Source organism: Mirounga angustirostris, unplaced genomic scaffold (genome assembly GCF_029215605.1).
Source record: "Mirounga angustirostris isolate CCGP_5_RB_7025 unplaced genomic scaffold, mMirAng1.0.hap1 SCAF_32, whole genome shotgun sequence".
Lineage (NCBI taxonomy): Eukaryota > Metazoa > Chordata > Mammalia > Carnivora > Phocidae > Mirounga > Mirounga angustirostris.
This window is the reverse complement of record NW_026991740.1, coordinates 339592-411680: the sequence shown is the minus strand read 5'-3', so window position 1 is coordinate 411680 and position 72089 is coordinate 339592. Positions and strand designations below refer to the sequence as shown.

Sequence of the window (72089 nt, the reverse complement as noted above, 5' to 3'; positions counted from 1 at the left end):
AAGCAGCATCAGTTGGGCATTCTTGGAGAGACGGGGGAGGGAGGTGTACAGGGGCTGCGTGGTTAGACGTTTGTCTGGACTACCTTCCAGTAAGCCCCCCTGGGGGGTCTTCGCTTGGGTCCTGGCAGCCGATGAGAGGGAAGGGCTCCCAAGCCATTCTGCACACTAAACCATGAGTAAGTATCAGTTGGGATTTGGGCTGCACAAAGGATGTGCAACTAATCAATTTCAGAGTCATGTATCACATCGCAGAGAATTTCGGAGATTCACTCCATTACAGGAAAGGGGCCAGTTTGCCGAGTCTTTGAATTGCCTCATGAAATAATTTAATCTTAGAGATCAGTTGAAAAGGTCATCAACCTCTGCTTCCCTGTTTTAGGTTAGGTGATAACAAACAGATGTTGGGGTAGCATCATATTATTTTCTAAAGGAATTACATGCGATCAGAACAGCATCTGGCACTGTGTAACTGGGTTAAGAGCTAACAAAGAGTTAGCCTTCCTGTTCGTATGATCAGTTGTCCTTTACCAGTTGAATTCGACATAAGACATAGAGGTAGCGTAGCTTACTACTTTCAGCCAGGTTCTGTGGCGGCCTGAGCCTGGCAGGGGCTCGTACAGAAGCTCGAGGAAAACAGTGACTTCCCCTTAGACACATGGCTCCCCTCCATGGTTTTGGGAAAAGAAACTAAGTTCCCAGGCTGTACAGCTTTCAAAAGGAGCAGCAGAATATGTACAGATATGGTGAAGAGGACATATGGGTTTTTAGAGAAATCTACCCCAAAGAGAAGAGCCAGTAGCCCTTAGAAGCCTCTATCCTGAAAGCTACACAACTAGCACATGGGGGTGTTTTCCTCCCTGACCTTGAGCTCAGCCTGAGGTCACAGAGCCTCCTCAAATCCCCAGCGTCCTCTGGTTCTCCTCCCTCCCAGGGCCCTGCTGCGGAGGTCGTAAGAGCAAATCTGCAATCTCGTTTATACTGAGGGCTTAGCACAGTCGCCGTATAAAGGGGGACCGGTGTGTATTGCATATTTTATGTGTATGTGTAGATATATATTGACCTCCGTGACTCAAAATCTATAAATATGCATATCGGATTAACTTTATATCCATGGGTGCACTTAGCACCGTGCCTGTGAAAGAACGCATACATACAGCTCTGTGGAGAAGGTATGTCATAGGATAATATATTGGGATGTAAAATGGTGTTTTGTCCCATAATCTCCCTGGAGCTCGCCAAGAACAGTGTGTTCCCTGGTTCAGAGGTGTCTTCAGGACTGTAATCAGAAGTGACTGGATTAAAGGCAATATCTCTTTCCAGCTTCTGGGAAAACCTAAGATCATTTTGGGAGGTTATGCGAGGTGTCTTCAACTGAGAAGGGAAAGGAAAAAGTTTGGAGGGAAGCCTGAGGGAGAACAGCAGTTTCCTTAAACTGGAAAAGGGAACATTTGAGCAGTGCCCACCAGGCCTAAAGACCCACGCTCCACTTCCTGCTCCTTGGAAGCTCCTGGGGGCGGCTGTGGGGTGGGCATAGGGAGGCTGGCTTCCTTGGAGTTGGATGCATTCCACCATCTGGGTGAGGAGAAATGGAAACACGCATCATCTTCTCCAACGCACCAGTAGGTGGTACAGTGGATGTTTAAACCCAGTCGGCTTCCGAGGTCAATGTGCGTTCCAATACCAGTGTTAGCTCACAAAACGGTGGCTTTCTAATTGTAGTGAGTGAGGATGGTTGCCTTGTACATGGAGAGGAGATGAGTAAGAGAATTTACTTTCAGGTACCCTCCAAAAGGTGTGGTAGGAAAAGCACAGAATTTTGAGTCAAATGACGTGAGTTTGAATCCCAGCTGAGCAATCTTGGCTGTTATCATTTGCAAAAAGGAAATTATAATGCCTAGCCCATGCAGTTATGATATGATTGAACTGGTAGGTACCTTGTAAATGGAATGACTGCATATGGTAATTATCCTTATTACCCCCTGACCTTTAAGACCGTCTCCGTGATCAGGGGCTCCATAGCGATACAAGATAACCAGGGGTTCACAGACATGAAACCCATTTTCTGGGTCTATAGTTAGCATTTTCTTGAAATAAAAAGATACATTTGCTCTTAGAATATTAATCAAAATACTATGCATGCATTACTAATTTAATTGACTCCCATTGATTGGAACTTCAGACAGTGTGATTACAAACGTAGACTTAATATGGATGGACACAGAACCAGGGGCAGAATTCTGAATGTGAAAGAAATCTAATTTTTGTGTAAAGCAGGTTTGAATTCAAAACTCGATTTTGCAGCTTTTTAGACCCGTAGCCTTCCACATGTTAATCTTTCTGATATCTCATTTTCTCACATATAAAATGCAAACAATAATATCAGGATTTTCCATGACAGCTTTATGGCTATGTGAATCCCCAAATGCAAACATACATCATGCTTATCACATAATAGCTGCTCGATGAGTGTCCATTCCTGGTAGAGGGGAAAGACACCTAAAATCATCTACGTTAGCCATCCAACATTGGACATGAGGAAATAGAGGCCCTACATTTCCATTTGTTTTATTTCTTGGAAGCAAAGCTCTTGCAACTATGAGTCCTGATGAGATCATGTCAATATGACAAATATTGCTAGTAAAAAGCTATCTATAATGTAAATTAATCACGATTCTTGAAGAAATTGTTATTATGCAGCGAGGTGCAGCAAGTCAAAGGCACTAGAGTTTTTGCCTAAATGTCCATCGTAAGCCAAGACAGTGAGTGACTCCTTGACTAGTCTGGAAGCTCTCCCAAGAAGCAGCTACACTCCAAGATGTATCATCATCCCCTCATCGGCATGGGCTGCATGTGTCTCTAATACTAGATGTCGAGGTGGCAAGTTTCTCAGTTGCATAAATCATGGCCAGGAAGTCACGTAACATACATACTCACCTTCAGTTTTATCTTGGGAAAGTGAAGCAGTTTCCTCTTAGTCACACTGAGGAGCTTTTATTGATAAATACAGTTACTTTATGAATCAGCTGTGGTTGTTGGCCTGTCCAGGGTGGGATCCCCCCGCCCAAAGTGGCTTTTTCCTACTGACTAATAGGGACTAACAGATGGTGTGGATTCTCTGGTAAATCTGGAAGGCCGGGGTGCTTCTCCCCCAAATGCTGTGCCCCCTGTGGAAGCACGTGTGATCTACTTCAGAAATGCGTAAGAAACGTACTGTGTGTGCAGGAGGTAACACTCACTAAAGTTACCTGTTCAATTTATTGTTTGTAGCCTGATGACTTCCAAAATGGATTTACCGCTGAATTATGCACGGACTGAATTAATTAATTAATAATATGTTTCGGGGAATGTTTTCTCGGTTGTTATATTTATTAATGGAAATATGATGTTTTTCGTTATGTAACAGCAGGTTGAATTCTTGATATTCTTTCCTCCATGATATAACTCAGAAAAAAAATACCGTTTCTTCACTGTGGTCAAGCCAACTCTTTGTGATTCCCCAAAAATGTTATCTCTCATATCTTCACACCACTGCACGCGTGCTGTTCCCTTACCCTCCACGCTCGGCCTGCTAGACTCTTACTGGTTGAAGAGCATCTAGGACCAAGCATTGCTTCCTTCCTAAACTCATTCATTCATTCATTCATTCATTCATTCAATAAAAGCTTATGAATAAGCAGTGGTTAAGAGGCAGACGCCATGCTGGGCACTGGGGACAGTCCAAGGTGGGACATTTGAGGACAGTTAGAGCACCCTGTGGGTTAATGGGTGCACAGAAGAGGAAGACTGAACACAGCCAGAAGGCAGGGTGTGGAGGCCAAAGATACACTTATGAAAGCACAGACCGGAGCGGAACCAGCTGTTGCTTCCCTGCTCACGGACTGTTGGCTTCACCTTGACGTGGCATTTCCCTCTGCCCTGCTGGGACCCCACAGCCAATTCCACATATTCTCTGAGGGTCTGTGGTTTGTCAACCCACTCCCAACTTAGGTCTAAGCCAAGAATCATTTTGCTGGGGGGTCAATTAGAGTAGATTTATAATAAGGAACTTGGGGAACCTCATGGACTACAATCTCAGGACAGCCTTCCCGAGAAATGGGAAGATTGAAGGCTCTCTCTGTCTCTGTCTCTCCCTCTTGTTCTTAGCCTGAGCCTGAATATTTGCTCGTTTTCCTTTCTCTGCACACCGGCTTTGCTCCAAGGACGATGCTCCCCTACACATTAGTCCATGAAGGACTTTGAGGTACCCTGGTCCTGATTCTGGTTTCAAGCCTTGGTGATCTTATAGATCCTGTCCCTCGCAGTCCCCCACGTGGGGACAGGAGGGCTGGAGGAGGCAGGGAGCCACAAGCATACCCCTTTCCTTGCTTGAGGGGCCACGTCTGGCTTTGCTTCTCGGGTGGACCAGCTGGAACATTCTTGACCCCTAGTCCATGAGGAATGAAAGCCCTTCTGTGGTCTCCGGTCTCAGCCCTGGGACCTGGATGAAAATTCTCTCCAGACACCTCTCCCCTCCTGTTTCCCTACACACTTCCTACATGACCAATCTAGATTACTTTCCTTCTGTGATTCTCTATTTTGTCATCTTAGTATCTTAATCCTTTCCATTCTTCACTCACTTCTCCCTGATTTCCTCCCTTGACCTGCTGAAACACTCCTCCACCCACCACCTGCTCATCGTTGGATCATCTATGAGGGTTTCTACACTCCCATCCCAAACTGTCCATACCACCAGCACACCATGTCCTGCCCTCTGTGTCAGACACACTGACGTGAATATAATAATCCTGGGCTCTCAAAAATAGCAAGAAGAGGCAATCTATAGTCACAGATTCCGATACACCTGTTATCCTGCAAAAACAACTCAAGAATGTGCATTAGGTCCTTCTTTACTTTTGAAACCACACTGCGAGTTGGACCATGGACTTACTGTCTCCAATAGGATCAGGCTATTTGCTGGCCTGCACAGATGGCTCCTTCTTGCAGCCCCTTTGTTTCCTTAGGATCCTTAAGGACTGGGGCTTCCCATTCCTTTGTTCTAACAGCTCCTAGGAAGCTCTGCAAGACTGTGCCCAGGGGGGAGACAGGGCCAGATCACAGGGAATAGCCAGGGGCCTGAAGTGACTTGCTGTGTCCCGAAAGCTGTGTCTCATCTTTCTTTTTCTGGGGAAAAAAGCTCACATTGACCACGCTGATTCTGCTGCAACCCAACACCACCCCCGACCTCCTGCATTTGCCATTCCCTTAACTCTGTTTTTTCTCTTTTCCAGAGTGCGTATCTCCTTCTCACATATGGTACAGTGTATTTATAGTCTATAATTCTAGTTCTTATCTGCCTCCCTCGTGAATGTAAGTCCTAGGAAGGGAAAATCTTTGTCCGTTCTGTTGGCTGATGTGTGCAAGTGCTCAGCAGCACGCTTACGTGTAGCAACAGCCTGGTAGGTGTTGCCAAGAGTGAGCGAGCGGAGACACCAGTGGACGTCTCCTACCGTGTCGGCCCTTTACGTTCGTCTCCGAATCAGCGGTGCCTTCCCCGACCGTGAGCCCCGGGAGGGTAGGCAACAGAGCAGGAGTTTGACCTCAATTTCTGCGAACTGTGGTCTTGTGGCTGAGACTCCCCTCATGCGTTTATCGCTCACTCTCAAGGACGTGATTTGAGCCAGACCAATCACAAGACTGCCGTGGGCTGAGAACATTGACAAAAAGACGCACCTGCTTCAGAGTTGAACAGTGACAGATTGGGGCTTTGTGGGAAAAGAAATTCTAAGCAAGTTAACGTACAGAAAAGTTTAAGGACTACATTGTCACTTTCAGAAGTAGAACTTACCGGGGATACGGATTTGTGGTTCTGTGACGGGTCGATAAAATATTTTCCTGCCTTCAGGAGTCTACTTGTGGCCTCATGGGTCACATCTCATCTCAGCCCCTCAGGAGGGGGCAACACACAATGCCTTTACGAGTCACCATGCCCCTTCTGTAGTGTCGGGGTTTGCAGTGATTTCTTAATGACTAATCATCAGATTTTCTTGAATTATGATATGACTACTTTATTAATAGCAGACCTTATGCCTATTCACTTAGATGCACATGAAATACTCTTTCACATGCTTAACATTCCTTAACTAAATGGAAAAATAACAGCACTTACAGGAACTTCTCAAGTTACGAGTCTGATTTTTGCATGTCTGTATCCTGCAACCCCTCATGGGGCAGGCCAACCGACCTGCTACAGAGCACCAGCCCCTTCCTCTCTTTTTCAACTCCTGCCCTATTTCCTCTGTCCATCTTTGCTTTGCTCCCTGCCTCTTGCCATTAATCACACTGGTAGATCAATTCATGTCAACACTCGGAGTAGGGAGCAGCAGAGAAGATCAAACATAAGCCTGGGGTCAAGCAAATGGATTCGACCCCTGACTCTGTCACTTACCATCTGCACGACCTTGAGGATATGGCTCAGTCCTTCTGAGTGGCAGCAACCCTATTTGTAAAATTGGTTTAATAATATCTACCTTGTTAATGAGAATTAAAAGAAATAATATATGGGGGCACCTAGGTGGCTCAGTTGGTTAAGCAACTGCCTTCGGCTCAGGTCATGATCCTGGAGTCCCGGGATCAAGTCCCGCATCGGGCTCCCTGCTCGGCAGGGAGCCTGCTTCTCCCTCTGACCCTCCCCCCTCTCATGTGCTCTCTCATTCTCTCTCTCTCAAATAAATAAATAAATAAAATCTTTTAAAAAAAAGAAATAATGTATGTAAACTATTTGCTTCCTTTCTGCATTAAAATGTCAGCCCTTCAGTTGGATTTCTTAATGTCTGAGGGCAGCTTTTTTTTTGCATGCCTGTTAGTACAATTTTACTTGTATTATAATTAATACTCAATTTATAAAAAACCTAAATCTTAAGGTTTCTTAAGATTTTAAACTCAACTTTCTAATCTTGCTATTCTGTTTATTAACCTAGGAAATGTGTATAAAATGATTATAATCACTTTCATTAGCTCTTTGACTAATATTTAATGGATTCGTATGGTTAAAATTTTGAAATATCCTTAAACATTTAATACTATTTGCATTCATAAATAGTTTCATCAACACTTCAAATTACAATTATGATTTTAAAATAGCTAATTCTTCCAAATAATCCAAATCTATTTGTGCAGACTTATAATCAGAGTATTTCTAAGCACTTAAGAAACTCTTATTAATATAATAAAGCCAAGAATTGAATTAATCCTACCTGAAACCCAGGTTAACTCTTATTAATACAATAAACCCAAGAATTGAGTTAATTCTACCTGAAAATTTCTTATAATTAGGTCCTGCCAATGTCTTCCATTTTACAGAAAATTGCTTTCACAAATTATTCCTGCTGCATTTGAGTAAATTCAGTGTGTCCTTCCCACTGTTTCTCCTCACAGTGGGCTCACATCTTGGTGTGATATTTGGCGATGGGCTTCTGAGAGAGTAACCCATCTATAGAGAGGGTGAGATTCTGTACCATCTTTATTCTTTGTTTTCTCATTGGTGTTAAACCCACCATTCTGTTGGTTTCTTGCCAAGTTCCCATCTGATTCCCAGTTTTGCTTTCATTCCCCACCCTCCGCCCCCGATCCAGTGTCACTTCCTGTAATGCAGATGTGCTCTACATTTCTCAGGCAAGAGAAATCAAGCCAGTTCTTGAACATCATCTTGGGATTCAGCAGCACGTCACCGTTAGGGCTGGACTTGTCCTAACATGGACTATAGGTCTGGCCCCTGGTGCTTGGCCTCTGCTTGGTGTCAGGAAACACGGGTGGCTGGCTTGTCAGCGCACACACACACACACACACACACACCCCAGTCCTTCTGGGACAGGATTGCTTGGGGCAAAGGACAGAGGGGAGCCTTGGCAGGTGGGAGGTCCGTTATAATTGAGGATAGCACAGGGGAACTGGGGGAGGCCAGACGTCAGACACAGTACAAGAACCTTGGCCTTTGGGCTGTGGGGGTTTTAAATTGCAGAACTGAGGAGGAATGAACTTGCCCTCTTTGTGGTCATGCAGTGTGACATAGCACAACATCTAGTTCAGATCGGAGTCCAAACTAAGTGAGATGAGGCCATCCAGGCTGATTTATTGCCTGTTACTCTAGACAAAATAAGAACATGATCTTTGGAACCAGGAAGGAATGCAATTAGCCTGACCCTGCTACCTACACTGTGACCATGGCAGGGTCCCTGAGTCCCTCTAAACTCCTATTTCTGCACGATGGGAACAAGCCGCCGACCCAACGGTCCTCCTGAGGACGAAACAAACACTGGACCTCAAGCCCCTTGTGCCGTGCGGGGCGAAGACCAGGTATTCAGGCCTTGAACAGCTGTTCCGTGCCTCTCCCCAGACGAGCGAAGACACGGTGAGTCGGGGGGCCAGTACAAGGAACGTGCGTATTGCTCCCTTCCTGCCCAGCCCAGCTCCTCCTAAGAGCTGTCTGCACTGGTCACTTCCCCTTTGCCACCTGTCCCGGCCTCTTTGTGGTGGACGGATGGACACTTCTGCCTCGGCATGTCCCCGACCCCGCTGTGTGGCTGCAGCACGGCTGGTGGCATGACTCCCCGTTGCCTCGGCCACCCTTCCAGGATGACCCGCCCTTCCGAAAGCTGCAGACGGGCGGCTCACGGGTGGTCTGCGGCCAGGCGGTGGCCCGCGGGGGCGCGAGGCCGGGGGGCCTTGGGGAGGCGCTGGGCATGGCTCGCACGCCGGCGGGGCCGGGCCAGAGCCGCGGTGACACCGACGAGACCTGCTGCGCTTCTGCGGGACGTGGGTCAGCAAACTCCTTTATTCTTGTTTTCAAGGCTTTGCTTTCAAAATCTTTTCCAGCTCTATTGAGGTATGATCGACCAGTAAACAGTGTATGTTTTTAAGGTGACCGGCACGGTGCTTGGAGACTTGTACACGTTGTGAAATGACGTCGACAGTCAGGCTGCTCACACGCCCACCGCGGCTCGGAGTTACCTTTCCTCGCGGGTCTGAGCGCGGAGAGCGGTTAAGCTCCACCGCCGGCAAATTTCAAGTCCACGGAATGAGTGACTGTGGTCGCCGCGCTGTGCGTTCTCTCTCCAGAACTTACTCATCTCACATAACCGAGATTTCCTATCCTATTCCAGCATCTCCCTGTTTCCTCCATCCCCTTAGTCCCCGGCAACCACCCTTGTACCCTCTGCTTTTAGGGGTTTGACATTTTTTTCGATTTCACGTGTAAGCGAGAGCATGCGGTATTTGTGCTTCTCTGTCTGGCTTCTCTCGTCTAGTCTAATGCCCTCAAGTTGCATCCATGTTGTTGCAAATGGTGGACTTTCCTTTTCTTTTTCTCTAAGGCTTGATAACATTCCCTTGTGTGTACGCACCACGCTCTTTCTCCATCCATCCACTGGAGCACAGTTAGGTTGTGTCTATGTGTTGGCTGCTGCGAATCATGTTCGAAACAACATCGAATGACCTGCATGATGGAGAATCCAACAGAGAGCTTTCCTGCTCTCCCATCTCCACTCAGCCTTCGGAGGTTGACTTGCCATCAGATGCACAAGTATGAGTATGAGAATGATAGTAAAATATTGAGAATAACCTACTGACATGTTGCATACTAAAAATAATCTAATGCACATAATTTTGATGTATTTTTAATTATTTTAATTTCAAATACATTATATTTTTTCAAATGTATACTTAATATATCATTAAATTATTATTTGCCATATGTAGTATTTAGATCTATTTCAATTATATGTATTTTATTTATTTTTGATGATTTTTATTTTTAAATTTCATTCTTTGATGTATGCATTTATTTAAGCATGGGTTTCATCACCAATAGGGGACTGAATAAATAAATTATGTGTTTATTGCATAGAAGGCGGCTAACAAAAAAGGAAGCCTGTGCTAATGAGGAGTGGTTGCCAAGATGTATTGAGTGAAAAGAGCAAAGAACACAGCAGTGTGAATTTGCTTGCTACCAGTCTAACTTTAAAAGATGGTGTTAATGCTTGCCTGTGTACAAAATAGCTCTGAGGGTCGCACGCATGTGTGTGTGCTTATTTGCATACATTCTCTCTTGCTGGACTATAAGCTTGAAGAGGGCAGGGGCTGTCGAACTAGCCTCTGAGAAAAGGCACTAGCTGGTGGGGGCAGGTGTGAAGAAATTAGCTTTTCACCATATTTCTAACTCTTGGAATTATGCTGTGGCCACCTAGTACCCTTGAAAAAAATAATCCAAATAAATGCAGGTAATTTTTAAAATAAAGAAATGCTCAATTCCTACCAAAATACTGCCATTTATTTATTACAATCTCCCATATGGTCTCTTTCATACTCATGGTTTTAAGGATGATCTAAATGCTGACAACCCACATATTTGTATCTCCTCTCTTTTTTAAAAATAATTGAGATATGACTGACAGACAACACTGAATCTGTTTGAGGTGCATGAGAAGATTCCATGTACGTCCACGTTGCAGAACGGTCCCCACGGTAAGTGTGGTCAACACCTGTCACCCCCCATAGTTACTGTGCCCCCTCTTTTGAGTTTAGACTCACTTACTCACAGCCTGCTTGGGTATCTCGTGGACATTTCAAAACTTGGCAAACCTAAGCCATTCTTCCCCATTCTCACCGTTTCCTCACAAAGCTGTGTGTCTCCAAGCCATCCCCCAACCCAACAAGTGCTCCCACCGTTTGGGACATTTGTCCTTCCGCTCTAGGAAGCTGTCTGGGAATGACGTGGCCTCTTCCCTCTTTCTTCCACCCCCCGTAGAGCCCTGCTGTCTTTCGTGTTCATGTCTGACTCTGTGGTGTGACCGCTTTTGCCCAAGCCGTGATCCCCCACCCGGTTCCCACGCCTCCCCTCAAAACCTCCTCCAGTGCCACTCCCCGAGAAGTTCTAACACGACCCAGGGCAGGGTAGATCCTCCTATTATTCTATCGAGGACATCGATGGCTTCCCTTTAGGACTCATTAAATTTACAGTTGCATGTCTGTGTGGTTATTTGCATATATTCTTTCTTGCTGGACTATAATCTTGATGAAGGCAGGGGCTGTGTCCATTTACACAGGTTCCTATGCCTACAGCCCAGCACGGACTTTGAGCACGGACGAATAGGAAATGAGTACCAAAGGATACTTCGTGTGTGCAGCGGATGTGAGGAAATCTGCTTGCTAGAGTGGGTGGAAGGGAATATGTAAGTAGAAGGAAAAGATGAAGATCAGGTTTGATTTTCTCCACTGAAAAAGAAAGCGTGTGAACTAGGTGATCTGCGATAATCCTAAGATTCTGCTTCACAGTTTTTTCTAGAGCCTGCCCTGCAAGGTGACAGCTTTCCTAGATCTTTCTCTGAGGGCGTATCAGGAACACATAGGATGTCTGGGTGGTGGAAATAGGGACACCTGTTGGTAGGGCGCCCGCGGAGGGCCCATGGTACGTTCTCTTCGGTCCTGGACCAGCCCATTGTGAGGCGGCCACCGTGGAGACCAGAATCCTAACACCACGGGCCCAGGATCTCAGGCTGTCTCCTGTCTGGTCCACACTGCACCCAAGGCTGTGGGGACAACTTGTTCTTGAAACAAACAAGCCGATAATATAACGGGCCGATTCTCTTTATTAAATAACAAGTAAACAGTCTGTATACAGTCGCTGGTCTTGCACACGAGCACTCTCCCTTCTCCTGTGGAAGCGCCCCCGTGGGACAAAGTCCCGGCTCAATGTCAGGTAATGTGTGAGGCGACCGGCCAGTTGCGGAGTTCGCTCGCGCTGTCGTCCCCGCACACGCAGGAGAGAACAAGCACCCCCGTTCAGAGGCTGAGGGGAAGGACTACGAGCTTCGTTGCCGGGGCCCATGGGGCACCTCTCGGGGTCTCAGCAGTTCAGCCAGCTGCGGCTCTTCAAAGTGTGTGTCACTTGCCTTGCATTTGGGTCAAACTCCAACTGTGAAGATCCACTGAAGAAATAGTAAAACCCTGGAAATACAGACAAGGGAAACCATGAGATATTTTTTCAGATAAATCAGTTTGGCAACATACGAAACTCAGAATAGTAAGTAATTAAAATTACAAAGGGTTTATAGGGTTTTACTATGTGCAGGGACTCTGATAAGCATTTTATCGGATTGTTTTTTCATTTATTTCTGCAACAGTCCTACGAGGGAAGCGTATCTAACTCCATTCCCCAGAGGAGCAGGTGGAGGGTCCACGCGTGCTGGGCCAAGGTCCCTCGCTGAGGACAGCAAAGCCAGGCTCCGCTTACTAGGTTATTCTGATTCCAGTCAGATAAAACTCTCTGCTTCTTTGGAAACTATGAGCTCTTTATTTTCTTTTTTCCCAACAGTCCTCCTCCCCTTTCCTTTCCTGAGAGTCCTTTCTGGCCCCAGAGAAGCATGGAAACTCCTTCAGAACACCAGGGGGGCCCGTTATGGCTCTGCCGTCCTAGTGCTCAGGTTACCTTTCAATAAAGATCACCAGCCTCCAGCCATCTCTCCTGGAGCAGGAAAAAGATGTAACTTTTTTAAAACTTTGGGCACAAGAAGAAGCAGTTATTTGCAACTGAGCGGTGTGGGCAGCGACTGACTATTCAGGGACATCTCCCTGGGAATTAGTAGTTACCACAGGATGGAGTGGAAGAGAAAGCCAGCCAGTATGAAACTTGGCCACACCGCTTGAGGGGACTTTTGTACCCACATGGTAATCTGAAAGGTAACAGGTCTGGACGTAAGGAAGTGACACTTGAGCACTTTGGTGTTTTCTGCATGTACAAAATAGAGAGATGTGTGTTGCTCGTCTTTATGATTCAAATCAATGTATTATAGGAAGTCGTCATAGACTGGGTACAGAACTGGTAAGTTGCAATTTGGAGGCGAGAGGAAGGAACGGGTTAAAGAAAATCTGTCATTATGTGGGGCGCCTGGGGGACTCAGTCACTTAAGCGTCCAACTCTTGGTTTCGGCTCAGGTCATGATCTCAGAGTCATGACATCGAGCCCTGCATTGGGCTCTGTGCTCAGCGGGGAGTCTGCTGGAGATTCTTTCTCTCCCTCTGCCCCTCCCCCACTCATTCTCTCTCTCTCTCTCTCTCTCTTTCTCTCAAGTAAATAAATAAATCTTACAAAAAAAAAAGAAGAAGAAAACCTCTCATTACAGATTAATCCAATTGTCCCTCTGATACCGTGGAATGTTTCAAGTGCCCCATTGCCAACAAAACAAGTATCCTCTTACCAAACATTTCAAAAGCAGCATCGACCTTCGGGTCAACCCCTGGGAAGTCTTTTGCTATCTGCCTGGGGAAGCCTGGCTCCATGGATTGTCTCTTCTCATCAAACCTGCATCCAGTAAAAGAAACACAGCAGAGGTCATGTTACCAGAATCTTAAGTCCTGCTGGGTTTAATGTGGAATCCTACTAAACTTTCCAAGTACTGCAAATAAATGTCAAGCATGTCAAGCACTACAGAAATATGTGATTTTAATGGAATTGCAAACATAGTTCTTAGAACTGTATCTCCGCCAGGAGAAGAGGCAACATCCTGATCTGTTATCATACTTCTCAAGCCCAGAAGGAGAGAACCTTAATCATCTTTCTATCACAAAGGCATGAAGGTACGAACAGATGAATTGGCTCATTCATCTCAAATACAAATTTCAAATTCTCTACCATACATGGCTCGTGTATGTCCTCCCCACCCTGCACATCTGGATTTCCTACGGCAGCCTCCAAGGAACAGGGATGGCGGAGACCAGGAAAGCACAGGGAATGTGTTTTGGACTCGTTGGCTGGACCTTGGGCATCAGCCTCTCTGAGTCCTGGGTTCTAGCCATAAACCTGGACCGCTATTGCTCATCGGTCTCTTTAACAAGCAACACTAATGAGTGGATGAGGTTAGGGGAAGCCCTGAAGAATCATATAGCAAAGTTGGGAAGATGAGACAAACACCCAAGGAGTCAATGAGTCAACAGGAAAGGAATGCTAAATGGTGGACTGGATTCTTGAGGCTTCTTTCAAAAAAAGACCAGCCCATCTGGGTTTGGAGTCCAGCAGGGAAGCTCCACGGGGTGCTGGGGCTTGAGGCAAGATTGAAGGATGAGTGGGTTGGCCAGGGGGTGGAGGTACAGGAAGAGGCCATCCAGGCGGGGGGGTGGGGCAGGGCAGCGGTTTCTGGGCGGCTCCAGCTTACTGCTCACAGGCCCCAGGCGGGGGTGAGGCAGACGCAGCTGGGCCCACCTGTGAACATCAGCGCTGCCCCTTTGAAAGCAAGCGGGTCTCATCCCCGCACTGGTGGGGAGGCCGGCTGAGAGTGGCCTGGGGATTTCCTCAGAGGAATAAGATAATTTCCCTAACGAGGCTCCATACAAAGCCATCCCAAGCCAGTCTTACCGCCAGTATTTGTCCCCTACGAAGAAGTATGTTTTCTTCTTTTCCTTATTAAACAAGGCCGCATCAATTTTCACTACGGTTGTGGGAAAACCCAGGGTGTGGATGTCTTTTGGATAACCTGCTTGTACCTCAGTTCCTCTGATGGCCCAGAACTGGTCTCCTGTTAAGAAAAATAATTCAGAATCACATTGAATTTATGACAGTTAATCCTTTGGGTTTTGGAAATACTTGCCAGCACCTTTGATTTTCATAGTAAAGATTTAATCCCCAGCTCAAAGTGGGTTTTTAACAAAAATTTTCGGATTGAATGAACGAACACAAATCCAAGGAAGGAATTTACAATGCGGAGTAATTTATATACCTATGTGCATTTTTATTATCTGTAAAATATAAATAAAATAATACTAGACCCAGCTGTTTCTTCACTACCTTAGAGTAATGAAGGAGACGCAATTTGTCAGAGTAGAGAAAATTAAAGTCCAATTCAATTTTCCTGTGAAGGGGTTTATTTCAATGAGTTAAAGAAATTATTATTTAATAATTACCTTTAAAAATGAAAACAATGTCCTTGTTAGTCTCTTCATATGCGGCATCCAAGCCTGAAGGAAAGGATGGCCAAAACGAAGAGATCAAAAAAAATCCAGGTTCAAGGGTCCTGAAGGATTTGCGCCAAAAATGTCTGAAATATATAGAAAAGGAAATGAAAATTGAGAAACAGACTTTCTCCTTTAACATTTTTCCTCATTGTGGTGCGTCATCCATCCTCCCCCATCCCCTCATCAGCTAGGCTCGAGGGCAGGCAGAAATCCGGGGTATTGCCAATGGGAAAAAGTCTTTTCTTGGGAAGCCTGCACCCGACCAGAAAATTCCAGAGCAGCGACTTCTAGAGAGAAGGTGACTACAATTCATGCAAACCAGTGTAGGTATCATAACATCATTTACATTTTCAAGCAGATAAACCGGTGTGTGTGTATGTCAGCATTACCAGAAGGGTTCCGGAAGCATCTCCACGCGTCCTTAACGGTGGATGGATGCGGGGAGCCAGTGTGGTGAGGGAGATTTGCTCTTCACTTTCTTCCCATGTATGCGGCTTGCATGTGTTATCATGTGCGTATTTATCCAGCCGTAAGTTAATTGATTAAGTGTAATGCTCTCTGATGTCATTTTTAAAGGAAACAAAGATGAAACCCTAATTCTGAAGTTCGATGAGAGCCTTTGGAAAAGGAAGTGTGGCTTCTAGTGACTGGGAACAACAAGGAGAGGTCAGGAATTCAATCAAGTCTTTGAAAACGAGCTTGGCGCTTTTAGGAAAATGGGGAGGGTGAAGCACAAGATCTCAGTGATCTCAAGTTCAGAGAAAACGCTTTTGCTCTCAGTATTTAAAAATCTCTATCAAGTTTCTCTGTTCTCCCTTCTAAGCATGGTGCATCAAAAGAAGGGAGAGAGAAATGGAATCTTCTGGTCTGACCTGTCTTTAAAGAACAGGATTTCTCCCCTCAGAGTGCTGATTGCGTCGAAGGACAAAGCGGGGTCGCACGCGGCTGGGGTCTCAGGTCCTGAAGGCACAGATTCCGTGGGCGCCACGGGGTCCTCCGGGGAGACAGGGGGAGGTCCTGAAGGGAACAGACGCGGGGAGGCAAACAGAAGGACAACTGCGATGCTGTCGTCCGTGTATGTGCTTTCCAAACACACTCAGGGTACTTTGAGGGGAATTGCAAACGCTTCGTGCAGCATTTTAAAGTTTTCCCGAAGACCATCCCTGCAAAGCTATGCCTGACTGTTCCAACAGCGCTCACCGTACAGGGACTGGATGCCATCCACGTCATCCTGAGAAAGGCGGAAGTGGGCCAGGTCTATGAGTGTGTTGTAAACCGGGTACATCAGAGCGCGAGGGTTGGCCGAGTGAAAGAGACCCAGGGAATGGCCAAGTTCATGAGCAGCAACCAGGAATAAGTTGGTTCCTATTTTAGAAATCATAAATAACGGTTACTTGGTCCTTAAATCCATGTACATCATCACACGGGTCAGCTGTGTATTCTATTGATTTACTTCCTGGAGGCACACAGGACTTTCTTTGCCTTGTTTTGTGGTTAACTGATCCACGGACCAATTACACACAATGGAAAGCCAAGTATTTTTCAAGGCTCATTCTTGAAATCAATCTTTGAGACAAAATATCCAGCCATGTCCACCTAATCCCCTCTCCTCCCTCAGGATCCTGTTTACTTCTTGAGAACCAGCTCCCTTTTCTTGTGCTCTGGAATGGAACCAACTGGTTTGGCACATCCATAAATATTTCTCTTCATTTGTCAGTGAAAAGCTAAAACACTGTTTCAACGTATTACCAGTCGCCAGTTATGGTCTCAGTTAAATGAATCACAATTTATTCATCTCAATTCTGAAATCCTGAAACAACCATACTCCTGTTATTTTCCATTGGACTATTGCCTACATAATTTTTCTGCCTCAAGATGATTATTGAGCACATATTGGGTCTGGAAATATTAGTAAGGATAATTGTCATAGGGTTTGCAAGATTGGTCTAAAAGATAGCAAACCTAATCATGCCTACCATTTGTCACAAAAGAGATTTGGGCCACACAAACACTAGCTGTACTCATATTTTTTCCTTCATATTATTTAAAAAAAACCCCAGGATGCTGAAAATTGGAAGTCATTGGGTAATTATGTTTGACATGCTAAGTTTACTTTTGCAAGTGTTATCTGTGTAACTTGTGATCCTAGTAAAGTCCTCATTGGAGACGTTGCAGGAAGAAGTTGTTAAACCAAAGAAATTTATCCAGCACTAATTTCACATTCATACTCCCTCCAGAGATTCTGTTTGCATTTCAATTATAAATCCCAATGAATTTCAGAAGTAGTATTATTTGTTTTAGCCAATTTTTTGAAAACTTTGGAAGCCAGTCCTCAAAAGTATACAGTTATGAACTGAGAAATATTCTTCTACCTAAAAAATTTGGACAGTTGTATTTGGGGGCAAGTCTTTTCCTTCAGAACAAATCTATAGAAACTCTTGTTAACCTAGGGACAGTAAAATGCTGATTTACCAAGAAAACCTAAACAGGAACCTCAGTTTCTGAAATTTAACTCTCATCTCCATTTTGAAGAGCAAGGAAGAAATTTCCCCCCGTTGGATACAAGCGATATCAAGGGCCCAGATTAGTACAGAGTCAATGCCATGCCCTGTCCCTTGGGTATCTGCAATTCAATATAATGAGAGAATATTCTTAATGATGGTCCCAAGCTCACACTAGAACCGTAGTCATCAAAGAAATACTTAATGACGTTCTCATATTGTGCTTACCAAGACACAAATAAACTTTTTAGACATCTGAAAAACGGTTAAAACAAAAATACATTCTACTAATTCTTAAGCCATTTGGGAAATCTGGAACACCCCCCTTCTTGAAGATTCTTAGCTAATAAGAATTTTCTAAATCTAAAAAAATCACCCACCAACATCATTCTGAGAGATGTGTAACTAACCCGAAGTATCCCTCGTCCATAATTCATCATCGTCAAAGTGGGCATCTCCATAAATGCCGGGCCCGGGCGGGTAGGCGTGACCCAAAACATTTCCAGGTCCATCAAAAGGGTTAAAGTCTCCATGATCTAACAGAGAAAATGTTTTTATTGGAAAGATAGGTAATCAGGATCTCTTTGGAACATCCCCCCCACACCCCCCAACAGCAACTAGATAAATGGATGCATTTCATGTTCGTTTTTTTGTTTTTTTTTACCTCTAACTGCAAAAGAGATCTTGATGTCAGCCTCCCCTTCATCAGTCCTGGAGAAAGTGAGTGGAGTCACCTCCTTCCAGACGTTCAGAGCTTCCTCAATGGCAGAATCCACAGCATCTCTTGGCAAATCCAGTGTATAATTCATAATCCTTTAAGAGAAAAAGTGAAGAAGACATTATTCCTCCTGTGATCGTCCTTTGTAAAATCTCGGTAGTACGTGGAAACCTCTTTGGACCCATTACCTGTAAGTAAGGTGGGTTTTCCTCCACTTGGGCATGCCAGGGAAGGTGGTGAAGTCCCCAACATCGGGAACGCCACACCTGGGCTTGCGCATCATGTCCAGAGTGTCCGAGTCCAGCTTCCCGGTCACTGCCAACCCGAGGAACTTCTGCATTTCTTGGATTTTTTCAACAACAGGACCACCATCCCTTCTTCTAACAAATGGTTTCGTATCTTTTGCAAGGTTGTAGTAGTTTTCCAGGTATTGCTAATGGGATAATAAGTAGAGTTTTCAGGTCATGCTTTGATTTTTAGCCTTTTATAGTAAATTGCAGCTGCTGACTTAATTTGCCTGCCGTCTGGTTTGTGGAAATCAAAATAAATGTCATATTCAGTTCAACTCTTCAGTTATAGACTCCTCCTCGCTTCTGTTTTACTTTGTAGCCAAATAATCCCTGGAGCTTCGTCTACTCCCAAAGCAATGAAAATGAAGCAAAAAATCAAGATAAATGTCTAGTGAACTTAAAGGAGGAACACAGAGCAAATGGGCTTCTTTGAGCATAGTTGTGCATTTCAGGCATCTTTATTCAACCCCCTCAACTTTCTACTTTATGCGTCTCACAGGGACCTGGCTTAAGAAAAAAGTTGGACAAATGCCCACGTCTAAACCCGACACTAGCAATATAAATATCTAGCTAAACTTACGTTGGATTAAAATACCTACAGAAGTCCCAACGGGAGATACATTTAATTACTCTCCACCTGTTACTCGTGTGCCTCACAGCCCAGTGCTGCCGCCGTCAAGGTGGTGGTGATCTTAGGAAAACACCTAGTATTTCTGGCCTTTGTTCGTGCCTGCAGGAGAGGAGCCTGCACAGCGGGATACGGAGACCCCTCCTCATCCCACAGGCTCTAACTCTCTGTCCCTGAACCTCTCCCACACAGTAAGCCCAAAGCATCCCGCGGGCTGTAGGAATGGAAAGCAGAGACAGTTTTCCCACTGGGCTCTGCCGATATCCGGGAGGGATGCATCCACCAGTTACCTGAACAAGCTCCATGCTCTCCTCGTCCTCTGCAGCTCTGTCCACTGGGTAGGCTGAGCACACAGCCACACAGAGCAACAGTAGAACTGGAAGGCTCTGCATTTCCACGGGCTCTTCTTGGCTCTGTGTCGTCGCAGCGCCTTGCTCTCTGCCTACCTTCTCCTGGGTCCACTCTCTGGAGCCCTGGCTTTTATAGGGCGACAGTGGTGGGTTAGGTCACCCGCAGCTTGACTCATGATTGCTTTCATCCAAATGGCAGCAGGACCATGTCCAAGAATTCCAAATCTGAAGTAGGATGATACAACCTACTTTACTAATTTCTCTCAACCTTTCCAATTTTGCAAATCATAACAGTGATTAAGCTCCAGGAAATGCTTCCTGTCTTTGTAAGAAGAAAAGTGGGGCATTTTTTTTTTTTATTCTGGAAAAGAAAAAGTGCCCGGAATTTACCAGACCATTTATGTTTGTATGTTTGAGAGGAGAAATAGGCTGACTCGGTAAAAAGTCAGAATTGGTTAGAACATTGAAATGCAGTTTTATTTTAAGAAAAACACACTTAAAATCAAATATAATGAGATGTAAGTAATTGAAAAGCTGTGCTTACATAGCTCGAGTCTATACTGTTAGATTCTGTAAAAAAAGAAGAAATAATATCTAGAATAAAATTGGAAGGGAGACTTCATGTTTGAGTCCTTGATTTGAAGTATGTGCTATTGGTTTCTGGTTGGATTTGTTAGGTTTTGAGGAAGGAAAGCTCACAGGCAGGACAGAACAAAGATGGTGAAGGAGGAGGTGTATCCTTTCTCCTCCCGTTGATCTTCATTCTGTGCCCAATTTATGAGCAGGTGGCAGACCTGGGAGGAGCGTCCGCAAGAACAGGTGAGTCGAATGAAGTACATTGCGCACGGGACCCAAATTCTCTGTCATTGTCGCCTACGCTCTTCTCATTCTCTTTCAGTCTCTTTCCCTCCTCCCTCAATTAAAAATCCTAGATACTTTGAACTTTCTTTTTTTTTTTTTTAAGATTTTGTTTATTTATTTGAGAGAGAAAGAAGGAGAGAGAGAGAGAGAGAACACAAGCAGGGGGAGGGGCAGAGAGAGAAGCAGGCTTCCCACTAGGCAGGGGGCCCGATGTGGGGCTCGAACCCAGGACCCCAGGATCATGACCTGACCTGAAGGCAGACGCTTAACAATTGAGCCACCCAGGCGCCCCTACTTTGAACTTTAAAACAAAAGCCAGACTTAATTGTCTCCCCAGGGTTCTTATCTGTTCTCTCTTCTCTCTTCTTCCCTTTCTCTCCCTTCCCTCCTCTTCCTTCCTGTTCTTATCCAGCAGAGTGCTGCTCCCGCCAACAGTGTAACCAAGCTTGTAGGGAAGACTGGAGACATCCCCAAGGGAAGGAACTCGGTTGAACGTTTTACCATCTGCCTGCCCCCTGCCCCTCTCCCTTGCCGGCCTTGCCTCTCTTACCCTTAGAAAAACAGAGCAGAAAAAGAGAAAGAAATGCAAAGTGGAAAGAGCCAAGTTTACACTTATGAAATGTTCACTAAGTGCACATTTTTTATTTGTCATCACACTTTGTTTTTTCTTTACTTGCTTATTTGTTTGCTGAAGAGCAGAACACTCAGGAGTGAAAAACTCAGTGAAATGATGAATAAAAATGAACATTGATAAGTGCAAGTTTTGCTCCCTGCCTTTGCATTCCTTGTGCATTTTCCTTCTTTTGCTGCATTTTTGCATGTTCTGAATAAACACTGGAGAGATCTCATCCAACATGTGTCAGAGATGCAGTGAGAGCCCTGTGCCTGGAGGCGACCAGTTGTCTGAAGGCCACTTGGCAGGGGCTGTGCATCAAGTGTGAGCATCTGCTCTTAGACTAGATTCTATCTAAAGACATTTTGTTCCTTTAGGGGCAAGGATTTGGGTCTTGTGTTGATTGAAATCGGGGGCAATGCTTGTCCACACTGATGTCAGGGTAGCTAAAGGGGCCTGGAGCGGTGGGCCAGTACCACACGTGAGTTCGGGGAAGGCTCGATGGACTGAGGCAGAAGTTACTAGGGACCACGCTCTCAATTCCTTCTGGATTAAGGTTTTTCCTGCGTAAATTTTCTCTAGAATCATACCTGATAAAACATATTTCAAGTTTAGAGGGAAACCTTACAGACACCATGTTTATTTTCCCAGATGTTCAAACATGATTGGCAAAATGGGCCATGTCGTTGCTCCTGCAATAAATGCAAAAGTCTGCTCATGCAGAGTTGGTCATCTCCTAAAAGGATTTCAGAAGCTTTTCCAGAAGTCTCGAGCCTCAGGAAGAGTTCCTTATTTGTTTCTCAGTGGCACCTTGGACCTGCCTCTTTTGCAGATTGTTCATGCTGAGCTGGAGTGTGATGCTTCCCTCCATCACCATAAATTCTCATTTCTCTCTGTGCTCCTAATAGTGAGCATGGTGCCTGGCATGAAGCTGGCACCCTAATATTGCTTAAAGAATTAATAATATATTATTAATTGAATATTAATGAAAGGCTCAGAGGAAAGGTCAAAGAGATGAATGAAAAGTAAAAAAACCCTCATGAATCATGCAGATGTTTCCAAATCCCCAGATCTCACAGGTCGTATTTACCAAATATCTTATTAACTGAATTTTTGTTTTTGTTTGTTTCCTTGTCTTTGAAAAAGATTCACGAGATCATCTTAAGTCTCTCTAATAAAGAATAAATTGAAGCCTGTGTACTCCTATTCCTCATTCCTATGTCTGTAAAATACTCAAAAATTGCAGCATCAAAGGGTCTTCTGACAATGCGTGAGAGTCGATTTGCATTTTGTATATTAAATTTTAAAAGGCAAAGCATTAGTAAGGAAGACTAGGTAGATTACAGAGCAACTGAGTGGAAGAGAGAAGGAAGAGAATTAGAATAAATACACCAAATGTAGAGGGGATCTGTGAACACTAGAAAAAGACTTGGGCTTTTCCAGCACAGAAAAGAGAATGACAGTTCCACAGAATGATATTTCTTATACGGCTAAACACACCAAAGGTCAGTAAAGGCTGGAGGCACAAAGCTGACCTGCAGGGCTCAGAGGCGTGGCAGTAAACTTAAATTCAATCTGATTCAAACTTGGACTCAAGAGCTGGCATCAGTCCAAGTCACATCCTCTCTGATAACTTCTCCCATTTGTCTCTTCATCCATTGCACTTCTCCAGGACTGGTCAGACAAGGTAATATATGATGCTCGCCCCCGCCAGCCGAGAGACTCATTCCTTCAGCGATGAGTTCATTTCTCCCGTGTCTGAGTCTCCATCTTCAATATCTCAGCACCCCCAGATGAAGAGCATAGGTTTGGAGATCACAAGTAAGAGAGAAACTTGGAGACAACGTGACCAAATGAGCTATTTAAAAATAGGAAGCAAGGAGGGAGGATGAAATGCAGGAAGGAGGGAAGGAAGACAGGAAGGGCATGATCCAGCAGCACAGGGCACTCTCAGGGAGTAAAGAGAGGGGTTGACAGGTGCTCTGCAGAGGGAAGGTGTCCACTGCAGGAAAAGTCACTGAAGTGTGGACATGGAGGAAAAGCCAGAAACAGAATGAATACCTAGGCAGAGTCAAGAAAACTGAACGTCTGTTTGGAAAATGGCAGAATTAATTTTTTATTTAAATAAAATGTGCGTGAAGAGTAGTGACAAAAAATGAGAAATGAAGTTGTGGGCAGACAGGTTGGAGCTCATTCGTGAAAACCCATCAGTCTCCGGCCAAGATGTTCAGTTTATTCTGTTGGTGATGGAAAGCCATGTTTCTACACTGTGTTTTAAATATAGTTTTATATATTTCAGTAAAATTTCATATTTTTAATATAGAAAAATACAGAATATAGAAAGAAGTAGAAGGTAGAAAAGAAATCATAAATAGTCATGCCACAAGGAGAAAAACATGATTAACACTTCACCGTGCTTCCTTCTAATTTTTCCTTTTTTACATCATGGTGATCAGGGGAAATTTATAAAATTATACCTGTTTTTTCCACAATTCTAAATCTCACCAGGCAGAGAGGAGTACTAATCAGGCAATATATCCTCTTTGAATTAAAGGATAAAACATGTTGCTTACAGGTTTTTAAATTTTTACTTATTTATTTTTTATTCTTTGCATTTTTATTTTTTTTATTATGTTCAGTTAGCCACCATGCAGGACATCATTAGTTTTTGATGTAGCTTACAGGTTTTTTTTAATACAGGTTTTTCATAGTTGAAATCTGACCCCATATGCTAATCTTCATGACTCTTTGCCCCAGAAATGTCCAAACATCTTAGTTGGAAGGTGAACCAGAACAGAAAAGGGAATTAGGAACATATAATCTGCGCACGTGGATGGCTCAGTCTTTTTTCACTTACGAGAGCATAATGACTCAGATCACTCAATACGAGTGTTGAAATCCATCCGTGGCATTCCTTGGTGGTAACAGGCTGTGTGTGGCTCCAGGCAACTCTGATATTATGGAAAGGAGAGCGTTTTGTAATATTCTTGGCAGAAGCATTGCAATTGTGCAAACGGAGTAACACAAATTAAAGTTTCTAGCGGTCCTCCAGCAGGCGCCATGTTCCATCTGATTGTACGAAGTGTTGCTTGAGAAGCACGTCTTCTGATGTGAGGATCACAGTGGCAGAAGACGGGGGCAGGTGGGAGGTGAGGCCCCAGACTGCTGCGTCCACCTGCAAGCCAACTTTCCATGGAAAACGGATTTGTCCAGCAAACTGTGGAAAGACAGCTCTGTTACACTTCTTAGAGCCTGACCTATACGTTCCGGAAATGTTTTGAGTCAGTTGGCAATGGTAGGCCTTTATGTAATTTTTTTTTTCCAGGGGTGGTTCCGTCATGTCAGAGCACATCTTTTGTTAACCTCTCCTATGGGACATGCCTCGGATGGGTATGAAACAGGTCACGGGGTTTTTCTCTTTCCAGATCAACACCCATCTAGTAGAGACATAGCTTCAACGTTGTCTAGTGGGAAGAAAGTGACGGAAAGCAAGTGTCCTGCTGCCTGGGCAGATACGTGAGGAGTGAAGTCTCTTTCTAGTTCCTTCCGATTACCAGAGCTCCCGAGGTTTCAGAAGACATAGAGAGGCCACCAAGTCTTCTTTTCCAATACAACTTTACCGTCCCTAGAAGCTGCAGAACAATTCATTCTAAAGCAGGAGACTTCGTTTTCAATGTCGTAGCCGTTGTGTTTCTTTTCATTTTATGTGCAAGTCTGGGAAGGCTTGCTTCGGTGACTACTGGCCCGGGTCTTCTTTTTAAGGAAATGTTTATTGTAGAGATGGATACAAACATAGAGACAGATAATTTTCAAATTTCTGTCTATTTTGGGATATGAATTAAACCATACCTGAGCCGCTGCCCTTCAAGCAGTCCTACCCATGGGGTACTATGGATCAGGATGACTGCATTGGCTCACATTAACTTTTTAAAAAAGGCTTTATTATTTCAGAGCAGTTTGGTTTCATAGCAAAATGGAGGGTAGGTAGAGAAATTTTCCACATATTCCCTGCACCCAAACGTACATAGCCTCCCCCCATTATGAGCATCCCCCCCTCAGAGTGGTGCCTTTCTCACTACTGATGAGCCCACCCTGACACATCAGAGCCACTCAAAGTCCATCGTTTACATGTGGCTCACTCTTGGTGTTGTACATCCAGTGGGTTTGGACACGTATATAATGATGTGTATCTATCATGATGATATCACACAGAGCATCTTCACAGCCCTAAAAATCCTCTGTGCTCCATCTATTCATCCCTTCCCTCCCCCCAACCCCTGGCAACCGCTAATCTTTTTACTGTCCCCATAGTTTTGCCTTTTCCAGAACGTCATGTAGTTGGAAACATACAGTATATAGCCTTCAGATTGGCTTATTTCATTTAGTGATATGCATTTAAGTCTCTGTATCTTATTTTTTTTTTTTCAAAGATTTTATTTATTTATTTGAGAGAGAGAGAATGAGAGACAGAGAGCATGAGAGGGAGGAGGGTCAGAGGGAGAAGCAGACTCCCTGACGAGCAGGGAGCCCGATGCGGGACTCGATCCAGGAACTCCAGGATCATGACCTGAGCCGAAGGCAGTCGCTTAACCAACTGAGCCACCCAGGCGCCCAAGTCTCTGTATCTTATCATGGTTTGATAGCTCATTCCTTTTTTAAAAAAATATTTATTTATTTTTATTTGAGAGAGAGAGAGAGTATGAGTGGGGGGAAGGAGGAGGGAGAGAATCTCAAGCAGACCCCTTGCTGAGTGCAGAGCCTGACGTGGGGCTTGATCTCACGACCCATGAAATCATAACCTGAGTCAAAACAAAGAGTCAGTCACCTAACTGACTGAGCTACCAAGGCACCCCTAGCTCATTCCTTTTTAGTGCTGAATAATATTGCATTGTCTGGATGTTATCACCCTTTGTTTTTCTGTTCACCTACTAGAAGACACCATAGTTGCTTCCAAGTTTTGGAAGTTATGAATAAAGCTGCTAGAAACATTCATGAGCAGGTTTTTGTGTGGACATAAGTTTTCAACACTTTGGAATAAATACCAAAGATTGTGATTGCTGGATCATATGGTAAGAGTATGGTTAGTTTTCTTAGAAACTGCCAAACCGTTTGCTAAATTGCACCATTTTGCATTCCCATCAGCTGTGCCTGAGAGTTGCTATTGCTTCACATGCTCGCCAGCACCTGGTGTTGGCAGCATTCTGGATTTTGGCCATTTTAATAGGTGTGTGGTGGTATCGCATTGTTATTTTTAATCTGCATTTCCCTGATGGCCTGTGATATGGAACATCTTTTTGTATGCTTACTTCCCATTTTGTATCTTCTTTGTTAAGGTGTCTGTTAAGGTCTTTGGCCCATTTTTAAATTGGGATGATTGTTTTTGTATTGTTGAGTTTTGAGAGTTCTTTATATATTTTGGATAAGAGTCCTTTATCGGATATGTCTTCTGAAAAAATTTTCTCCCAGGCTGCGGTTTGTCTTCTCATTCTCTTGACATTGTGTCTCACCGAGCAGAAATGTTTAGTTTTAATGAAATCTAATATATCAACTCTCTCTCATGGATTGTGCCTTTGATTATTTTATCTAAAAGGTCATTCCACACCCAAGGGCATCTGGGTTTTCTCCTGTGTTTTCTCCCTGGAGTTTTAGGTTTCACATTTAGGTCTATGATCCGTTCTGAGTTTATTTTGGGGAAGGGGTAAGATCTGTGCTGAGATTCACTTTTTGCGTGTGTATGTCCACTTGCTGCAGGCTCCACGGTTCTGCCTTTCCTCCTTTCTCAAAGACCAGCTGACCATATTGATGTGGGTCTGTTTCTGGGCTCTTTATTCTGTCCCACTGATCTATTTGTCTGTTCTTTCTCTTATACCACACTGACTTGATCACTGTGGCTTTATAGTAAGTCTTGAAGTCAGGTAGTATCAGCCTCTCACTTTGTTTTTCTCCTTCAATATTATATTGGCTATTCTGGCTCTTTTGCCTCTCCATATAAACTGTAGAATGGAATTGTCAATATCTATACAAGAACTTGCTGGGATTTTGATCAAGATCACTTGTCTTCTTAGACTGAAATTGTTCCCAGTTACTGTTCTTGGTCAGATAAGTGACAACATCAGAACTCTGCTTCTATGGGATTTACCTGGTAGCAGGGACTGGCATGGATTACAATGTGAAGAAAGTGATGTTGATGGGTTTAGGGGCTATTATAATTGTCCCAGCGAACTATAAGGAAAACCTGAAGGACTACAGATATAAGTAAAAAGAATTGAGAAAGGAAAGAGATGGTACAGATAGAAAAAGGACAGGCAGGATGAAAAAGGCATGACAGCGCATTGAGACAAATGGAAACCACCTGGTCTGTGGTTATTGGTGAGTTTCTCTCTTTATGACTTGGCAGATCTTTGCCTGGTGTGGAAATAAATGAAGACCAACCGAAGAGGAACAAGGAATGGTTATTTATTCAGAGCTTGCTATAACAAGGGAGTTGGTCACCATCAACTGTGTTTTGGCAGAGATTCAACAGCAGGCAGAGGAGTGGGAAACTATTGTGGAAAGAAAGAGGAAAGGCTTCATGTGTATCCTGATTGGAGGCTCTTGGCATAAGGAAGCTGTAGGGAGGCTAACGGGAAGCCGGGCATCCCATGCTGTTTGTTTGGAGCTCATATTTGTTTTTTTATGATTGGTCTGGAGTTGGAAACAGGAACAAAAATTTGGGGAAGGTATTAGTTGTCAAGTCAAGTCCTGGCCATTTTGGAATGATTGCCATAGAAGTTACTGTTTAGCGTCCTGGGTTGTTACTAGAGATCACGAGCTGGCTTCCTGCAAGGCTGACTTATAACAGGCTGGCTTCCTGAGTTGTTTATTGTAGATAAGGGAATTGGTTTCCTGGGCAGGTTGCCGCCCATTGTGGGTCAAAATTCTGTTTTTATATAGGACCTGGTCATTGTCTGTTTGTATATTCAGACTCTCACTGGAAAACTTGTTTCTACCCCATGGCTTATGCACCTCTGTAATAGATGAAAGCCTTGGGTATGTACCTTGGCTGAATGGCCTCTTCTTTTGCTATCCGTATATTCTTTGCTTAAACTCTGGGATTCTTAAGTGCTTTCTTCTGGGAGTTAAGTTTCTTCACATTTTTCTCAAATACCTCAAACCGGTCATGTTCATTGCCCTGACAGATCTGTGGTAATGGTCCTAGGCACCGCTCTGGGACACCTTGTCTTCTTTTGACTCATGATTTGTAAAGTTGACATTTCTTTGGAGGAGTCACATTATGTGAAAATGACAAAATGAAGTTTTGTATTGTAGGCATAGCGAAAATGAGTGTCAGATACGTACCAAGGCAGGACGGACTCATACAACCTCACCAGTGTTGCTGTTACAGCTTGTTCTCCACTAAAACTGTACTGTGAGAAAAATGGGACCAAGGTTCTGAACATTCATTCTTTTATATAGTTTTAGGTAATTAACATCTCTGAGTCTTCTCAGCATGTGTAATATGGTCAAACAGATGTACATTCAGAACTGTTCTTCCAAAAAGGAAGAAACTACATATCAATCATCTGCCATGTGTCCTACATATTACAGGTGGTACGTCTGATCTTTACACCTGCACTCTAAGGTGAAGATCAGTATCCTCATTTCACAGGTGAAAAAAACTGAAGCCCAGGAAAGTTAAAACATTTGCTCAAGTCCATGAACAAACTAAGTAGCAGAGATGATGCAAATATTGTCCAGTTGAAACCCAAACAAACAGAAATATGAGTTTGCAGTGTCTGCAGACTAATTCTAATCCCTGCATCTCATCTGTTTGTACCCCTTCTTAGCCTGGACTTAACTGTCCCCACAAATGTTATCTCTCAAGCTTTCACATTTTTGAAAAGTGAATCCTCCATGTGTTTCTTAACCCAGTGTCTGTCCGAAATCTGTCTTCAGTTTGGGGGGAACCTCTCATCAGTTTCAGACCCCTGACTTCCATGTCCCCTTTTCAAGTCCAGGCTTTCCTGCTCATGCCCCTCACTCACGCTGCCCAGATGTGACCCAATTAGGACACATATCTGGAAGCAGTCACTATGCATCACTAAGATTCAGAAATCCACAAAGCCTCCTCATTCACCAAGGTTAGTCAATGTTCCAATTCCTGAAAAAGTTCACAAAATCTTGCTGGCCATGAATTCCTGAGTATTTGTCAAAAAACCTAATTCTCAGGTTCTGAGCATAAATACCTACTTTGATACCTTTGTGTCCCAAAACACATTTCACAATCCTTGTTTCTTTTCAGAGTCATGTGTTATTCAGCAATGGGATGGGAACATGCTGTTCTAAGTCATGAATTTAGGGCTTAAGTGGAAAAATGTCTCTTCAAACCTCACTTATAGTTACAGCCCTCTTAAGATATCTTCTTGCCAACTTGATCGCTCCAAAAAAGTACAGAAGAGGACTAGGATTTGGGGTTTGATGATAATTTATTGACTCTTTTATTTTGCCGTTAGTCATGGGGCCAAACAGTATCAGATCATGCTCCTTGTTAGTTAAAAGATTATCAGCCCAAAGAAGGAAAGTGGCATAGTAAAAAGATCATGAGTTTGGGGTTAAACAGCCCTCAGTTCGAGGCTTAGTCCAGCACCTACTAGCTCTGTGACATCAAAAAACTGCTTATCTTCTCTATGTCCTTTCATTTTTGTTCTTAAAAAGGCAATAAAAATCTATCCTATGAGCTTGATATAGATAACAGAAAATATATATAAACTTCTAGGCACATAATAAACATTATTATTCATAACAACTGGATATCTAGAGTGATGGCAAAAAATGACGTGACTGTATTTCTAACTTTGAACGATCTTTAGTAGTTGGGAAGGAAGGAAATATGGAGAAAATGGTGGAGGGAACCCATGGGCTCTCCACTTTCCCTGAAAGTCAGAGAGATTGTTGTGATGTGAATAGACATCAAGGAGAGCAGCAAGACTGGGGAACTCTGGGTCAGGGGGAAGATGAGATGGGAAGAAACAAGCTTCAGGTGAGTAACTATGAAGTGCCAGGAATTTCACCTATGTGAATCCTCAGAACAAATCTCACAGACATATACTATTTTCCCTGAGCCTCAAAGAGGCCAGCTAACTTGCTGTAGATCAGACAGTGAATCACAGTGCAAACTTCCTAACTTATCAATATAATGGACTTTGTATAGTGAGTCACTGCCGACAACTCCACTTTCCAAGGTATTTGTGATGGGTCAAGGGACAAGCCACACTTTTACTTCCTGCAGGATAGCAGATGATATATTCCAAAGGGTCCCTTCACTGTAAAACAACTTCAAACTTAGTGAAGCTTATATTTCAAAGCTTTCTTGGGCTTGCAGGAGATATCTGAAATCTCTGGGGCTCCCCCATCCCCTCTACACACACACACACACACACACACACACACAGTGAGCTTAAGCTAGATTAAGGATGAATGAGCAGCTAGCCAAGAACAAATGGACAAAAAATGGGAAATTCTCCAAGGTCAAATGCTTATGTCAGAAGAACCCTGAGGATACTAAATCTTGAACAATTTGCAAGGTAGAGATTTTGCATCTAAAAGCTCCTGCCACAAATCCTAGAAAGAGACCCAGGTAGTTTCAGATGAGAAAAATCCTTTTGCTTCCTAATAGAAGCAGTAACCAATATTTTTAAAGGAAAAAAAAAAAAAGCATGCCCTTTTTAGAACCTCTAGATCGCTGCAAATTAATATTTTTTAAAATGGATCCCACAAATTCACCTAATATACAAGGGAAAAAATTCTAGGAATGAAAGTCAATAGAAACAGCAAATAACACATTTAGACCCACAAGGTCTTTGGAAATTTTTTTTTTATTATGTTCAGTTAGCCAACATATAGCATATCATTAGTTTTTGATGTAGTGTTCAATGATTCATTAGTTATGTATAACACCCAGTGCTCATTAACAAACCCAGACTATATAATAATGAAAGAATTTAAGGGATAAAGAAACAAAAGATGAAACCACAAACATGAGCAAGAGAGAAGACAGTAACAAATGATTAGTCTGATCTGAAAATGAATCCAATGGAAATTCTCGTTTTCCAGCTCCGGTTCCATTTACTCATTTTTAATATCTTTCATTTCTATCTGTATTATGTCTGTGTTTTCCATGAAACCCTGGAATATATTTATAACCGTTTTTAACATCCTTTTTCTGTAAATTTCATCATCTCTATCATTTATGCATATGTTTCTATTGACTCATTGTTTTTTGTATTATGGGTCACATTTTCAGACTTCTTTGCATATCTGGTAAGTTTTTATTGGATGATAGGCATTGTGGATGATATATAGTTATTTAGACTTTTTATTTTTTTAAAGATTTTTATTTATTTATTTATTTAATTGACAGAGAGAGAGAGAGAGATAGTGTGAGGGGGAACACAAGTAGGGGGAGTGGGAGAGGGAGAAGCAGGCGCAGGGAGCCTGATGCAGGGCTCGATCCCAGGACTCTGGGATCATGACCTGAGCCAAAGGCAGACACTTAACGAATGAGCCACCCAGGCACCCCCTTTTTATTTTTTCTTTAAAAAGTGTTCAATTTTTAGTTGGGGCAGGTACTTAAATAACTTACAGATCACCATGATATTTTCAAGATTTGATTTTCAGCATTTTTAGGGTGGATGTAGTGTAGCCTTTACCCTAGGGCTCTTTCAGCCCCCCTATTATGGTAGCTTTACTGATCGCCTCAATCATTCACTCTCTCCCACTCTGGCTGGGTGGGACTGAAACCTCTCCCAGTCCTGTGTAACCTCGGGGGATTGTTCAGTCTATAGCTCCCTGGTGGTACATATGCAGCTTAGCATTCATTGACAGACCCAGGGGGACTCCTCTCCCAATTTCTGGAATGTTTTCTCTGTAGAGCATTATAGCGTTCTCCTCTTCATGCTCTGTTCTGCCAATTATAGCCACGTCCATCTCCCTGAACTTCTCTGACGGTCTCCTCAACTCAGGGAGACTGCTGTGTTCTGTCCCTTCCCATGTGCTGTGTTCTGGAAACTACCTGAAGATAGAAAAGCAAAGAAGATTTATGGGCCTGCATCATTTCTCTCTCTTCTCTTCTGGACTAATCTTCCCAGCACCCAGTGAATAGAATCAGCTGCTTCATACATTTTGCCCAATCTTTTAATTAATCACAGCAGGAAGGAAAATTCAGTACTCATTACTCCAATACGACCAGAAACAAAAGTGATCCTTGGAAGTTATATTTACATACTAACACATGGAAAGACAAAGCCTTGGATTTTAATCCCTGTGAGCTGGAGGTTTTCTTGCATAAGTAAGCACAGTCCTTTTCTTCAGTACATTACAACCTCAGAATATTTTGATATTCTAATAATAATGGTAGAAAATCACTCTGAGGGATAATGCATACCTTAAAGACTATTACTTATGCTTCTCTGGGATATCCCATTAACTACTAAGTTGTTACCTTCCACCTATGCACTATGGAATACAGCATTTTCATTTCTTTTTACTGGGCCTTGATCCCATCCTGTTTCCTATTGGACATCCCCACCTGAATGTCCTAAGGCTCCCAGACTCAACAGACTCAATTATCTCCATTCCATCAACCACACCACTACCTCCTCCATGACCTGCTTTTCCTTGCCTATTCCCTATTCAAGATAATTTCTTAAACCAGATCCTTAAAATATCATCCTCCGTTATTGCTCTTCAGTCATAATCCATATGCAAAGCAGTAACTAAACTTTATTTATTCTCCCTTCTACCTGTTATAATATCCCCACTTTAATATCACTTCTGTCCTACCTATGCCTAGGACAGGTGCTCAGGTTTTCAGTGTTTCTTGCATGGATTAGTGCAATAGTATAATAGTTGTTCTCGTTTGGATCTAGCCTTAATTTCTTCTGATCAACCCCCAAACTTCCAACAAAAAGATCTTCTAATATGCAATTTAATCATTTCTCTCTATATTAAGTCCCACCAATAAAGCCAGATCATTTATGAGACAAAGGTCAAATCCATGACAGGAAAGGTCCTTCATAATCTGGTGTCTTATTCTTGCCATTCCTTCCTTCATATTGTATGCTCCAACTTTTAAAAAGCTACTCTTTGTGTATTATGGGTCTTTGAAGAGGTTTCTTCTTCTGTCTTCAATCCCTTTAGTTTAACATTTTTCTGCCTGACAGATATCTCTCCTATTTTAAAACACAACACAAATACTGTTTTCCACAGTATTCTGTGGCCCCTGAATTCTTTGGCAGAGATTTACTTGACTGTTCTATCTTGTACATACTTCATTTAGTCTACCCACTTAATTACATAGTGACTTTTATGTATCTGTCTTTTTTATGTTTTTACCATATTTTGTGCCTTTGAAGGCAGAGATTGTCTTAGTCCTCTTTGGGCCCCTCATGCTTATCACGGTCTAGAATTCAGCAGATTCTCAATAAATACTTTTCAATGAATGAACAAAGGCAAAAAAAGTGAAGCTGGGAAACTGTATGCCACCCAGAAGGGGCAGTGTCTTTCGCTACACCATTACAGGGTAGGACGTAGACAGGATTAGGAGGATTTTGGTTCTGTCTGGCCTGAGGAGTTGCTCAACTAGCATGTGGTCTTCTCCAACTGATGGCCCAAAAGGTGGGCAGTTCTCTGCACTCCCCTGTTGGTCAACTAGTGCTCAAGTATAATTTTCAAAAAAGTTAAAAGTGACTAAATATGAGATGAACATGTTGAAGATATTACCCAACACACTAACTAATGAAAGAATTGGTCTAAAGAAAGATCTGAAAAACATATATGCAGTAAGAAATGCTAAAATGAATTTTCCAATGACATAAATCCACTGATACAGGGCAATAAAATGTAACATCTGGAGTTGTCTCTTCTACCAGGCAGTAATCAATTATATTTCTAACACATATCATTTATTTGCATTTATTTGTATTGCTGTTGGAAGAAACAATTTGCATTATTGCCATTTTTATACTATTTCTGTCCTTATGGGTTTAGAAAATAGCCTGGTTGATGCGAAGTCAAAGGTGCTCACACTCATATAATCTGCTGTTCTCCAGAAGATCCACTAGACAAATGTCCAGCACTCTAGCTCCCAAGTCTTGGATAATTTTTTCCTGACATTAGCAAGAGAGCTCTACTACATTTCCCAAGGCAAAGTGATATTCCCTGGACTGGACACACAAAAGAATCCTTCTGACATATTAAAGACTTTTTTGTTGAAGGCTAAGTGAAAACCAAAGTGGTACAGAGTGCAGTGTTTGCTTTGATTTTTTTCCACTTTATGATTTTGAGAGGCAGAATTTTGTGGTGGTTAATAACAGATTCTAGAGTCAAACTGACTGGCTTTGAGTTGCAGCTGCAAGGCTGTGTGACCTTGGGCGAGTAAGTTTACCTCTCAGTGTCTTGGTTTCTCTCTGAAAAATGAGAATGATAGCATGTGCCTCATGCTTGCAATGAAACAGGTGAGCTCTGTGTGTGTGTATGTGTGTGCATCACTTAGAACAGTGCCTGGTCCATAGTTACCATTGTAAGGATTTGTTAAACAAAATGTAAAGATATAATGCAAATGGAGGTAGAGAGAGGAAGGACTGATTCCCTTGTAAATCTTTGGAGGCATTTCTCATGAGCACTGATGAGACTGTGCAGGGCGTACTCTTGGCTTTTATTCCGATGCAGTCATCATTTAGGAGAAACAGCTTCTCCCCAAATTACCTAAGGCCCAAGACAACTCAACCCAGATACCACTGTTTTCTTTTGATGCTAATCCTGTGGGGAACTTTCTTCTTTTGAAGGATATCCAGCATGCAGTTTCCTGCGGGGAAATAACATTTCTTTTCAGGATGACGTGACCCGATGCCTCACAAAGACAACGCTAGGACTATTAAACTGAAGAAGCACGTACTTGAGAATGAACAGAGAACTCCATCCCTGTCTAGAATCTTTCCAATCCTCATATTTTCTGACCTCAGTTCATTCCATTAATCAAAATGATTAATGTCAATCAGAAATGTCTGCAAATCAATTGAAAATTCCAAGCATTCCTCACACCCATATCATCTTAATTGGAGCTTTCACAGGTGTACGTGCAATCCAGAAAATAGGGAAAATGTGTGTCAAGGCAGTGACAACTGGTAGAGGCTGTCCAAGTCACCAGCATGATGGGCTCATCATGTGTCATTTTTTTCTCAATAAATCTATGAGGTGGCTAACACTACTGCTTTTTCCTAAAGTTAAGGAAGCTGAGATTTAATGTGTTGTCAATTACGTGGCCCACGTTGTGAGGCCTGAGCTGCAGTGGAAATTATACGAGAACGGGAAGTTCCCATGACATCTCCTCTCCAGGCTCATCGTCATATGCTGGGCGTGCTCCTCGGGGTCACACACGGTCTGGAGAACGCTTCTCTGACTCCAGACCAGGGATTTATGTGGCCTTCGACAAGCTGCCAAGGCAAATACAACTTTTTCCCCTTTGCCATATTCCCATTCACCACTTGGTACAGTTATGTAGAGACTCACTTTATTTAGGAGTAGGTCCAGAACTATTTTCGAAATACACATTGTTTTTCCATAAAAAATTCTCAGAAACCAAATACTTTCTTTCAGTTTTTATTTGAGCAAAAGGAAAAAAAAAATATATGTATATACTTTAAGATTTAGAAAAATCAGCACTGACAAGAGAATAAAATAACATTATCACCATAATTATATAATTTACTTATATGTTACTTACACTAAATGTCATTTTCTGGTATATTCTGTTTTTACTCCAAAAGAATTAAAATGATATACTTGCTGAAGCATTTAATGGCCACAGAAACTAAGCATTGCTTAATGTTAGTTAAGGTAAAGAAATAATGATAATTTCTCAGTTCTGGGATGTTCAAGGACCAAGATATTCTGTTTCCCCTTGAAAAAGTGTCTGTTTCCAAGCTTAATAGTTGAATCAAGTAAAAATTGACAAGGAGGGTTTTCAAAATAAAAAATTTTACGTAGTTTGTATAGTCACCTATCTATATGATAATTTATTTATGGCCTATAGATTTTACTTTATTTTAAGACACACATCACTGGGCACATAGCAAGTATGGGATAAATACTTATTTAACTGAAGTGAATCAACCAACATCACTAATTATACCATTCCTAACAACCTAACTTGATATTTTGTTTCAGCATTTTGGTGACACGTTGGGATACGACATCATACTCAAATATGTCAGATCTCTGGAAGAAATAGTAGTGTCCTAAAAATGAAAACAAATTGAGTAGTTTAATTCTTCATTTGCATTTCTTTAAAAAATAAAAAAAGAAGAAGAAAACACAGATCTGTGCTTTTATAGATTATCTATAGTAGACCAAATTTTATAGATGACCTAAATTAGACATTTGATAATATAAATGTTGGGCCCCTACGCTGGGTGTCCTGCCCTCGGATATCTGTTTACTGCCCATCATTTCACCACTAAATATCTTCATTAATTTCATTGAGAAGATTGTTTGGGTTTAAAAGCTGACTCTGAAGATGTGACTGTTTTTGAAAAGCCACACTCCAGGTGGAGAACTCATCTGGGAGGGAAGAAATTGGGCGCAGGTGGGGCACACAGAGGCCCTGATGGAGGAGTAAGAAAGACATGGCGGGGGGGATGGAAACAAAATGCCTTGGCCTAGCCGACAGTTTGCTTCGGCTGACCTTGCCTGAAGATATTCCCAGACACAAACGCCAACAAACTCAAGTGTTTCGTATCCCCACCCTAGTCCGCGAGAGCCCATGCAGGGTGGGAGCTTCTGCAAGGAAGGTCAAAGATTCAAGGTGTAGGAAAGTAGGCGAGCCCAGCTTGCCTGAGTCTTGCCACATGCTCATCTGCATACACTGTGTGGCCTGATACGATCAGACATTCCAGAAACTCAGGCGCATGCATGTGGCGACAATCATATGCTCCCACCCACTAAACCACTCTAGAACTACTGCTTGTTCTATGTCACTCATTCTTTGAGCCCACCTATGCTAAACCAAGCAGGCTATGAGTTTTCCCTCTGCGGCCCTACGGAGAACTGCACGGTCCTCCTGTTCCTCCCGGTTTGAATCCCCATTCTCTGACCTCGAAGGCTTTATCATCATCAGTGTTTTAAAAGGGGATTTCCAGTATCTTCATGGCTTCCCAATCTACTTACTGTTATAATAGTAGACTGCATCAATTGTAGGTCTAATTCCTGGAAAGTATTTGGTAATCAATTTGGGATAACCTGGGTCCATGAATTGTCTCCTCTCATTGTACCTGAGCAAAGAAATAATCAGTAGGACCTCCATCAAAAAAAAAAAAAATGGATTTCATGATGAAGAGCTTGATATTTCATGACATGAACCACAAAACCCACCTATTCTCTCTTGAAAGACTTTTCCTTGCACTGATAAGAAAACCAAGGACCCAAACAGTTCACTGACTTATTCCAAGCTCCTACAGGACTCAGACCCTAGGGGTCCTCACTCCCGGTCAGGAACTTTCCCCACTCCTGCACACTGTCCCCGCCAGTGCTTTAGAGAACCTGACTGTCTAATTTCCTGCAGCAAAGACCTTGCAGCATTCAGTGCCACTCAGAAGATGGTTTCCTCATTTGTCTCCTTGGGTCCAGTGGTTATAAAAAGGAGTCTAAAAAGAGTACACTCCCTGAAGAGACTGTGAACACTGTGTCTTGTATGTCTATGCCCCTGTTCTCCAATGTGTTTCCACTGTGATTCATGACGTGACATTCTATTTATAAAGTATTCCTTTTAAAAACACATTATGTGCTATCTCAAATCAGAATCCCAAAGTCCAGGGAACAGAACTAGGAAGACAATAACTAGTCCAGATCTATGTTCTCTTGATTCTTCCCTTAGGAAGGTCAAGGATCCTTGGGAATTTACATTAGAAAGACTCCCTACTGAAAACCCCATTCCCTGCCCATTTCACGAATTTTAGGAGTCATGTTACCAATCATTAAAGCTCACCTCCAATATTGATTATCTACAAAGAAGTAGGTCTTATGGAGAAGTGGGTTAAAAACAGCTGCATCAATTTTTTTCACAAAGTCAGGAAAGCCCAAAGAATGTATGTTCTTGGGGTAGCGTGGTTGTGGTCTCAAATTGCTAATTAACCAGTACTTATCATCTGTGAAGAGAAACAGAGAGGATACATTGGAATCATACAAAAACAGCAATATAAATACTGACTCACTATAAACAACATCATTCTTTACCCATAGTTCCAAAACATACTGCTCCTTGTTCTTCAACATGGTTTGTCTCCTATGGTCCTATACTTTTTTCACAAGTATTATGATCTTATATTAAACAAACTTTTCCTAAAATTTTTACACATTACCTAGGTATTTAAACTACTTTTAGCTCATAGTTCAGACTCACCATTAATTAAGTCTGGAGTGCTTTTTCCTATGTTTATAAAAATCAGTAGTATTTCCTTCATTTATTCTCTTCCTTGAAGTAGACTTAGTAGCAAACTAAACATTAGAGTTACCTTTAAAAAGAAAAACTTGATTTCTGGCTCCAACTTCATAGGCAGCTTGAATGCCAGATGGTAAGGTTGGCCACAAAGAAGAAATTAAACTAGCATTGCTCACTGGACTCTCAGGATACCTCCACCAGAAGAATCTGATGAAAAACATTTAACACATGTTAAAAATCACTGTAGACTCAAGAACCATGAAATGGTCACTGGGAAGGACATGTGAAATGACTTAATGGGTTTTTTCCAATATCCTCACATTCTGTTCTGTGGATGTCTTGATAGGAACACCACAAGGAATGGATCTTAATTAATTCTTTTATAATAACAATAATTCTAATGGGCAAGTCACCATATGAAAATACCCTGATACTTGAAATCAAGAGATCTAGGTTCTAGTCTGCACCCAAAATTCCTTACTAGTTTTGTAATCTAAAAGAAGTTATTTATCCCAAATGTCTCAGTTTTTGAATCTCAGGAATGGAGAATAATGAGACTAGAGATCAATGACAAGAAGAAAACTGGAAAAACCTCTATAAATGTAGAGACTGAATAACGTGCTACTAAATAACCAATGAAGAAATGAAGAAATCAAAAATAAAAATACCTTGGGGCAAATGAAAATAAAAACATAACATTCTAAAATCTTGGGGATGCAGCAAAGAAGTTCTAAGAGGGAATTTCATATTGATACAGGCCTACCTCATAAAACAAGAGAAATCTCAAATAAATAATCTTTATTTTATTTGTTTTTTGTTTTTTTTTTAAAGATTTTATTTTATTTATTTGACAGAGAGAGAATGAGAGAGAGAGCACATGAGGGGGGGGGTGTCAGAGGGAGAAGCAGACTCCCTGCTGAGCAGGGAGCCCGATGCGGGACTCGATCCCGGGACTCCAGGATCATGACCTGAGCCGAAGGCAGTCGCTTAACCAACTGAGCCACCCAGGCGCCCCAATAATCTTTATTTTAAAAAGATTATATCTATTTATTTGACACAGGGAGAGAGAGAGAGTGAGAGAGCACAAGCAGGGGGAGTGGCAGAAGGAAAGGGAGAAGCAGGCTCCCTGATAAACAGGGAGCCTGATGCAGGGCTCAATCCCAGGACCCTAGGATCATGACCTGAGCCAAAGGCAGATGCCCAACTGACTGAGCCACCCAGGTGCCCCTCAAATAAATAATCTAACCTTACACCTGAGGAACTAGAAAAAGAACAAACAAAGGCCAAAGATAGTTGCAAGAAGGAAATAATAAAGATTGGAGTGGAAATAAATGAAATAAAGACTAAAAAAATATTTTCAAGATCAATGAAACTAAGAGCTTGTTCTTTCAAAAGATAAACAAAATTGGTAAGCTTTTATCCAGATTCATCAAGAAAAAAGACAGAGGACTCAAATAAGTAAATTCAGAAATGGAGGAGAAGTTACAACTGATTCCACAGAAATACAAAGGATCATAAAAGACTACTATTAACAATTATATGTGAATAAATTGGACAACCAAAAAAAATTGATATAAATTCCCAGAAATATACAATCTTCTAAGACTGAATCTGGGAGAAATAGAAAATTTGAATAGACCCATTATTAGACATGAAATTGAATCAGTAATCAAAAACTCCCAACAAACAAAAATCCAGGACCAAACAGTTTCACGGGTGAATTCTACCAAATAATTAAAGAAGATTAAATTATTCCAAATTATTCCAAAAAAAAAAAAAAGAAGAGAAAAGAATGTTCCCAAACTCATTGCACAAGGCCACCATCACCCTGATACCAAAACCAGACAAAGACACTGTAAAAAAAAAAAAAGAAGAAGAAGAAGAAAAAGAAAAAGAAAATTGCAGGCCAATATCCCTGATGGACATGGATGCAAAAACCTTGATACCAAAACCAGACAAGACACTGTAGAAAAAAAAAAAGAAGAAGAAGAAGAAGAAAAAGAAAAAGAAAATTGCAGGCCAATATTCCTGATGGACATGGATGCAAAAATTCTCAACAAAATATTAGCAAACCAAATTCAACAATACATCAAAAGGATCATATACCACTACCAAGTAGGATTTATTCCAGGGATGCAAGGATGGTTCAATATCCACAAATCACTGTAATATACCACATTAACAAAATGAAGGATAAAAATCATGATCATTTCAATAGATGCAGAAAAAGAATTTGACACAATTTAACATCCATTCATGACAAAAACTCTCAACAAAATGATTATAGAGGGACCACACCTCCATATAATAAAGGCCATGTATGGCAAACCCACAGCTAACCTCATACTCAATGGTGAACAGCTGAAAGTTTTTCCTTTAAGATCAGGAACAAGACAAGGAAGTCCACTCTTGCCACTTTTATGCAGTATAGTATCAGAAGTCCTACCCATAGAAATTAGGTGAGAAAAGAATAAAAGGCATCCAAATTGGAAAGGAAGAAATAAAACTGTCATTATTTGCAGATGACATGGTACTATAATTAGTAAATCCTAAAGACTCCACCAAAAAACTAGTAGAACTAATAAGTGAACTAACTCAGTAAAGATGCAGGATATGAAATCAACCTACAAAATCTGTTGCATTTCTATATATTAATAACAAACTATCAGAAAAAATTAATAAAACAACCCCATTTATAACTGCATCAAAAAGAATAAAATACCTAGGAATGAATTTTACCAAGGAGGTGAAAGATCTGGACTTTGAAAACTATAAGACACTGATGAAAGAAATTGAAGAGGACACAAATAAATGGAAATATATACCATGCTCATGGACTGCAAGAAGCAATATTGTTAAAATATCCATTCTACCCAAAGCAATTTACAGATTCAATACAATCCCTATGAAAATACCAATAGGATTTTTCACAGAACTAGAACAAAGAATCCTAAAATTTGTATGGAACCACAAAAGATTCCAAACAGCCAAAGCAATCTTGAGAAAGAACAGAGCTGGAGGTAACATGCTCCCAGATTTCAAGCTATACTACACAGCTAAATAAATCAAAACAGTATGGTATTAGCAGAACAACAGTCACATAGATCAACAGAACAGAATAAAGAGCCCAGAAATAAACCCACACTTATATGGTCAATTAGTTTATGACAAAGGAGCCGAGAACAGGGAAAAGAGAGTCTCTTCAATAAATGGTGTTGGGGAAACTGGAGAGCTACATGCAGAAGAATGAAACTAGACAACTTTCTTACATCATACACAAAAATAAACTCAAAATGGATTAAAGATTTAAATGTAGAAACTTGAAACCATAACACTTACAGAAGAAAACATAGGCCATGAGCTCTTTGACATTGGCTTTAGAGATTTCTTTTTTTTTTGATCCATCCCCTCAGACAAGGACAACAAAAGCAAAAATAAACAAGTGGGACTACATCAAACTAAAAAGCTTTTGTACAGCAAAGGAAACCATTAAAAAATGATAAGGTAAACAACCTAATGGGAGAAGATACTTGCAAGAGATATACCCAATAAGAGTTTCATATCCAAAATATATAAGGAACTCAAACAATGCAATATTTTTAAAAAGTTAAACAATCTGATAAAAAAAATAGGCAGAGAAACTGCATAGATATTCTTCCAGAGAAGACATACAGGCAGCCAACAGATAATGTAAAGATGCTCAATATCACTAACCATCAGGAAATGCAAATCAAAACCACAATGAGATACCACCTGACACCTGTCAGGATGGCTAGGATCAAAAAGACAAGAAATAGCAAGTGTTAGTAAGGATGTGGAGAGAAGGAAACCCTTGTGCCCTGTTGGTGGGAATGCAAACTGGTGCAGCCACTGTGGAAAACAGTATGGAGGTTCGTCACAAAATCAATTATAGAAATACCATATGATCCAGCAATTCCACTTCTAGGTACTTATCCAAATCAAACAAAACACTAATTAGGAAAGACATATGCACCCTTCTGCTCATTGCAGCATTATTTACAATAGCCAAGATATAGAAGCAACGTAAATGTCCATCGATTGATGAATGGATAAAGAAGACATGGTGCATATGCAGTGGAATATAAGCCATAAAAAAGAATGAAATCTTGCCATTAGTGCTAACATGGATGGACCTAGAGCATATTATGATAAGTGAAATAAGTCAGACAGAGTAAGAAATATCATATGATTTCACTTACATGTGGAATCTAAAAAAAAAAAAAACAAAAACCCAAATGAACAAACAAAACAAAACAGAAACACTCATAGAGAACAAACTGATGGCTGACAGAGGGGAAGGGACAGAGGGGATTAAGAGGGACAAACTTCAGTTCTGTAGTAAGACACAGGCATGAAATGTACAGCACAGGGAACAGAATCAGTGATATTGTAATAACTCTATATGGTGACAGATGAATCTAGACTTATTTTGGTGACGACTTCGTAATATATACATAAATATCAAATTACTGTGTTGCATACCTGAAACTAATACAATCTTGTATGTCAATTATTCTTCAATCTAAAAAATGGAGAATATTTGTCCCATCTACCAAATACTAATCTTCTCCACACCCCCCCCCTCCAGTATCTGCTTCAATCTGTGCTTTAAGTTATCCTGGAATTCCTTTCTCTATAATCAAGAATCAAGACTTTTAAATTGATACCGTCACACTTTTAGTCCTAGACTTAACCATTTTTACTTGTGATTAAAGTAGTCTGGCTTCACTTCCTGCCTTATCTTTCCTCACCCCAGATTCCTACTACAAATCCGTTTTTTACCCATCAGTCTTCTCGTTAAACACAAATATAATCACACCACTCTCTCCCTTCAAAACCTTCAAGCTGTCTACTTCCTACAGAATCGAGTCCCTCTTCAATTTTCATCTACTTCACTTTCCATCATTTTCCACCATTCTCTGATGAAACATTCTAAAAATCCAAGGACAGAGACTTCAATATTGGTCAGATATGAAGAGGATTTTACCTGTCTTTAAAGAAAAAGATTTTATTTCCCATTGTAGTGACAGCATCAAAACTCCAGTTGGGGTCACAGGTGGCTGGTTCTCTACTGTCCGGATTTGAGGAGGGTTGGCGCCTTTCTGGGAGACCTGAAAATACATTTCAAGAAGCATTAGGGGAAAAAAATCTCCATTTTAGCTGCTAAGGGGAAGAACCATTCTTTCTAAAACATTAATTTTCTGGATAAAAAATGCATAAAAAGCAATTTATGCTTCCTATGACATTCACAGGAAGCAGACAATAAAGATCTTTCCCCCATGTGGTTGCAATGTCATGGAGGAGAAAAATCTGATCACTTTGTTTTTCCTGTTCGAGGCAGATTATTTCTCTGTGTGCCTTCTTCAAAGACAATGGTGTGGTGTACAGAAAGACCAAACCTGAGGCCCGAGGACTCAGATTCTGCCCCCGTCCCAGGCATGAACATACTAGGTCTCCTGTGCTTTTCCACAAAATGAATGTAATATGTGTGCTACCTCCATCCCAGGGTTTTCATGGGGCTCCAGACAGAAGACAGAGATGAAAGTTTTACTCAAATGCAGATACTATGACACTATTCATGAGTGTCTTTGTAAGGCAAAATGGTAAAGAAAGTCAACTCACCGTAGAGAGACTGAATGCCACGTACATCATCAGCAGAGAGGCGAAAGGTGTTGGGGTTAACATAACTGTAAGTAGGGAACATGATGGCTTTTGGATCACTGGAATGGCTCAGACCCAAGGAATGGCCAAGCTCATGAACAGCAACGAGGAACAAGTTTGTGCCTGAGAGGAAACCAACAAGAAGGGGGAAAAGAGCAGTGAAATATGTCTGCATCCAGAGGACAATGACACCACCGAAATCTGGCAGGAGGATTGGGAAGCCTTGACTCCTCTCCTTTCCCTCTGACCCAAGGCTTTTTGATGTTGGCACTGTTGACATTGTAGGACAGGTCATTCTTTGTGGTTAGGGCTGTCCTGTGCATCACAGGTGTTTAGAAAACTCTGGGTTCAACACTCAAATTCAAGTAGCAATGCCCCTCCAGTTTTGACAACAAAAATGTCTCCACACGTCAAATATCCCAAACTATCACAATTTATCTAACCCTGGATTTCTCCTATTTTCAACTCCCATGATGCTTTACACAAAAGACCATCACTGGTCCTTATCTCAAAATCATGGGCTTCTGCATGTACTCTGTTTCCCACGAGATTATGCATTCTTCCAGGGTGGGACTGTGTCCTCTTCGTCTCTGTATCCAAACAGCACCTCCATCACCCAATGCTGTGACAGAAATTCAGCAACCACTGAGTGAACTGTTCACTTAATTTACTGGGTCAAAATTAGGCTGAGAGTGAGCACTCTAAGTTATAATTTTCATAAATAATTTAGCTTTTTGAAAGCACAGAATTGCACCATATTAAAACAAGGTAACATGGACAGGTAGGAAGTACGCACTGGGTTGAAAGAAGAGAATTAGGAAATACACGCTCTGCCCCATCTTTCCCACGAGCTAGGTGCTAACAGTCTCCTGCTCTGAACTTCCTCTCTCTGTAAAGATCTGTACTAAATTATTTTTCTAAAATCCTTTAGAATTCTAAAACATTCCATGAGGCTAACTAACCCAAGTCCACCATGTTGGATGAAAAGAGTATACACCCAAAATAACCTTGGATGAAATTCAGACAAATTTGCATGACCAGCTGAGGCTATGAAGCTCAATGAGGACCTAATTCTGTATCCGTTGTCTTTTGACAATGCAGAACTCCTCTTCTCAATCAAGAATTTAATAAGCCTTGGGTCATGTGTTAGACTAAAACAAACAGCCTTTCTGGTCTATGAAAACACGCCATCTGAGGCATGCAATATCAGCCAGAGAGATGGGGTGCTCAGTAGAACCTATTCTTAAAGACTGTCTCTTCATTTACTTTCCATATGAGTCAGTCATATAATCCAGAATTTCCCCTAGAAATATTAGGAAGGCTTGTGATATGAGGGTTTGAATTTTCCAATGGGTAGTGATTCCTTCAAACAGGGGAGACTGTTTATTTCTCTCCCCCAGCTGTCTGAGAGGGATGGTGAATTACAGCCTCCTCTGTAAATACAGCGAAGGCATTGTCAAATGATCAGCTGAGCGTTCTGTAATTCCTATCCCGGAACCTCAAGAGACCATATGACCATATAACCTTGTGTTTTACTACAAGGATTTCTAAGTTTTCTATAATATAACTTCATCTTTCTGTGTCACTATAAATCTAAGAAATTGTCAACATATAATGGATCATGCAGATGACCACCCCACCCTAGGATGGCTGGTATATTATTTTTCTGTGTTTGCTTGAGTTTACGGACTGCCCTGTCAAAAACTGACTGCCTAAATCAGTTTGTACCTTTCTTTTTTTTTTTTTTAAAGATTTTTATTTATTCATCTGACAGAGAGACAGCGAGAGAGGAAACACAAGCAGGAGGAGTGGGAGAAGGAGAAGCAGGCTTCCCGCCGAGCAGGGAGCCCGATGCGGGGCTCGATGCGGGGCTCGATGCAGGGCTTGATGCAGGGCTTGATCCCAGGACCCTGGGATCATGACCTGAGCCGAAGGCAGACGCTTAACGACTGAGCCACCCAGGCGCCCCAGTTTTTACCTTTCTAAACTATGGCCTTTAAGATTCCTGAGTTCACACTAATGAACTAGCTCATCTTCAGATTCTTAAACCTGATCTTTAAGATAATCTAGTCCAATATCCTCAATTTATAGAGGGTGAAATTGAGACAAAATGTTACATTTTATTTAGTGACACAATTATAATCAGAATGAGTTTTTCCATCCTACAATCGTTTCTCAGAATGCAGCCTTTCAAAATTGGGACATAATTTAGAATTTGTAAAGGGTTTTTCAAATGTGGTTTTGGTTTTTTCTTTTGTTTGTTTGTTTTTTGTTTCTTACCTTTGTAGTTTTTAGTCCAGATTTCAGCCTCATCAAAATGTGTGTCTCCCCCAATCCTGGTTCCAGGTCCGAAAGCATGGGCTATGACTCCACCTCTACCATCGAAAGGGATGTAGTCTCCATGAGCTTTGGAAAAGGAAAGAAAATTGGTCCTTCTTTATATGCTATAGGTCATGCCAACGATACAGATAAAATAAGTCCACGTTCTTTACCTCCATATGCAAAAAGTATCATAATGTCAGCCTCTCCTGAATTAATCTTTCTGAATTTCAGGGGGGTCACATCACTCCATACTTGAAAAGCCTTCTGGATGGCATAGTCAACATCTGCAGGCCACATGTCAGGAGTGTAATTATTGATTCTTTACCAGCAAAACAAAAAAGAGAGAGAAAAATATGTGGAAACCATGTGTTAATTCTGTCTTATTGCAACACTTCATTTTTGCCTGCATCGGTGGAGAATGAATCATTTCATAAATCGATAGTCCAGATAACAAAAACCTGCATTATTAGCTACAGAAACACGTATCCTTGGACAGCTTCCTCCTTAAACAGAATCTAACTGGATTTCTTCTCATTTATGATTTATGGGTTCTTTCTGTGAAGGACTGACATTCATTGACAATTTGACCTAAACCTGGATTTCTCATATTTTCAATTCCCATAATGCTTTGCACAAAAGACCATCACTGGTCCTTATCTCAAAATCATGGGCTTCTGCATGTACTCTGTTTCCCACAAGATTATGCACTCTTCCAGGGTGGGACTGTGCCCTCTTCGTCTCTGTATCCAAACAGCACCTCCATCACCCAACGCTGTGACAGAAATTCAGCAACCACTGAGTGAACTGTTCACTTAGTTTACTGGGTCAAAATCAGGCTGAGAATGAGCACTCTAAGTTATAATTTTCATAAATAATTTAGCTTTTTGAAAGCTAAATTGCTCTCTCTCACTCTCAAATAAATAAATAAAATCTTTTGCCCCTGCTCCCGGGCCTCTGCATTTATCTATCTTGCCTGTCCTATAAAATGTTCCCTTGTCTCTTATTTATTATAGATTTAGCTTCATTCTCCTTTTATTTGCAGCCTTTCTACTATGCTCTGGGCTGACAACTCCTCCTTGAGTGAAAAATCCCCCCTTCCAGAAAGAATGAATTTTAACACAGGGAGAGTGCTGACAACTGAGGGAGGATTCTTATCTACCTCCAGACTTAGGGCTCTATCTAAATGGTTCGGGTTTCTGAAAGTCAGACCTAAGGGAAGGTAGAAAAGTCCACAGCTACAATGTTACCTGTAGGTAATTAAACGTTTCTTCCATACTGGTCTCCCTGGCATTGTCCTGAAGTGATGAACATCAGGCACTCCACATCGGGGCTTGTGCATCATGTCCAGAGTAGATGAGTCCAGTTTCCCAGTCACTTTCAGCCCCAAGAACTGCTGCATTTCCTGAATTTTATCCTCCATGAAGTCCCTATTGACTTTCATTTTTGTTGTTGGAATTCTGTCCATCACAAAACCGTAGAAGTTTTCCAGGTACCTCTGGAAAAAAATACACTTAGTTAGACATTGTAGTACATGGAGGGATTTCTGATGGAGCTCTGTATGGTTGACTCAGCTGCACATTGGTGTTTCTCAACCAGGCACCAGACAATTAATTATAATGAGAAAAAAATCTTAACTCTCTGTGCTTTTGAGGTGAGTCACAAACTTTTAGCAATATTGATTGCTGGAAGGCCACTAGAAACACCTTTATGTGTCTACTTCTTTGAACTTGTTTCTATTCTTTAAAATCTATTTCAGCCTCTGGCACATCATGGCATCATGTAATCAGCAAAACCTTTATTGTCAGGATGCATAAATTATTAATTTAAGTTGGGATAATATTTTCCTGCTTAAAAATCCAAAGCTCAACACAATGGACAACTATGGCAAATGCAAAGTTAAAAGAGTCTTAGAGAATGGGGATATCATCCAAACTCATATGATTAGGGAAAAGAAAGAAATGGGGGAAAAAACCCTATTTTAAAAACATGCTCATGAAGAAATATCTGGGATTCCAGAAAGTAAAAAGTATTCTTGAATCATCATGGCAGGCTGAGGCAGTTACATAATCAAGCCATTGCTCAAATCTCAGATCATTAAATGCATTAAATGATATTGTAAAATATTGAACAGAAGTTGAACTCCCAGTTATTTTGAACTGTCCTTGGCCAAAGCTGTTTAGTAAAAGCTTTTTAGTAAAAGGAACAAATTCATCCACCAATTTTATAACACTGTTTCAAAACCAATAACTTTTCTACATTCATCTTTGGCAGAGAAAAATACAGTGTTTAAAGCAAATAGCCTCCTAAACCAGTTTTCAACTAGTACTTTTCAAGACAGAATTGATCAATGCAACAAATTTTTTTTAAAGATTTTATTTATTTATTTGAGAGAGAGAACATAAGCAGGGAGGAGGGGCAGAGGGAGAGGGAGAAGCAGACCCCCCTCCGAGCAGGGAGCGTGACTTCGGGCTTGATCCCAGGACCCTGAGATCATGACCTGAGCTGAAGGCAGACACTTAACCAACTGAGCCACCCAGGCGCCCCCAATGCAACAACTTTTAGAGACAAAAATCAGGCTGGATCAATACTCTAGTGTCAATACTTACTTGGGCATATGTCACATTATTTTCAGAGTCGGTAGAGTTTGCCAGTGGAACAGTTCCAGAAGCAGTGACCTATAGGACAGTGTTAATAGGAGAGTTTTAGAACACTCCTTCAAAAACAACACCACTTTCCTACATTCCTCTTTGGCAAAGAAAAATACAGTGCTAAAAGCAAGTAGTCTCCTAAACTCGTTTTCAACTAGTACTTTTCAAGATAAAACTAGTCAATGCAATACATTTTAAAGACAGAAATCAGGCTGGGTAGATACATGGGGTCAATACTTACTTGAGCAAATACCACATCATTTTCTTTAGAGCTTGCAGAGTTGGTCAGAGGAACCGTCCCCAAAGCAGTGACCAGCAGGGTCAGCACCAACAGAAGAAACTTCATTCTAAACTTGTGAATGGCTCAACCCAACTTACCCGGTTCCTTCTCAGTACAAAGTTCCTCAAATGTGCCTACTTATATAACCCTTAGGTCGTGTTCTGTGAATATGAAATCCTTCGAGTGACTCACAGTTGATATCATCCCTTGACTTACCTCAAAAACACGCAAACACAAGCACAGATCATTTTCTAGGACCAACAATGGGTCCATTAGCACCGAACTCATCACTCAGACAACTCAGGGCATAGTCCCCAAAATAAATAAGCCCTCCGAAATAATGCATTATATGAGAAACACTACACACCTAAAATGTTACAATAATTACAGATGTATGTTTAGAAAGTTCGGCATCTGAATTTTTACTGTAATAATTTCTTTATATTTACTATAGGTGAAACAGGCTTTTTTAAGGAACAAAATTTAAAAAGTCAGGTGAATGAAATCCTTTTGCTGAACTAGAAGAATCCTCTCCAGGCTGACTCTAGCTCCCTAGAGAACTGTGATATATAGAGACTTGGTGTTTAACAAGGAAAATCTGTAACATCACGACGCTTTGATATCTGCTGTATGTGCTGTGCAGGCTTAGATCCTGCTTCTAACTCAAGCCTGATCCCGACTGCGTACCTGGGTAGAGATTCCAGAGGCCAATTCCTGTACCTGCCTAATAGGCTAGAGTGGGTAGCCCAAGGCCAACACTTCAACTGTGGAAGATAGGGAAGATTTGCCTCTGCAATCTACCTCCCTGTCTGCCCAGCTTCCTTTTCCCTTGGGCTGGTTGCTCCGTTCACACAGGATCTGCCTGTCAGTCGGTGGAAAATGCTTGGAGAGAGAAACATCTGAGAATCCAGGCATAAACAATGCAGGCAGACGTGGGAGTTTGGGGCTGCCTCCCCATTCTGTGTGGACAGGCTGATGGTGGAGGGGTCCCAGGGTGGCGGGTTAGGATTCAGTCACTGCTGTGACCCACCTCCTGGGCCCAGGAACTGCTAGCTGCTTTCCAGGCTCTCCCCAAGGTGGGCGCTCCAGGAAAACCTGCATGAGCACTGTAGCTGACATCCTACCTGCAATCAGCCCTTTTCAAGCTCTGTGATTTGACCTCTAGGTTCTTCAGATATTTCGTTTGAAAACGAGGATAATGATCTTTGCCTCCTTAAGCTTTTGCGATGATGAGATGAGACCATGTATTATAAATGCAACCATGTACTATACGTGCTCAAGAATGTTCATTTGCTTTTCTTGGCCCAAAAGGAGAGTGTCACGTGATTTGCGGTTACAACCAGGTGTGGCTCTAGGATCTGTGAAGGGGAAGACCACGTAGTATTGTAAGGTAATTCTGTCAGATACTGAATTTAAGTCAAGAACCATAAGAGAAGCATGGTCGTTTGGCTAGAGAGCAGGAGATAATGGGATTTATCAGAAAATCTGGGAGGGGCTGGTTCTCCACCATCAGAATGCTGTCTGTGAGGGTGGGCTCTGTCCGCCTTGTTCACCACTGTATTTCTGTGCCTGAAACCGCCTTGAGGTGAGTAGGCCCTCGAGATATATGCATGGATGAATGTTGTTGGAGAATAGGGCCTAGAGAACATCAGCAGTTAGCTTTCTTTGTAGGAGCCTTTGTTAGACAGAAGTTGTGCTCCTAAAGCACACCAAAAGCAAGAACCTGTCTTACTCCTAGCAGAAACCAGCCTGGTTTGGGGAAGACTTGCAGGAAGTCTGGAAAGTGTAGGTTGTAAGATATAAAGACAAAAGCTGCCCAAACTACAAAGGAAGGGAAAAAAATGTCCTCCCTGGAAGGTTTCTAAAAAAACAAAAACAAAACTATACCCAAATTTTAATGGTCTCTGGTCTTGGCTTGCCAAATGCCCCACATGGGTTGAGTATGAGGGAGAAGGGCCATCAGGCAACCAAAGAACATTGCAGGGGCTATGAGCTTAGAACCTAGGTTCTGGGGGTCAAGTCAACCAGCCTGAGAATCTTAGCTCATTTTCCCATCTTTCACAATCATTAATCTCCGTAAGACTTAATCTCTCCATTTGTGAAATTGGAATAAAAATAGCAGCTACCTCAAGAGTTGTTACCAGGATTACATTAAGTTATAGGGAAGAGTACGTAGCCTAATGCCTGACACACCTTACAGGTTTAGTGACTTGCTCTCCTTCTTCCTTTACTGCTCTCTTAGGTAAGACGTTTAGAAGAGGTTGATAATGGGGATGAGAAGGGCGATCACCTACGTGCCCAGACCTCCCTCCTGTGTTCGAAGGAGCTACAAGAAGATTATGATCCAGGCCCAGACTGGCTTCCAGGGGACACACTGATGGAAATTAGAATCAAGGGGTCCCTCGCAGTGCTCCCTGTGAAGAAGAACATGTCTATGAAGGCACAGAAAGTGGCTGAGGTCAAAGACCCTGATGACAGGGACTACTTGCTGATAAGACCTTCCTTAGTAAAAAGCTGATTCTATAGCACATTGTTTCCTTCCTGAGCCAGACACCAGGACCTTCTGAGGCATCTCCCTGATAGAATCACCTTCAACTATTTGGGGTATCATCCCTGAGATCCCTCTAGATAGAGGCAAATGGAACATGGTCATTGGCAAGGAACAGAGAGGAGAAATGTTCCCCAAATATACAAAGAAATCCCCTATCTGACCCTTCCACCAATAGTCTGTTTATGCAGGAAGAAAATTTCAGCTAGTTAACTCCCTCCTTTTATGGATAAAGAATTGGGAGTCCAGAAAAAGGAAGTGCATTGCCTAAGGAGACATCTGGGAGGTCTCGTGACTCTGTTCTGCCTTGTTGCTACAACACGTATCATTTTGTCACACATCACGGATTTTTCTTCAGATTTCGGTCTTCCTATGGCTATCTTACTACTGCGTACACTACACCAATGACAGTGTGAAACTCTCCATCTGCTCAGTGAAAGCCAGACTGTCCCCTAGGCTGTGTGGGGGCCAGCAGGAGGCACGCAGTCCTGAAATGCTGTAGGTGAGTCTGGATGCCCAGGGGGCGGCCGTCCTGGGCTGCTCTCTGGAGAATCACCTCTGTGCACTTCCTCCCAGCCCTGGCCTGGACAGTGCCCTGCTGCTAAGGTGGATTTGCTGCCCGAGCTCCCCAGGAATTGGCCCGGAACACCCCTGAAGTACATGTCAAGAGTCACCCTCGCCAGTTGTGTGCACTTAGGCTAATTTTTCCATGCTTCATTTTCTTTATATGTAAAATGGGGATAATATTAAGATTTTGTAAAGAATAAATGACTCAATCCATTAAAAGCACCTACCTTCGTATGACAGGACCTCAATAAAAGTTCATTCTTTGCCTTCTCCTCTTACCTCTGTCCCTGAATGTTGATCATGCCATGGTTGGGTTAGACCAGCTAACTTTTTCCACTGAGGAGAAAAGTCAACCTCAATAACAGTGTTCAACCACAAGTGCATCTACATCCACCCAGCACAGAATCACAAACAGCCTGCAGAAGAGCAGATGTTGACAGTGGAGACCGCTCATTGAGTCCCCTCCACCTTCTTCCAGAATGACCTGGAACGTGACCCAACATGGAGCTGCTAGTTAGCTGTTCATAAGGGAATGTGAGAGTAACTGATTAGAAATCTGCTGCCTTTCAAACCGAGACTCAGCCCCAAACTGTATCACCGAGTTCACTAACCCCACGAGGGAAGCTGCAGAGTGCCGGCGAGAAAGCTGGAATGTGTCCAGTTCGGGAGTGAGGATGCTCCCACGGGGTGCAGCCTGCAGAAAGGAAGTGGAGGGAGAAAAACAGAGAATGTACAGGTCACCATGGTTTTACTCTGTGGCCTCTTTTCTTCCCCCAGCAAGTGGCTCCCCTTCAAACAATAAACTAAGACGTGATAATGCAGCAGGAAGCCGACGTCCGATGCACACATCACAAAGGAGATGCAGTGTGATAGATACACGTATGTGTTGTTAGTCAACTGTTGATTTTCCTGTTCCTGCTCTCCAACAACAAAGTCAACACATAGAGGTGGAGATAATGATGCAGATATGTCCACTCCAATTTTGATTGCACCCTGGTTTAACGAGAAGGGCCAGGCTTTGGAAAGAGACTTGGCCTCAAACCTCAGCTCTGCTACCTACAAAACTGTGTGGCTTTGGGCAAGTCGTGTAAGTTCAGCTTCCTCCTCCATAAACAACTGTTTGGAAGATTAAATAAGACGATGCATGAAATTGCTTGGCGCTCTGCCTGGCACCTTGACAGCCTGTCCATGGATGTTGGTTCTCTTCCTTTTCTAACACCTACAGCAATGTCTCCCAACACTTCATTCTTTATTGTCCCACAGAAACAGACATTTTAGACTTTCTCCCATGAAGTTTTAATACCAGAGACATACTATGTACTTGTTTATATGCTCTATAGTTACCCATCCTTTATACATAAAGAATAAGATGTTTCTTGCCCCTAGTGACCAATTTTCACCCACTTGGGGGTGATACTGCCCCCATTGAGAACAGATGGCCTGTAGTACGCCGGGGCTGGGTCAGTAACTGACTAATGAGACCAGTTATGCCTGGTCCGACATGGCAGCTCACAGGGGGCTGATCCAGGGCACAGCCTCTGGAAGATGGTTGTAAAGCCAAGAGACCCGGATTCCAGACATACTATTTAGACCACAGAAGGCAAATCTGTCGAACTCTGTGTCAGTAAAAAGTAGTGGCATTCTCACAAAGGATTGGCCAGCTGTATTTGTGGGTTAGATCAACTCAGAGAGAAAACAAATCAATGGATAGGAACAGAGTAGAGAGAATGCACATAGTTCTCTTCCAGAGTGAGACAAGATAATTTTTAAACCACGACATTATTTTTTCCTGTATTTCTCTCCTTTCCTTCAAGCTCCACTCAAGCAGCTAGCCAACTCTGTGGTTCTTGCCTCAACATCTGTGACACTGAGCATACTATTCTCATTCTGGCTCCTTTCCAAGAACCTAAATCCACTGAAATGGTGATGGTTCGAGGAAAGACGGACGGGGCCTGCCGCAGAAGCAACAGGTGGCAGAAGTGAAAGAACATGCAGGCTCAGCGGATCAATATGGAGGACATGGAATGCACGCACGATTGAAGCTGAGTTTCCTACCAGCGCACTGAAATGGAAGCTCAGATTTGAGGTTAAATGTTTTAAAAATGCATTGTATCTGGCACAGCAGGACTGAGATTCCTACATGTTACATATGCAGGCTACTTAACACGGTCCTTTCTACATAGCAGCTGGGCTCTATCATCACCAGCACCATCGGTATCATCGTCACTATTCATATATTTTAAGTATAATTTTCTAAATGTTTTATCTAACTTTTCCAGAAAGTGTATGCATTTTATAAATTAGCAATCATCGTGGACCTTTTTTAGCCTTCAGAGAATACAAAGGGACACTATTACAAAGCAGTCCATAAATGGGTGTTTGATTTTAAAGTAATTGAAATAAAAACATGGAGGGGACATCGCTGGACCTAGTGCAGGCATGTGCTCACATTTCTGCAGCAAGTAGTCCCTTTGATATGCTTGTCCTTAAATCAGGGGTGATCTAAGGCAAACTTATGAAATATTTAAATGCCTGCCCACCCCAATATTTAAATACCACTGCCATTTCCATCCAAAAAAAGTAGAGCCGCCAGAAGCCTCTCTCACTCTCAGCTGCCTTTCAACAAATTTTTCTACCAGGTATTGTTTGATGACGCCTTAAAGAGCTACCAATATCATGGACATTTTCATTGCCATAGAGCACTCTAAAAGACGTGAAGAACTTCAAAATATTGACCTAAGACTCTCCACTGGAAAAAAGTGCAGTCATAACTAGTCTTTACTGGGAGACTCAGAATCAGCACCGCTAGCTTTCGAGGGAGATCATTTTTGGGTGAGAGCTCTTCCACTGGGATATGCCAGGGTCTTGACCAAAAAGTGTGGGGCCCTGCTGGAGAATCACATGGGCCCATACAGAGGAAGAGAAGTAGGGCATCTAGGGAAGGGAAAGCACAAAGAAGGAAGCACACATATACACACACACATGTGCACCCACACACAAGGAGGGACCGAATGAAGCCACCTAGGCACGGCTTCACGAAATTGGAAGTGGAAGGCTCTCTGTGCAGGAGGGCTACCTAATGTGTCTGAGACAAATACAGATAAAGGAGACAGGCTCTTCCTTAGCACCACGAAAATTCACGAACTCAGGTTTCACATCTCAGTTTCACTATGAATAACAGGCTCTTGGGATTTCCAACCCGAGGTGCCCCTAAAAAGATCCACTCTGTGGAGACAGCAAGGAACTTCCTCCTTTCTAACACCAACTCCATCAGATGATTACTAAGCCCTGCAAGGAAGCATGACTCATGCTTAGAATTCATTTTACAAATGGAAAATATCTCCTAGTGAGTGACAACAATGTCTGAACAACTGTGTTTTAGGCATAAGTCAAGAAGTTCAGAGAGCTCCCTATGTGTCAAGTTCTTGTCTGCTTCTGGAAAGACTGATCCTGCTTTCCATCAGTCCCAGGGCAGCTGGTCTTTCAGGGCCCATGTGCAGGTGTGTTCTGCAAACACAACTCCCACGAAGCCCACACCTTTGCTTCAGGCCCTCCTCAAGCCTCTAGCAGGCTCTGTGTTTCTTGCCTCTGCATTTGGGACTGAGCCCATTGTTCTCATTCTGACTTCTATCCTGGAGCCTGATACACTGAAGGAAACTGGAATATGTCATCCCAAAATATGTCTCTTTGGCATAAAAATTATTTTTTTTTAGATTTTATTTATTCATGAGAGACAGAGAGAGAAAGAGATGGGCAGAGGGAGAAGCAGGCTCCCCAAGGAGCAGGGAGCCAGATGCGGGACCCGATCCCAGGACCCTGTGATCATGTCCTGAGCTGAAGGCAGATGCTTAACTATCTGAGCCACCCAGGCACCCTAAAAATTGTTTTGAGCTAAAGACAAGAACCAGCAAAGGCAGAAAAGGCTCCCCTTTTTCTGCCTAAAGACAAGATATAAATTACACTTTTATCAGCGTCAGACCAGAGGACTCTACAAACAAATCCCATTTCATTAATTTCCTCCCATATGTTTACCTTCCCTCAGTTTGCTGTCCTTGGAAGCCTAACACTGCTTTCCTTTGTCTTGTCATTTCACTGCAAACGTATTGCTCTTTGTTGAAGATGGACTATAAACTGGAATTCTAATCCATCATTCTGAGTTACTTTTATGTTTAGTGACTTTGTTTCCTCCCAACTTCTAAGCCCCTCCTCTGGTGCCATATCTTGTTGAATCTGCCCAAATAAGGTGCATAACACAGAGACCATGATTTATGTACTTTCTACGTCCAGTTTCTGAACATAATTAATTTAGTGGCTACTGGAATTATACAGAGAGAATGAGAACTGCCACCTGAAATAAAAATAAGCAAATGTTTTTCTTCTTATAATGAAATGTAACACTTTTTCTCCGATTATATAATAACGTATGTCAGTCATAAGATTTGAACTACAAAAGATATATGGAAAAGAGTAAGGGATCAACTTTGTGAAACATGAAGAACAAGAGTATCAACTAATATTCCACGCATGAGATGACCTACACTGAGGTCACTGTTCCTCTCTGAGTCTCTTCATGCACAAATGCACATTCAACTCATTTTATAGAAATGAGTTATCATGCATGCAGTTGATATCATGGACACCTTCCTTTTTCAATACAGGGGTCTTGTTGTTCGTTAGTCCATATGTCTGACATGCATCCCCCTCTTGTCTTCTCTCTCCCACCCCATCCTGCTCTCTGGTTCTTCTCATTAACAATCTAGATACAGTCTTCTGTATTTTTCCTTCTTGCTTATATTGTATTGTTAAAAAACAAAACCCAATCAAATAAATTTGAAGCTCTAATTGGCTTTATTAAACGATTCATGAATCAGGCAGCATCCCATCTAGCAAGTAGAGGGGAGCACTGTCGAGCTGTAGAAAAGGAAAGTTTTTTAAAGGCAGAGAAGGAGTAGAAAAAAGGAAATTATTAGCAAAGAATGCATTGTTTTAGGCAAGGTTGCTCTCCTAAGGGGAACAGGAATGGTCTATGAGCAGATTACCTCCTAGTGTAGACCAGGATATTCTGGGTTGGCTGGTTAGAGGTTACATTCCTGGGGGAGTTGAAACTGTAATTAAGTTAGATATTAAGTCTTGGTTTATTGAGTGAGGCCTTAACATAAGTGATGCCATTGTGGACCTGTGGTTTTCTTTTTAACAGTATACACACACACACACACACTCACACTCATGTAAGGGGGAAGGAAGTTTGTCATGATTTGTTCTATGAAGTGGAATTATATTACATACATTTCTCTGATTCCTGCTTTTCTCACTAATGATCACTACGTAGAAAAACCTCCAAGTCATCCAATATAGATTCAACCAGTTCTTTAAAAATCCTAGTTTATAATCAAGAGTTTAGCTATACCACAATTTCCCTTTTTTTTTAATAGTGGTAGAATCAACATGATTTTTTAATTTAAATTCACTTAACCAAAAAAATAGTACATCATTAGTTTCAGATGTAGTGTTCAATAATTCATCAGTTGCGTATAACACCCAGTGCTTATCACATCATGTGCCCTTCTTAATGCCCATCACCTAGTTATCCCATCCCCCCAACCACCTCCCTTCAGTAACCCTATATTTGTTTGCTGGAGTCCAGAGTCTTTCACGGTTTGTCTCCCTCTCTGATTTCTTCCCAGTTTTCCCTCCCTTCCCCTATGGTCCTCCATGCTATTCCTTATGTTCCACATGTGAATGAAACCATATGATAATTGTCTTTCTCTGTTTGACTTATTTCACTTAGCATAATCCCCTCCAGTCCATCCATGTCGATGCAAATGTTGGGTATTCATCCTTCCTGATGGCTGAGTAATATTCCATTGTATATATGGACCACATCTTCTTTATCCATTCATCTGTTGAAGGACATCTCAGCTCCTTCCACAGTCTGGCTATTGTGGACATTGCTGCTATGAACATTGGGGTGCAGGTGCCCCTTCTTTTCACTACATCTGTGTCTTTGGGGTAAATTCACAGTAGTGCAATTGCTGGGTTGTAGGGTAGTTCTATTTTTAACATCTTGAGGAACCTCCACACTGTTTTCCAGAGTGGTTGCACCAGCTTGCATTCCCACCAACAGTGTAAGAGGGTTCCCCTTTCTCTGCAGCCTCGCCAACATCTGTTGTTATGCCCACAATTTTCAAGGCTTTCCTTATTGATGGGTGTGTGCTCTGTTTCCAGCTTTCACCTCCACGACAGTGGAAGGGAATCTTAAGTTCACTCTACTGCAGCACTTTTCTTTCCTCATCTTTGCAGATTTGTTAAAGTGATTTATATTCTGTTCTATACAGTTGTCTAGTGACTTTTGTAGAATGGTGGTTCAGAACATTTTGGAGATTATGAATGTCTTTAGAGATGTCAGCAAGTGATAAAACCTTCCTAGAAAAATGTACTTACATTTAAAAAAATTACTTATAATTTTAGTGTGCTTGGACCCAGTTTTAGAATTCCTGAAACTGAGAAAAGTCCTGCACAGCAAAGATGATTCTGTCATGGTCATAATCATCCCCAAGTCTCCAGACCTCTTCCTTGTGATGGTGGCCTGGAACAGATGATGGCCTCAGCACAGAATGGCCAGGCAGCTGAGAAGGGGGCACCCACACCCTCCTCTGTAGAAATGCACGTCCTTCCCAGGCCACCAGACATACACATCCCAGCTTGTGGGAGCTTGAAGGCTTCTAGCAGGTGATGGCTGCCTTCCATGCGACCTGATATAAGCGCCTATCACTTACACCTCCCTTTATTCTCGTGAACTTGCCACCTGACATTGTTCAGGTTATCTCGGCTCTCGTTTTTATAGAGAGAATGGGTGTAATGATTTTCAGCTGAAAACAATCAAGGCCCCAAAGACTCAGGAAGAAACTTTATCTTCCCCTAACTGCCTAAAAGAATTTAGAGGGCCTGCTCCAGGAGGAGAGAGAACTGCACTGTGATATGAACAGCTTACAGTGGACAGGGAGGAACCCAGCAAGGCCTGTTTGTTCAAAGTCCTCTCTTTGTCCCATTGTTTCTGAGTGCCCAACAAACATGTGTTACTCAACACTTGTTTTCACCTTCCTGTGAATTTCGTTCCTTCCCTTTGAAGGCCCTGCCCCTCTCCCCTGCTGCCTTTCCAGGATGACTGACTGCCTTCTTTCGAATCTGTCTGTGGGGTTCCCCACATGTATGAAATTAAATTTTATTTTCTCCTGTCAATCTGTCTCATGTCAATCTGATTCTTAGTCCAGTTAGACGAACCGAAATTTTTCCTCCCCCACAGATGCATGCAATCTGAATTCCCTACACTGTTTATGCTTGCCTCTTGGCTGGAGTTTTGTTTTGTTTTTTAATTTTATTTATTTATTTGACAGAGAGAGAGAGCCAGAGAGAGCACGCACAAGCAGGGGGAGCGGCAGGCAGAGGGAGAAGCAGGTTCCCCGCTGAGCAGGGAGCCCGATGTGGGGCTCGATCCTGGGACCCTGGGATCATGACCTGAGCGAAAGGCAGACGCTTAACTGACTGAGCCACCCAGGCACCCCTTGGCTGGAGGTCTAATGGCAAAAATCAGTCCCAAACCCCAGCAAGAGCTGCTGCCTTCACTCCCCTGTCCCCACCTGCAGGACAGGAGAACAGTTGTATCATATGCTCAGGCTGATGGGTGAGAGAGCAGGAGACTTCCTGAGCACCAGCCCATTTCTGTGGTGACAATGAACAAATGGGCTGGAGATGCTGAGGTTAGGGAATCAGACTTCCCTATATCTGTTTCCCCTTCATGCATCCCTAAAGAGATAAGAGTCCAGCCCTAGGCTGTAAGGCATTGGGGATAGACAAGGTCAGGTGTTCTACTGAGCCGAGCCTGGAACCTTACCACCCAATGACATATATGGTATCACTTTTGGAGTATCTTTTGCATTTGAGCAATACATAATTTTAAATTTCCTCACAAATTTCCTCTGTTTAAGTCGTTGATGGAATTGATCGTTACTTTATATTGACGTGAAGGGAAGGAAAAATTCTTCCTCTGACTTTCAAGCTCTTCCCTGGACTAAGAATTGAATTTACATGAGACAAATGAACAGGATAAACAAAACCCCAAAGTTTATTATGTGCACACAGAGTCCCTGTTATGATACTGAGACCTGAAGAAATGACCAAGGTGGGCAGTTTTTGAGACAAAGAGCCCATAAATCTGTGAGGCATTGACAGGACAAAGGAAACTTAACTTTGGGAGCTTCAGTCACTAAGGAATTGTAAACAAACAGACTTGGGCCGGCAGAGTGAGTCTATTAGCAAAAAGTCACGAGGGTTGTGGACACGGCCTTCTGGGCTCCAAATGTCCCATCTCTGGTGATGAGGATGGGTCTTTACCTCCTGGCACAAGGAGGGCACCTTTCACCTGGACATTTATCTCCTGCTTTCAGGGGGACAGAGGACCGTCTCAGTGTCCTTCCTGCCCTGGCTGGCTCTTGAGTCACTTTTATTTAAAATAATCGAGATGCCCAAGTGGCCCCTACATAAGAAACACATAAAGGAAAAATACAAGCAGCATGGGTCTATGGTGGCACAGTATTCATGGAAACTACGACCTCCTCATCCCAAGGAAATGAGCTATCAGTGGGGAACACTGAACCCGTTATGTATGATAAGGAAGCGATCCCTAAAGTCACTGTGCAAGTCCACCAATCTGCAGCCTCAGGCCAAGCAAATGTGATGTCAAGAAGGCACAGAAGAGCAGAGAGGATGAAGGCCAGGATGGGTCCCCAAGGAAGGAAGGGAGGAACCCGGGAAAGTTTTAGAGCTAATGACTGTGCAAATTCTATTGCTAGGTGAACCTTGATCAGGTTACCTCAGGCACCAAACGCGGGAGAAGGGAAAACCATTGCAAGAAAAGCAAGTTAATGTCACATGGGGAATGTCACTGGGAACTATCCCAGTTCCCCAAAAGATGACACACATAAAAATAGCCATTGATTGGATTTTAATGAGTCAACCCAGCATTCCTGTAAGCCTGGCATCAAAAAGTAACCCCAAATTCCCTGCTATACTCACACCATGGGAAAATCCACTGTTTTGATAGATCATATTGCTGTTTTCTGACTTATTCCCCCTATTTTTCTGCAGGGAAAATCTGCACAGTGAGCAAATACTATAATTTCAGCTTTCCTTGTTGTCGTTGGCACCCCAGCAGCAGTGTCTGGCTGGGTTTCAGTAATGACAGGGATCCCTTCACATTTTCCTCGTTACTCATGAGTGCCAGTGCCTGGCTGGCTTTGGCCCCTCCTGGAGCCTCTCCAGCTTTCCCGTCTTTGGCGTATTTGTCCCAGTAGCATCTCCCTTGGACTTCACTGGACGCTCAGACCTGGGAACGTCTGGGAAAGTGTAAAAGAGGGACGTTGCTGGAGAAAGTGAGGACAGAACATTCGTGCACCAGACCAGACCCTGCACACACAACACGTTGTTCATATGCCTAATGACTGTGAGATGTCGATGGTATTCCCGTTTTGCAGAGGAGTTCCCTGAAGCTTGGAGAGTTTGAATACTCTGCCAGTGACCAACCAGCTAGTGACGAAGGTGGAAATGGAACGTGATGCGTCCACATTCATTGACTCCAGAGTCGGAAGCTGGGAAAGCGCTCCTCACAGCCGATGCCAGGGGCCTGTCCTCAGGCAGCAACCATTCTCCTCATCAGAAACAGAGAAGGATTTTCCTCATTTGTTTTGTTCTGGGTTTTTTTGGAAGACGCTGTATCTGGAGCAATTCTGCTTTCAGATAAAATTTGTATTGCTCTATAATATACACAGAGTCTAAATTATAAATTTCAAATTATCGATCTCAAAGTATTTTCAGAAAGCGAACATGTGTGTAACCAGTGTTACACAAGTGGGCCGTTTTATTTATTTAGTGTTGTTTTTTTTTTTCTTCAGGAGTTTCTGAAATTTTCTGTGGTTTTTCTAGCTATTGACTATTAATGGAATTTTTTATTAGAGGATGTCTTTTCAGAGGGAGACTAATTCCCAATTTTCATCATGAAGGAATGTGGCCCGTTCACATCTGGCACCAACCAAAAACTAGCCATTGCATAATGAGGGGATTTTATACCTCTGTCTGAAGCAACTGTCTTCTTTCTTCACCGGCCAAAAAGACGCTGGTTCACAACTTGTGTGGCAGCCCTGAACATATATGCCTGTGTTTGGGAATTAAAGGAATTATCTGCTCTTGGAAAATTCTGTAAAGGACTTTTTAACTTTCCTCGATTGCTCTCCCAGCCTAAATGTGCCGGCTGCCCCTGGCGGGACCACATGGTGGCCGCCCGCGCCGAAGCTACAGGACGGGCAGCGACGAGCTGCGGTGCTCACTGATGTGGCTGCACTCTGATGGAAACCCAGTGGTGTCCCACTGCAGGGTGAAAGCAAGGGGTTTTTATGAGGGAGAGAAAGGGGGGCAATTACATGAGTTGCAGGGGAAAAAGTGCTGTGAGTGCGAGCACGCTATGCTCCTCTGTTCCATATTGATCGACGACCGAGTCTACTGCAGAGTCCACAAGTGCTGTCCTGTGGGCAGGACGTCTGCTCTCGCGCTGCCTTCTCGACATCGCTGAGGACACTTGCTGTGCTGCACAGTCCAGAGGTTCCGGCACAGCTGACCCGAGGATGGGCCAGGCGGCTTCTCCGCCATGGCCGCTCAGACTCTACAGTGGCCTCGGCCTGTCCACTTCCCACCAGCGCCTGGAGCAGAACAGGTGCCTGATGAATAGCTGATGAAGGAATCGATGAGTGCACAACACCTCCGTTCATCCAATCTCAAAATCTTCCATTTACTTAACAGTTTATTAACCTTTAGGTCAGCAGACAGTGTCCCTCTGCTCGGCTCCCCGCTTCCCGCCACCTCGAATCCATTTCCAGGTCCTGCCACCATGCCTCCTACTTATCCTGTGAATCTCAAGGCTTCTTTCTCTCGTCCCCCCATCTGTACGCTTGTCATTTTATGCCCAGAGTTTGAACCGTCATCTAATTGGTCTTTTAAGTCCATTCTCTATGCAAGACTCATTGTTGCCAGAAAGCTCCTACATGCTTTTTACAGAGTATCCCCGTTCTCAAAAATTAATGCAAAAACTAAAAGGGGCTACCTCAGAATCAGGGAATTACAAATGATTTTAACTTCCTTCTTGGTACATTGTTGTATTTTCCAACTTTTCGACAATAAAAATTTTAATTTGAAATTCCAATGTATATTGTTTTTCTAAAAAGATAGTATTCTTTATCCATTAATTCCATAAGTATTTACTGACTGTGTGCTAGGTATGTCTTAGGGTCTAGGGACACACTTCTTGCTCTCAAGGAGCTCACAGTGTAATGGGAGAAAAGGAGTAAACAGATCGTTGCAATCAACTGAGAGAGATGTGTCCTGGGGTAGCTGCCCCCGGGGGCCCTACAGGGATCAAACAGTCATTGCGTAGTTTTGGAGCCAGTGAGGGACAGATATATTCTTTCCTCTGGGTCAGGAAAATCTTCACAGAGGAAGTGTAAGGGTAGTCTTAACCCCCGTGAGAATACAGAGGGAAAGCAGGGGGTGAGGAAGGTGAAGGGGGAAGAGAATGTGCAAAGCCCAAAAGAATGGTTGGAGGAGAGATGTGCATGCATGTGTGCATGTGTGTATCCATGTGCGTGCGTGCGTGCGTGGGAGTGTGCATGTATAGGCATGTGTGCATGTGTGTGAATGTGTGTGCACGTGTGTTGGTAGGGGAGGATATCTCCTGACATGGGACTGGGGAGGGAAGCAGGGGCCTGGATTGCTGCAGTTCCAATACAATCCCAAGGGCACTCGTTGGACGTGGAGAATTTAAGCCGGGGCAAAACAGGGTTGAATTTTATTTATATATTTATTATGTTCAGTTAGCCAACATATAGGACATCATCAGTTTTCGATGTCCTGTTCCACAATTCATTAGTTGCGTGTTAACACCCAGTGCTCAGAAATGCCTTTCTGGCAGATTTCCTTGTCATGCAAAGTACGATACAGACATCTCCAGGATCTGGCTGCCCCCCTCCTCCGCCCTGTGACCCAGGCGGGGTAGTAAACACCCCCCGTAGATGGAAGTATCTCTGACGGTGGGTGTGGCCAGTATTATTTCCTGGGGGGAGAAGCTTTTCCACCTAGATGAAGCCCCAAATTCCTCTTGGAGGATCACTCTATTAGCTCAAAAATTATACTCCCTCTTCGAGGCTAATTCCTTCATGTAAACCAAAGCTTTTGTCACTTTTTTGTACTTCAATGTGAAAGAATCTCAGATTCTTTTTTGGTGAGTTGATAGATCCTATTTTGCTGCTTTAATCCTCCTTTGTCCTGGCTAGAGGACAGCGGTGATGTGGGCTGGGATGGAGACTGGAGGTCTGGGATTGGAGGGGGAAGGTTGATCATAAGGTTGGAGGCCACCAAGTCAAAAGATGAGTTCCCAAACTTGCTACTGGTATAGGGGAGCCATGGAGCTAATCTTCTGGAGCACTGGATCCTGGCTCCCAAAGTTTGGTCCCACATCAGCAGTGGCAGCCTGTCCCAGGAATTTGCTAGACATGCACGATTTTGGCTCCTTCCCCAGACCTCTTCCATGGGAACCTCCAGGGTGGGGTCCAGCAATGGTGCTCACCACCCTGGAGTTTAAAGGGGGCATCTATGAGGATTCACGTGAAAATCCGAGTCTAGTTTCTTCTTCCTGCCCCTTCACGCTCCCTGGCCACAAAGATAAAACCAGATGAAAATCAGATGTTTCAGACACCTTTGAATGGCTGCATTAAAGGAGGTGCTATTTAAAAGCCCTATTCCAAAAAAAGAAAAAGCTACTGAGTCCCGATGATGTCCCAGCTACTTTCGAGGCACAGTAAATACGAAGATGAGCGCTGGCCCTGCCATGGAGGCCTGCCCAAGCCTGTGTGTGCGCGTGCGTGTTGGGAAGGAGAGAGGATGGAAAGGGAGGAAGACTTTTTTGGAAATGAGCAATCAGTTAGAGACTATATGTCAGATTGTGGGAAGGTGTGCCCTTGTCAAAGGACCAGCCTGGAGAAAGCTTCCCTCATCAGGGCCTGATCCTTAGAGACAGAAGGGCATTGTGGGCCCCCAAGGAGGTCAGAGCTGGCTTTTTCTGGTGGCTTCACTGTGGTGGGAAAGGGGCATCTGCCTCCTGGTTACTCTCCATCTTAGTCAAAGTGCTACATGGCATCCAACTCCATTCCCTGGGCGTCTTTCAAGGATTTCTCTAAGGGGGCTGTCCGCTTTGCTGCTTCCTGACCCTCCCACCCGCTCTAAGGAGCAGCCGGTCCCACCCAGACTTTCCTCAGGCCAGGCTAGTGCCTGGCAAACCTCTTTCTCCTACTCAACATTCATCGTGCTTGTGCTGCAAACAATGAACTTGGTCCTTAGGAGGTTTCCAAAGAAGTATGAGATACCTACCCTCACATACGTACAACCTGGTTAAGGACATGAGACCTGGACCAAACAACACAATAACAATAGTACAGACAGACCACAGATGATGGATGGAAGAATCGCAGGATCCTTCAGCGCCGTAGGAGGCCGGGGCCGGCAGGCTGTGAGCGAGTCTGTGTGCTGCTCCTGTACAGCCTAAGGCTAAGAACGTTTTTCCGTTTTAAAATGGCCAAAAAACTGAAAATAAATAAATAAATCAAAAAATGTGAAAATGATATGAAATTTGAATTTCAGCGCTTATAACGGAAGATTTATTGGAGCACACCCATATTCGTTTGGTTATATCTTGTCGACGGCCGATTTCTTGCTGCCAGGCAGAACTGAGTAACTGGGACAAAGACCACACAGCCTGCAAAGCCTAACACGCTTCCTTGTGTGCGAGAAAAACAGTCCCTAAAACAGGGCGGTGGGGCCGACAGGCACGACCATCACCAACAAGTCCCTCCCACTTCCCAGCTTCTCCCTTTCCCGGCCTCCCAGCACTTTCAGGAAACCTCAGGGCTCCTGGTTGGAAAACGTGGTCGCTATGGTCGTTCAGAGCAGGTAGAGATTGTCTGGGGCCGTTAGAGATCTCTAGAAAAAATGAGCATCAGGCTGGGCTTTAAACACTGGGTAACATTAAGAAAGAGTATCGAAGTATAGTTTTCAAAAAGTTAAAACCGTGACTCATAAAAGATCTATTCAATTAACTGATGAGAGAATGAGCAGGATGGTGAAACTAGTCCGAAAAATATTTGAGAAACGAAGTGTGCACAGGCATCTGGAAGAGGAATGCTAGAGTAAGTTTAGGCCAGCTACAAAACTGGGTAATACCTGTAAGACAATAAAACCACAACCGCTGGGGTTATCTTTTCTATGGGACAGAAATCACTGATATTGCTGATAGGCAAAAATTATCAATTAACATGTGGGTTCACTAAGTCTAGACTTTTAATCAATAGTGAGTAACAAGTCAAACAAAAGTGCATTCTCCTACATGATTAGATAAGCCTTGGGCGGGCCAGTCACACGGTACTCTGACAGGACATTAAAAGGACAGGCCGTCCTCTCTTTGCCTGAGGCACAGGTTTTGTCTTTTTCTTCACAAAGGTAGAGAAGAGTATCCCTTTAAGGTTTTGTTCCCAGAAAATGTTGGGAGGTGAGAATGTACATGGGATCTGGGGCCTGTTTTGGGAGCTGGCTCCTCCTCAGGAGCTGGGCATGGGGGGAGGCTCCAGCCCCGCCTTCCTTGGCTTGGTCAGGCTTCCAACTTACGCTATGCATGTGACCTTCTCAACCAAAAGTCCCCCACCTTCTAAGGGAAATATTAAGGTTCCCTTTACCCTCTGAAAAGCATTTAAGGATGGAATGTCCAAAAAAAACCCTAAACAACCAAAGAAATGACAACGTGAATTCATTTTTGCCCATTTGATCAATAAGATAATGGCATCTTCTTATTGTTTTTGACTTGCATTTTGCTGGCTACTAGACATCTGTAGATACACGCTTTCCTCCGCATTTCCTGCTCATATCTTTAGTTTTCATATTTCCTTTTTTTATTGAGTTACTTTCTTTCATCTTACAAATCTGTAACAGCTCTTTTATATTTACAAAGGAAATGACTCTATCTATTATATTCACAGCAAATATTTTCTCCAGGTTGTCATTTTGGCTCAGTTTATGGTGTCTTTTAACATTCCAAACATTTGAAGAAAAATTTCCTATGTGATAATATCTGCCCATCTTTCTCTTTGGCTTATAGATTTCCTACATTGCTTAAGTGTGTCTCCCTACTCTTAAAGAGATCAGTATAGTCTCATAAATTATCTTCTCACATCTTTCATCTTTTCTTTCTTACACATGGGTCTTTAATCGATCCTAAATTTAATTCTATACGTAGTGTGAATAGGAAGCTAGTGTTTTTCTTCTCGTGGCCAGCTGTCCCAGAACTACTTTTCAAATTCACCATCGAGTCCCCAGTAGAATTAAAATGCTACCTTTGTCTGACATCAAGTTCTCCTGTATACTTGGCTCTTCTTAACTTTCATTCTTGTTAGAGATTAATTCCTAGACTCTTATTAAAATCCCCGTTTTGAATGCAGGCCAGAGTGTCTCCGGGTTCCTCGAACACATGACTGAGCTCCTCGCAGCCATCTAGACAGGTCTCTTGAGAACCAGCCGGGGTGTTCCCGGAACTCTGGGATCCGCCACACAGCCGTGCAGCTGCCGGTCACGACCAGGCCACCATGGTTTTCCTCCGCACGTACATCCTGAAGTGGGCTCCTTCTGCAGGCTAATCCTTTCTAAGCAGAATTCAGTTAACAAGCAACGTGTTTGAAGGAAAGTAGATCCAACATCAAAATCTGGTTTGTGGCTACCACGGGCCGCTATTTCCCTGTGAAAACTGAGCCGGTTCACATTCCTTTAACACAGAGCACCTGCCATGTGACAGCTCCATTCCGGACAGTAAATACAACAGACAAAACTCTTTCCGCTCAAGGGCCGAGCTGCAAGAGACAGTGACATATGTGGGGAAGAGTGCAAATCTTCGGACACAGCGCAGGTAACTTCTACCTGCCACCCACGTCAGGAGAGAGTATGTCCAGCTCCCCGGGCTCCAAATAGAACTACTCCCTCCCTCCCTCCAACTGTAACTACTATCTGATGACTATCAATAAATATTTGTTTTGCCAGTTCCTGAACTTTATACAAATAGAATCCTAATATATACTATCTTGTGTCTGACTTCCTTCCCTCATGTTGTTGAATCCAGCTGCAATGTATTCGTTGTGTGGTATCCCATATTATGAAAATGCCACCATTTTTCTATCCACTCAATATTTCATTATTTCCAGTTTGGGGATATTGAGAATAAAGTTGGTATGAACATTCTTATAAATGTGTATGGGTGATCATATTACTCATTTCATTTCTCTGAACTCAGGAATGGATTTGGCTGGTTCAATTACACATATAGTATATTTATATATATATAGTAAATTATATATATATATATGATACAATATTATATATTCTACATATCATATGTGTGTGTATATGTGTGTGTGTTTATATATATATGGTGTCTGTTATATGATATGGTGTCTTGGTGTCTTTCATTATTCTGAACACCAATTATTTTGTGTGTGTGAGGGTATCTGTCATCCTTTCTCTTTTGGCTTTTACATTTCCTGTGTTGTTCATTAATCTTTCTCTATATTTTTTATATAATATATAAATATATGCATACATATTTATATACTATATATGACAAAGAATTCATACACAGAGTATATTAAAAAACTACTGGTCGATAAGAAAATGATAGATAATTCAATTTTTAAAAAGATAGGCAAAAAACTAGGACACTTCACAAAATAGAGACTACTTAAATGGTCAATACACACATGAAAACATATAATTGGGAAATGCACATTAAAATCACAGTGAAGGGGCACTTGGGTGGCTCAGTTGGTTAAGCGTCTGCCTTCAGCTCAGGTCATGATCTCGGGGTCCTGGGATTGAGTCCCGCATTGGGCTCCCTGCTCGGAGGGGGGTCTGCTTCTCCCTCTCCCTCTGCTGCTCCCCTTGCTTGTGTGCTCTCTCTCTCAAATAAATAAAATCTTTTAAATAAATAAATAAATAAACAAAATCACAGTCAAATACCACCACTCCAAGTTACCAGAATGGCTAAGATTAAAATGACCCAACATACTTCCCAAAGCAATCTACAGATTTAATACAATCCCTATCACAATATCAATAGCATTTTTCAGAGCTGGAACAAACAATTCTAAAAATTTATTTGGAACCACAAAAGGCCTCAGATAGCCAAAGCAATCTTGAAAAAGAAAAAAAAAAACTGGAGACATCACAATCCCAGATTTCACGTTATATTACAAAGTGGTAGTAATTAAAACAGTATGGTACTGGCACAAAACAGACACGTTAAGTCAATGGAATAGAACGAACATGGAAATAAACCCACAATTATATGATCAATTGATCTCCGACAAAGCAGGAAAGAATATACAATGAGAAAAGACAGCCCCTTCAACAAATGGTGCTGGGAAAACACGGATGAGGAAGTCAAGATTGCACAGCACAGGCTGGGACCAGAAGCTACGTCCAAGACATATGAGAACTAGAGAGGCAAGAAGAAAGAGAACGCAGGACTGCGGGCCTCAGCCTTATAGAGGAGAATGGACAGAGTAAGGTATGAGCAGATGAGAATCCCTTCACCCAGGCTCCGCTCTCATGTGAGCTCCCAGTTGGCCAAGGAGAGAGCTTTGAGAGCATGACAATGGCTGTAAACATGCAATTAAAGAAGCCAACATTTATTGAAAGCCTAGTTCATGTTGGGCACTGCTGGGCTCTATCAACCATGAGCAACAGAAAATGATAGATAAACAGAAATGTCCAGCTGTGGGGAGCTCACCTCATGTGTGCTGGATTATTCTTACCCCTTTCTACAGGTGGGAGTAACGAGCTCAGACTAAGACCATACAGCTCCTAACCGGCAAAGTCAAGGTTCAAAAACAGGATCTGACTCGAAGGCTGAGTTCTCTTCACTATTTTGACAGTGGACTGTCCAAGAAGGAAATTTTACTCATTTATTTCAAGAAATGTTAACAAGTCTCTACTACATATCAGACATTTGTTCAGGCACCAAGGATGCAGTGATGTATGTAGGATGCAACTTACTTTTTATTTAGAAATGGCAATCCCTGCATGATGACTTCCTCACTGTCCTGAAAAATACAGAGTCTGGCTGGAATCAATCTTGAGAAGAGAAAGAAATAAACAGTAAAAGTAAGCATAGCCCATATATCAGAAAATTTTATCCATGCAATGCTATTTCTAAGTGGAATTTAATGGTATATATATAAACTGTTGAGTACTGAAGGAAAGTATCTAGGAGCAGTTTAGGCCATACTGTGGGTTTAAAAAAAATTATTACATTAATTTTTTATGAATTTATTTTTAGTCAACTTTATCGATATATAATGTACATACAGTTAGATGTATATTCTGGTGAGTTGGGGCAAATGTATACAAACCACCACCACAATGAGGATATAAACCGTCTGTGTGGTAATGTCAGCAAGATGGCAGAATGGGGATCCTTTCCTATCTAAAGACACTGATTCAATAATACATGGAACCATTCCGTTTGTGAGAAATCCAAAAACCAGTTAAGTGGCTCCTGCATCCCAGGTGAGTACAAAATTAGCCTGACCAGAGCCAGTAGCAAAATTCATGGCACAGATTCACCATTAGCAGCTCCCCCTGGATCAGCACTGTGGGTAAGGAGAAAATTCCCAGCTCCCAGGTTCTCTCTAGGGAGAAAAAGAGAAGACTGGACATTACATCCAATGTTCAGGCTTTTCAGGGAGCTGCCCAAGGAACTGGTTTCTGTCTTGTTCTACTCTAGGTGCTGACAGGAAATGGCATGAGTTGGGGGGCCACTGAGAACAAAGGGTATGGTTTGGAGCACTCGCTCACCATACTGCCTCCCTCTGGCTCAGTGCAGTGAGTGGAAGAAAAACCCCAACTCCTGGCTCCACTCTGGGGAGTATCTGATCTTCTGGCTTTTCAAGGGGCTTCCCAAGACTGACTTCTGTCTCACCTGTCTCAGAGAACAGATGGGACCCAGTGGCATAGACATACAGGAGCCTTGCTGCCGAGCTGTTCCTTCAGAAAACCCACGGTAGAACGGACAGAGGTTCCCTTCTTGGGAGAAAGAGAAGAGTGGAGTTTAAGTCCAACGTTCTGACTTTTCAGGGCGCTGCCCATAGGACTGGTGTTTGTCTCACCTGACACAGTGGGACTCTCTCTCTAGAAGCCTTGGCAGCGCCAGAAACAAAAAGAGCTGGCTCAAGAGCCCCTGCGTTACTGCAGACAGATGCCCAAAGAAGCAAAAGATTGCAAGCTCCTGAAAAAAGAAGCTGGCAGATGCATCTAATTCAGAATTTACATGTCCAATCCCAGAGAAGACACATCAGAGGAAAGGTCTGAGGGGTCTATAGGTTGAAACAGAGGGTGCTAGAAACACCACCAAAGCATTTGATGGAAAGCTCACTGGTAAGGGCAAATATACAGAGACACACAGAATACTGAAACACCATAAGAGTGGTGTGTAAATCA

The 72089-nt window shown here is 42.6% G+C and overlaps 2 protein-coding genes across 2 annotated transcripts; both read right to left on the bottom strand.

Moving 5' to 3' along the window:
- Positions 1-11603: 11603 nt before the first annotated feature.
- Positions 11604-19557, bottom strand: LOC123856604 (stromelysin-1). Its single transcript, XM_064583825.1, has 10 exons — positions 19407-19557; positions 18387-18631; positions 18145-18293; positions 17891-18016; positions 16180-16344; positions 15852-15996; positions 14929-15062; positions 14384-14543; positions 13230-13333; positions 11604-11979 (listed from the first exon to the last, which is right to left on the bottom strand). The coding sequence occupies exons 1-10, from the start codon at positions 19506-19508 to the stop codon at positions 11879-11881; spliced, it is 1431 nt and encodes a 476-aa protein (XP_064439895.1). The 5' UTR covers positions 19509-19557; the 3' UTR covers positions 11604-11878.
- Positions 19558-35567: 16010 nt separating this feature from the next.
- Positions 35568-49469, bottom strand: MMP12 (matrix metallopeptidase 12). Its single transcript, XM_045895162.3, has 11 exons — positions 49307-49469; positions 49024-49092; positions 47665-47912; positions 46588-46736; positions 46376-46501; positions 44057-44218; positions 43422-43545; positions 38487-38620; positions 37961-38120; positions 37144-37247; positions 35568-36215 (listed from the first exon to the last, which is right to left on the bottom strand). The coding sequence occupies exons 1-11, from the start codon at positions 49409-49411 to the stop codon at positions 36115-36117; spliced, it is 1482 nt and encodes a 493-aa protein (XP_045751118.1). The 5' UTR covers positions 49412-49469; the 3' UTR covers positions 35568-36114.
- Between the last annotated feature and the right edge of the window lie 22620 nt (positions 49470-72089).

Coding starts and splice junctions, on each gene's coding strand:
- LOC123856604 (XM_064583825.1), bottom strand. CDS start 19,508: ATGCAGAGCCTTCCAGTTCTACTGTTGCTCTGTGTGGCTGTGTGCTCA. Junction 18,294..18,386: donor AAAACCCACCTTACTTACAG/GTAATGGGTCCA, acceptor TTTCTCTTAAAG/GATTATGAATTATACACTGG. Junction 15,063..15,851: donor ATCCTGTTCTTTAAAGACAG/GTCAGACCAGAA, acceptor TATATATTTCAG/ACATTTTTGGCGCAAATCCT.
- MMP12 (XM_045895162.3), bottom strand. CDS start 49,411: ATGAAGTTTCTTCTGTTGGTGCTGACCCTGCTGGTCACTGCTTTGGGG. Junction 44,219..46,375: donor CTGGACTAAAAACTACAAAG/GTAAGAAACAAA, acceptor GTTTCCTCTCAG/GCACAAACTTGTTCCTCGTT. Junction 43,546..44,056: donor TGGCATTCAGTCTCTCTACG/GTGAGTTGACTT, acceptor ATGTATTTTCAG/GTCTCCCAGAAAGGCGCCAA.